Source organism: Symphalangus syndactylus, chromosome 19, assembly GCF_028878055.3.
Source record: "Symphalangus syndactylus isolate Jambi chromosome 19, NHGRI_mSymSyn1-v2.1_pri, whole genome shotgun sequence".
Taxonomy (NCBI): Eukaryota; Metazoa; Chordata; class Mammalia; order Primates; family Hylobatidae; genus Symphalangus; species Symphalangus syndactylus.
The window spans coordinates 33,117,315-33,189,403 of record NC_072434.2 but is presented as its reverse complement, the minus strand read 5'-3'; positions in this window follow the sequence as shown (position 1 = coordinate 33,189,403).

The following is a 72,089-nucleotide window of genomic DNA, read 5'->3' as shown; positions in this document are numbered from 1 at the left end:
TGATCTCTCCTTTTGGAACAACATCCTTGATAGAATTCCAGAACACCACACAAAACCTACTTTTCCTTCAGCATTTTTAAGTGTTGAAGAACAACTAGGGTCAATACTTTGACTACGTATCTTTCCTATCTTTGATTATTTACTAAGTTTTGCACCATTATTTTTCCTGTATTTAATACAACACCTGAATACTAAACACTACACCCAACACTGTCTGACTTCTCCCCTTGGATGTTGGCTAGGGCTCTCAAAATTAATATGCCCAAACTGAGCTACTGATAACTCCCCAAACTTGCTCTTCTCTGCTGTGTTTAATGGCAAACACCATTGTATAGTTCCTCAGCTCGATGTTATTGGTGTCTTCTTTAAATTATCTGTCTCTGTAGCTCTGTCACTGTTACTCCATTTCGCTGATTCTCATTCAGGCTCTCTTTCTCACACACATATACATTTTCAGATCTGACACATATGAAAATCCTGTTAACTTTACCTTTAAAGTACAGTAATTCCAAAAGATATTTTTGAATTCACCTTCTCACTCTTACCAATATTACTTGCCTCACAAAGCGGAGACTCTACTGCAGAGACTTCTTGGGGAAATATCAATAATTATTATAAATTTGTATTTCAGGGACCTTCAAAATTATAGGATAGCCATATTCTATCCTAATTTAAGCTTCTGTCCTGGCCGTTTATTCAATCCCATCTCAACACAGCAACCCCGGTATGTAATTAAAAGTCTAAGCCACATTATGACACTTCTGTTTTAAAGTCCCTACTTTGATTACTAGCTTTTCTCCCTCATTAGGACTGAAGCTTAGTGAAGTTGGGCAACTTTATATATGCTTTCACTGCTCTCTCTCTCCATAATATGAAGTTTGGTTGATGCAAGTTAAGTGATCAGTAAATATTTTAAAATAACTGGATCAATAAATAATAGTTTTCTTTGTTTAAGTTCATATTTAGACTTTTAAAAAGTCTTTTAATCAAGAAAATACATCAGTCTAGAAAAATCTATTTAATTTGATTTTGTTATTGCTTGATTAAATTATCTCTGTTCCTGTAAATTTTAATGGGGGAAGCTGTGAGCATTTCCTAAATTTTAAAATAAAATGCATGGAATTTAAAATATTTGCCCCCTTTATTCGAGGAGCAAAAAAGGACAAATATCTTTTTAAATATATTTTATGTAACTTAAATTTATTTTTCTCTATTTCTGAATACTTTCAAAGTCATTTTTCTGCCATTGTTATTATATTTAAAAATCAACTTCAATAATAACATTTTACAATGTATTTGCAACATCCTTTGGATATCTGTGACAAGCTACTAAGTAGCTTGTCAAATAATACAACATTTGCAGCCTAATTTCCTCATGAATATTCTTTAATTTGATTTGTTAAGTTCATAGATTTCCTTTTCTCAACCTAATTTCATTCAAGTATAATATATCCTACTTGTCCTTTATGAGTTTTCATACTATATATTTACTATTGCAATTGGTTTTTTGATATTTGAATCAGAAATTTTTAATTGTATTGCTGGTTGGCTTGGTCTGCTGAATCTTTGTTTGTATTATATTGTTTATTCATTACAGGTTAGCTCTGCTAGTGCAAATTTTGATGTGAAAAGCTTGAAACACTTTCTAAATTTTAAAACAAAGAGCGTGGTATTTAAATATGTATTCCTTAATATTGGGAAGACGTGTTAACACCAAATAAACCCAGAGTCTGTATTTTAGAGTAGTAACATGAGAATGTTGTCAATTTTTTCTAAAGTTTTTAAAAAATAAACATTCTGTATTCAGAACTTTTTTAATAACAGAACAAATATTTAATGTTTAATTAAAAGAAATGTGGTTTCATTGAAAAGGAAATGGTTAATATAAGTTAGATAAATTTCTATTTTAAAAACTAATTTAAGAAAAATAATGCTTGAAGATCAGTGGTCATGGCATTTAATCCAGAGAAGGGAGGTTTATCCTGTTCTGCTTGTAGTAACAAAGGAATACAGGTCAATATTATAGGGATAGACATAAAAATATAGCATAATATTTTATTTTAAAAACTAAAGTCACTTTTTCATATATGTATTAAATGTTTGATAACAAAGAACAAAAAAAAGTGAACTTTTCATGCTCACTTTTCGGGGGGTATTATGGGACACAAGCACAGAAAACTGTGAGAAATACAATTTTCATCCTGGCTTGGTGCTGGCAGAACCCAACAGCCTGAGGACAACCTCAGTATGTGTGGTTTTGTTAGGCTATAGTCCCTCTGTATAAAAGCTGTGCTTATGGCTGGGCGTGGTGGCTCACACCTGTGATCCCAGCACTTTGGGAGGCCGAGGTGGGCGGATCACGAGGTCAGGAGGTTAACACGTCCTGGCTAACACGTGAAACCCCGTCTCTACTAAAAATACAAAAAAAAAAAACAACAAAAATTAGCCGGGCGTGGTGATGGGCGTCTGCAGTCCCAGCTACTCTGGAGGCTGAGACAGGAGAATGGGGTGAACCGGGAAGGCGGAGCTTGTAGTGAGCCGAGATCGCACCACTGCACTCCAGCCTGGGCGACAGAGTGAGACTCTGTCTCAAAAAAAAAAAAAAAAAAAAAAAAAAAAAAAAAAAAAAGCTGTGCTTATTTAATGAGAATTGAAATCTCAGTGAGAAAAATAACTACTACTAACCCCAAAACAGCATGTATGGCTCATCATTTGAGGTACTCTTTGACTATATAACTTGTTCAACTGTGTTACCATGCTATAAGGCTTATAATTTGTATCATTTAAAACCAGAATACGTTCAAATTTGAAATAAATTACTTAGAGAAGTAAATTTTAAGATACAAACCCCTATATATTTGTATCATTTATATCTATACCTATACTTACATGTATGTTTGTGAATATGTGTGTGATTCTGTTATGTAAATGCATCCCTCAGACAAACAAGCATTCTTCTACTTGTAATTAAATTTGCTCTGTGTTAGTTTGAGCTTTTTACCTCTGACATTAGACTGCATAAGTATATAGAATTTTGAAACATAAAATAAATAAACCTTTCATTCTATAAAAATTTATTTTAAATTTTTCAGATTAAAAAATTGAATCAATTGCAAAAGTATTTGCTTTCCAACTAAATAATTAGAGGTTAGGATAATGTCCTCATTACTTTAAAAACTTTGCTTTTCATTATGTCAAATACATTTTATCTGCCACAATATTTTATTGAAAGCATAAATGTTCTGATATATGGGATTCATTGACATGTAAATAGTAAAAGATTATTGATGTTAATATCACATGAGCCAATTCAGCAGAGAAGCAAATGCAAAAGCATTCTTCTGTGTCTTGTAAATTTTATGGGAGCACACAAACCTTGACACAATGGTGACAGACACAGATATTATTTGGAAAATGGTTTGCATTTACAGTATTATTAACAAGCTATTAAGGTATTGGTGGTCTTAGACATTATTTCCCACAAGAGCCCACATCTTTGCATGAGAAAAATAAGTAACAGAGGAAGTGAAGAGAAAGCACTATCATTATTCCTAGAGGACTAAACTAGAAAAATGTGAAGCAGACTAGAGGATGATTGTCGACATATCACTTTACATTGAGGAAGCTGTCTCATAATTTCTGCTGAATATTTTTACTGTAATGATAAATGATTCGTTTGAGTTTATTAAATATTGGGTTTTTTTGTGTGTTTTACTAGGTTGTAGAAATTGTCTCCATCTAAAATTTTACTGTTTTGTTTTTCACCTTTATTGTTCTAATAGAAATTCGTTTTCTGCATATAAAAATGTTAGTGCAGAAATGTAGACATGTTCCAGGTTGACCTGATCTATCAAACAGGCATAAAAGCAGAGGAAAGGAAATGTGTGATCAATGTCATGCAACAAAGATACCAATAGGGTCACATTGACATATTTTACGTCCAGTTTGTGAGCAAAGATGCCAGTAAATTCTGACAGGAAGCAGCAGTACTTTTGCTAAATTGCTATAATAAATCATTAAGCTCTTTTAAAAGCTGGGAGGTGTCGTGGGTGGGGGGATGTGTAATACAGAACTTTATAACTCGTGAAAATTAGCTATAAATTAGGGCATGAAAGGAACAGCAAGAGCAAGATGTAGCTTTTTTTTCAAACTGTACTTAAAGATTATTTGATCTTCATTTATAGATCCTTTAAAATAATATTTAGTTAGCATATATCCTAATGAAGGGTAGGCATAGAGTCAAAATAATTTTTTGTAAGGTGATATATTTTAATAAATATGTTTTCTTTTTTCTTTTCTATTTCAGGCTATCTCTGAGTAATGAAATAGACAAGTGAATTATATCAATATTCTCATATTTAAACTTACGATGAATATCTCTTTAAAAGCTAGAATATAATATTTTGTCTTTGTCTATATAATTGAGACCCTTGAAAGGTAAAGGAAATGTATCCATATGTACTTGAATGTTGGTTAAAAAGTACAGACTAATATATCTCAACACATATTTTATTAATCATATGTATTATGCCAGACTGAAGGGATGCATCTGGTTAATTATGTGTGGGTCATTAATTTCCCACATGTAATAAATAACGGAATTAAAGGATATGGTATTTATACAGAAGGAAAATAGTACTAAAGACATTAATTGACTTTCCTAATAACAGACTATGTACACTCAGAGCAGGATATAGACTTTATAGCATGATGCCCATTTCCAACTAAGTGTCTCATTCTCAAATTTTGAATGACAATTTGAGTAATTTAAATAATATTTTTAAATTCTTTACTTTTAATATGACCTTTAATAATTTAAAAGGCAATGATATATTTTATATCTTCTAAAATAGTTCATTTCAAATTTTCCGTTTTTTACTTCACATTAATTGAAAACACAGTACATAAATACATTTTTTGGTAAAAATGAAAACATCACGGATATTTCCAAGTTCAGTTTTACTCTCTGTTCCCTGTGTTGTTCTCCTCACCAAAAGTAACCTTTTTCAGTTACTATGGCTGAATAACATACGAAGTCATAATTTAGAGGTGTATTATATTTATTTTGTTCACAAGTCTGTGATTTTTTCCTGGCTCAGAGGAGATACTTAAGGCTAGTGGCTAGAACAATTTTAAGGCTGGTTCAATTGCATTTGATTATGGTAATTGGCTGAGTTATTAGATGAAAGTGTCAGCTGCAACACCTGAACTTTGTTTCTGCATGTGAGCTGGACATCCTCACAAGATGGTGGCTAATTTACAAAGCTAAGTGTTCTAAAAAAAACAAAAAAAGGAAATCAGAAACTATCTCCTTTTATAATATGGCCTTGGAAATTACACAGAATTACTTGTGCCACATTCTTGTCTTCAATCACAAAATCACTCCTAGTTTTAAAGGGAAGTCATATAGATTCTACTTCCTAACAGAGGAGGCACAATTCTGAAAGTTCATGTGAAACCATACATGTTGCTGTAATCATGTCTGGAGAATACATTCTGACACAGTTCATCCCCTTTCCACAGCAATTTGCATTTTTTCACATGCAAAATACAACCATCCCTTTCTCAAAGCCTCTTAAATGTTCATCTTATTATGGCTGGAAGGTGGACCAGTCACCTAACAGCTCTGAAGACCAATCCAATTAGGTATGAGTTTATATGACACTCCTTGAGTGTACTTCCTTAATTATAGATCCTTGAGTATAATTCCTATCAATCTGAAAAACCTATGTACAATAGACTTGACACAAACCCAACACATGATAGTGAGACAGGCATAGGATAACCACTATAGTCCCTTCAGTTCAAAAGAGAAAACAAGGGGCCCACATGAGTCAATGGTCCATAGCAATTGCAAAATCCAGGTAGGTATATATTGGCTTAATTCTACTGCCTGAAAATAATTCTTGACTGTTTTTGTGGTTCTTCTTATTTCCTTCTGAAATGTCCTTCCTTTTACATGTGTCTCTCCAGCTTCATCTAAGTAGTTTTCTCTGTCTGACTCATCTGGGTCATCTGGGAAACGATGTAGAAATATGTAATAGAAGTGTTTTAAAACAGATGCCATGATTAGTCTCAATGACGTAGAGTAAAATATGCTTATAGCAAATGAAAATATATGAAATATCAGCAGAGAAATACAAATTATAAAAAGGAAACAAATAGAATTGAAAAATATATCGAATTTATTAATAGGCTAAACCACAGAACGGAGTTAGAAAACTGAATATGTGAACTTGAAAATAGATCAAAAGAAGTGATAAAATCTGAAGAAAAATAGTAGAAAGGTAAAAGTGGAAAACATAGGATGATATTAATGGATATAACTCCCAGAAGTTTTAAGAATAAAATAAAATACTAACACATGCCCAATATTTTTTGTCTATATATGTAATGTGCATACTATTTTGTGTGTAATGTGTGTGTATATAATAATTATTATTATTATTACATGAAGAACTATTGGGCAATGTTTATTTCCCAAATTTAATTTAAATGTAAATTGGTAACTAGATGAAGTTTCAGCCAATCAACACTCAAATCAGAATTTAAGAGTTGTGTACACGAACTAGTTGTAATAGAAAATAATACGTTTAAAATTTTTATTGGAGAATGTGTCATGGGTAATCCATAGTATTCAGTGAAATACAGTTACTTAAGTATATCACTTATGCTCATGAGGTATAATATATGTGCTAAGGAAGGCTTGGCAATTCCAGTGGCCACTACACTAGAACTATTTAAGATATTTCAAGAATATAGTAACTATTGGGAGCAGCAACTGTTTCCGGAAAGCTTAAAAAGACAGCACATAAGCTCAGGATTTTAAATTATCAACGTAGCTCATTCAGTGTATCAGAAATCTAGTATGACTTACCTCATAAAACTTATCTTTTGGCCAGGCACAGTGGCTCATGCCTGTAATCTCAGCACTTTAGAAGGCCAAGGTGGGTGGATCATTTGAGATCAGGAGTTCAAGATCAGCCTGGCCAACATGGTGAAACCGCATCTCTACTGAAAATATTTTAAAAAATTAGCCGGCTGTGGTGGTGGGCGCCTGTAGTCCCAGCTACTTGGGAGGCTGAGACAGGAGAATCTCTTGAACCCCGGAGGTGGAGGTTGCAGTGAGCCAAAATTGTGCCACTGCAGTCCAGCCTGGGCGACAGAGCAAGACTCTGTCTAAAAAAAAAAAAAAAAAAAAAAAAAAAAAAAAAAATTATCTTTTAATCACAGGCCAATGTCTGACCCTTCAAGTTGCTAAAGTAACATTTCATTTCTTTATAATAAGTATTTATTGAGTGTCTTTTTAATGCAAGGCATTACTCTAAGCAATGAAATTCAGTTGAATTCTCAGTGATAGGAGGTAAACTGGAGATGAACAAAATAAATGAGATGTTGTGTACTATGTCAAATGTGGAAAAAATCTACGAAGAAAAATAAAGGTTAGGAGTTCCTATGTAACTCCCAGGAAGCGATATCATTTTAAGTAGGAAGATCAGAGACTGTTTCATTTGGAAAGGGACATTTAAGGAAAACTGTCATAAGACATCAAGGTAAAACAATTCCCATGGATGAGAAAGCCACAAGAAGAAAGAATTGCATATGCAAAGGTTGTGAGGCAGAATTAGGCAAGGTGTTATCAGGAACTACCAGAAGCCTAGCAGGCTGGAATGAGTGAGAGGAAGTAAGAAGGTAAAAATGGTCTAGGATGCATAGGAATTTGAGAATATTAAAAGGTGGATTGGCATTTATTCTCTGAAACAAACAAAAGCCATTAGAAGATTTGAAAGATGATTTTTAAAAATCTGAGTTACATGTTTAAAATATTTCTCAGTAGAAAATAAACTATAGGAGGATAAGAAAAAAGTTTCCAAAAAATGTTAGGGAGTTTTGCAATATTCCAAAAATAAATTAAATAAATAAATAAATAAATAAATAAATAAATAAATAAATAAAAGGTTTTGATTTTCACTGTGGTGAAGACAGTGAGTGTAAAGAACTCTGATGAGACTCTATGTATACCTTGGAACTAGAACTAGAGCTGAGAGACCAAAGGCATGAGAAAAGGAGGGGAGTTAGAAATGACACCAGGAATTGTTAGTTTAAATAAATGAAAAGTTTACACTTTCATTTACTGAGATGGGAAAGACTGTGAATGAGTAGATTTCAGGTTATGGAGGAAACACCAGAAAATCAACTTGTAGATGTGAAGTTTGAGATATCCAATGAGGAGTTGCACATGGAAGCCTGAAGTCCAGGAAAAAAGATCTAGATTGGAGAAATTATCAGTTTATAGATGGCATTTAAAGGCATGATACCAAGAAAGTGAGCAAAGATGTATGTGAAGGGACCATGACTGAGCTATGAGACTCTACAGTATTTAAAAGTCTGGGAATAAGAACTAATTAAAACATGAGGGCTTGAATAAGTAGGAAGAGGGTTGTAAGGAAAATCAGTTGAGCATAGTATGCTAAAATCCAAGGAAAAATGTGTCTTTGGAAAAGTGTATAATTAATTGCATTAAGTCCTACTGTTGACTAAGATGAGACTGAGAATGTATTCTTGTATTTAGTCTATGGGTGTCATTAGTGATTTTGAATAATCTTTTGGTAGAGAGGTGTACAAAAATGTTGTATTTGACTAAAAGGGGCAGTGGGAAAAGAGGATGTTGGAACAGTGTACCTAAACTTTCAGATGACATTTTGTCTAAAGGTGACATTGGGCACAAACAAGAAAAGAAATTGGAGCCAAGATAGATTTGTTTTTCTCCAGAATGGGAGAGATTAAACTGCACATATTTAAAGTGTAATAAGTTTCCATATAAGTGTGTACTCCATTAAGGTACCACCACAGTCAAGAAAATGAACATATTTCTTGCCTTAAACCTATCCTCATGCTCTTCTGTAATCCCTTCCTCTTACTTTTTCCCACATCCCCAGGCAATCACTCCTCTGCTTTCTGACAATACAAATTTGTATTTCCTGTAATTTTATATAAAGTTATATCCTATATACTCTTTTGTCTGACGTATTTCACTCAGTATAATTATTTTATCATTCATCCATTTGTTCAAATCAATAATTTATTTCATTGTTTTGCTGAGTGTATGTTTTTCCTCATTTCAGCCCTTAGAAGAGATCCCAGCTCTGCACAACACCTTGATTTCAGCTTAGCGAGGGGCTCTGGAGCAGACAGTCCAGCTTAGGCATGCCTAGATTCCTGACCAACGGAGACCATGAGATACTAAAGACGTGTTGTTTAAGCTGCCAAGTGTGTTTTAACATTTCTGTGCAGCAACAGATAACTAATATACTATTTCTACATCCTCTTTGGTGAAATAGCTCTTCACGTCTTTTGTCCACTTTTTGATTGGGTTGTTTTCTTTCCTGTGTGCTTTGACAGTGCTTTATATATTCTGGATAAAAGCCCATAGTCAGAGATATCTTTTGCAAATATTTTCTTCGTGGCTTGTCTGGTCATTATATTGAGTGTCTTTCAAAAAAAATTAACTATGATGAAGTCTAGTTTGTCCACTTTTTATTTTATAAATTATGTTTTTGGCACTAGACTGACTGATTCTTGACCAACAGTACATGCCATAAATATTTAGGATGCAATTTCAAGACACTAATTTTCAGAACTCTTTGTATACTCACTGAATCCAAATCTGGCTAAACAGACTAAACAGATTTTAAGTGTATCTGTGCATTAAAAGTAAAATATTTGTTGTTGCCATTGCTTTTGTTTGAATAAAATAGAGGACTGTAGTAAATGATATAACTTTTTGTCATTATATATTTTATTTAAATTTAGGCAAAAATATTCATTGCAAATAAAGTTCTATAAGTACAAAAATATTTACTTTTTGGTTTTGACTAGGAAATGGGTTGACAATTTGTGAATAATGTCATAATTTTTTATAGAAAATATTTAGAAATATTCTAGGAAAATTTTTCTTTGGTAGGATCTAACACCAGGAATCTAATCTTTAGATAATCTGACATATATAATTAGAAGTGAATTTTAGTATAACTTAAATAAGATCGTTTATTTTATGTTTAAATATCAACATTTAACATTTTATTTCTTGATTAATTTTGTAACAGACAAATAATGCCATGTTTCTCACAATCAGATACAGTTCATGAATCTGATTTATTAAATAAGGTTTTAAAATAGTTGATACTGATATTTAAAAATTATAAAGTGGAACTAATAGTTATGTTTAGAAAATAATATATTTCCAGATGTACTAATTGTTTATAATTATTTATAGGCAATACTTTATCATTACATGTGCTTTCCTCAAAATAGCATATTAAAAATTAAAAAGTTGATTTTATATAATGACAGGTAGTATTTGATATGTCATATATAAAAGTTTATATGACTAAAATTGTGTTTAAGGCCCAGGCACGGTGGCTTATGCCAGTAATCCCAGCACTTTGGGAGGCCAAGGCGGGTGGATTACGAGGTCAAGGGATAGATCGAGACAATCCTGGCCAACATGGTGAAACCCCGTCTCTACTAAAAATACAGAAATTAGCTTGGTGTGGTGGTGTGTGCCTGTAGTCCCAGCTACTCTGGAGGCTGAGGCAGGAGAGTCACTTGAACCCAGGAGGCAGAGGTGGCAGTGAGCCGAGATGGTGCCACTGCATTCCAGCCTGGCGACAGAGCCAGACTCTGTCTCAAAAAAAAAAAAAAAAAAAAATTGTGTTTAAGTTTTTAGCTCTTTAATGGGCAGATGTTTAGACAAGACTCTAAGCAAACTATAAATAAATTGTAATGTTTTGTCCTATTAAAAATAGATATTTATATCTTAAAGGTCAAGAGTAATGCTTGCTAACTGTATTGTGATTATTTTTTATTCTTAAGTTGTTGTTCTCTGTAGCGTGAAACTCTTCCACTCTACCCATAGCTAAGCACACAAAGTGGCAATGGCATTACAAAGCAGCTAATCTACAGCTAGGTGGTAGCCTAATTGTTTTCTCATAAACGTGATTATAAGAGCACTCTATAATAGAGAGTGATAATCAAAAACAGAACCAGAGCATAAAGGAGTTTAAATCTCAGACAGAGAATGAAGTAGGCAATGCAATGATGTAGGTGGAAAGAAAAAAAATACCTAAAGCCATGACTTATCATCATCCAAGAAATAAATAGAGGTACAAAGAGAACTTAGACGAGACTGGGGGCTGAGTTAACTTATTTGTGGACTATTAAGGGAGACAACTACTGAACTTCAACTTCTGATCTGAAGATTTGCTAGACAATTTTTTTTTCAATAACCTTCAAGTACCTGAAAAACACCAGTGTGTTTTATGCCTGTCAATGTGGTGATTCAAACAGTTTCAAGTGAGAAAAATTTCCGTTCTTTTATTTCTTGTATATCCTTACAGAAACTTTAAAAATTAGAATCACCAGAGGATGTGTCTGTTCATTTCAATCTCTTAAATTTTCCAAGTGATTTAGCCAGCCACTTTGTTAATTGTCATTAGAAAGATCATGAAAGTTTTGCTATTTAGGACCCTTGTCATGTCAAATTTAGACAAAATGCAGGCTACAGAAATGGCTGTGATGCCAGGCCATTAAATTAATCATAATTTCCAAGATCAGCACACTAGGCTCTTACTCTTATTGTCTAAGGAGGTCTGTGACCATGTAGATTGCTTCACAATATACTGGATGACTGCCTAAATGTAACCAGAAGTCATCCAGTGCTGACACCCCACCGATTTGTTTTATGATTGTTTTGTAATTCAAGCAAAGCATATTCAAATTAACTTGTTTTTAATTCATGGTTGGGAGATGTATATTTTAACTTGGAAATAGGAGCTTTGAAAAAAGCCTGGAGAAACAACTTGTATTTATAATGCTTTTACAACAACAATAACAACATGAACACAGCTTCTCCTTTGAGCTATTGCTTTTTGCTAACCTCTTTGTACTCTGTGGCAAGGGCTTTATCAACATTGTCTTATTTAATCTGCACAAACATCTTTGAAGTTAAGCATTATTACTGATATTTTACAGATGATGAATCTGAAACTTAGACAGTTAAATAATGTGTTCAGTGTCATACAATTATTAAATGGCAGGGCTATCAGTGAACCTAGACTGCTTTGACCTCTAAGCTCATGCTCTTAACCACCTCATTATCCTGACTTCATGCTTTGTAAAGCATGATGTGGTGTGATGTATGCATTACTTCAGTTGGCTAATTCAATATTATATGAAGTAGACTTTCCTAATGTTATCATCATCTTATAGATAATAAAATCAACATACAGAGATTACACTAAAAACAAGATTGCTTATTGAACCATATCAAAGAGTTTAAGGAAAACGTTTACTGTGGTGTTGCCATTAGTTTTCTATAATGTTTTGCATATTGTCTACTTTGACTTATTTAAAGGTAAAAAATGAGTGATTAAAGTTTTGAGAGATGGAGTGGCAGACTCCATGCTTGGAAATTGACTAGCCCAAAAAATAAATAGAGATAAAAAGAGAAATAGAGGTCTAAAGGAGAATGGGGGTAATTGTGAAGCTTCTGTGAATTGTTTGATCAATCTAGTTACCAGTGATAATGGCCTGGATGCATGTTGTCCAGTACAGTAGCCACTAGCCACATAAGGCTACTTCACTTAAATTTAATTTAGTTACAATGATATAAAATTTAAAATTCAGTTAGTCACATTAGACACCTTTCAAGTTCTCAAAAGCCACATGTGGGTAGTGGTTAGCATATTTCATAGCGTAGATAGAAAACATTTCCAGCCTCAGAAAAAAACTGTATTGGAGAGTGCTAGTCTAGACACTTACACACAGAAATGCCAAATTTGGTTAAGCTTCTATCAAAAGTTAATTTTCCTACTTGCTGTTAGACAAATACACATTATCAATGCCCTGCTGATATGAAAATGGAGAATCAAATGTATGCTCTTGATGTACAGTAAATAAACAGTTGAATCACTAAATACAAACATATGAATCTAAATTCTTGTATTTGGTGATTTGGCCCTGAAATGTAGCCTAGTTTGGTTGAAAATGGAAAACACTCTTCTATTTCTAATCTGCTTATTAAAGATGCTTGAGTTATAGCATTACATGCATCATACAAAATCTATATTTCTAAAGTGTTCTAAAATAGCTTTTTATGTATCACAAGATATGTATAGTGTGAAGATCAACTGTGAAATGATTATTAGCATTTTTCACTGCTTAGTGTGTTTTGTATTACAAAATTAATAAGGGGGAAATTATAATTGAAGTGTTCCTCCAAAATTTTGCAATTATCTAGGAAGTTTAAAGAAACAACTCTGAAGATGGAAACAGAAAGTAAGCAGTATATGTTATGAAATGAAATTTTGTTTTCCCCAAAACTCGTATGTTGAAGTCCTAACTTTTAATGTGATGGTATTTGGAGGTAAGGCCTTTAGAGGTAATTAGATTTAGATGAGGTCATGATGGTGGGTTTCTTGCTATAGGATTAGTGCCCTGATAAGGAGACACCAGAGAGCTCTCTCTCTCTCTCTCTCTCTCCTCCATGTGAGGACACAGAAAGAAAACAGTGGTCTGCCAGACAAGAAAAGTGCCCTTACCAGGAACCAAACCAGCCAGCACCTTGATCATGGACTTCCCAGTCTCCAGTACTGCAAGAAATAAATGTCTGTTGTTAAAAGCACCCAGTTTATAGTATTTTCTTATAGCTGCCTGAGCAGACTAATACAGCATGTAAATATTATATAATGCCAATCAACGAAATAAACAATGTGGTTAACTAACAGATAACTAAAGAATTGGGGGCTGTTATGTCCTAAAGTTTGCCACAGAAATTTTTAAAAGATGCAAATTTTCATTAGTCCAAAGGCTAGTAGAAAAATATAAAAGCAATTATTTAAGTGGGTTTATTGTTTCTCAAGCACATAGTGTAAAATAATGTCTACCCAATATATCATTTAATCTTCATAACAAAATAGTTTCATTCTCATCTGTAATAAACAAATGAGTCATAATTCACAATTGGAGCTTAGGAAAAATTCCCAGTATTCCAGTTAGTAATTAGTTGGCCTAGAATCAGGAAAATAGACTCTTGACCTAAATATAAGATGAACTACCATAGTATATTTAATGAAAAAAATACATTAAAAAACTAAAAAAAGACAAATAATGTGGCTAAGTAAGCTTATAACTCAGCAATAACTAAACTAACTCATATAAAGTTATTTCCAATATTAATAAACATGGGGAAATTAGTGCATAACATTAAAAAGTAATAAAAGAATGCCTGATAAATGAATTAAAAATGTGGTCGTTTTAAAATATTGAATAAATATTTAGCTAAACTAATGAAGTAAAAATAAAATTAAGACAACTCAAAATATCAGAAATAAGAATAGAGATATAAAAAGAGATACAGAAGAAATTTTAAAAATCATATCGTGATTTATTTTGAACACTAAATTGAAACACATGAATAACTGATTGTGCAAAACCAAAAACCAAAAAACAACCGATACATTACCACAGAATTTATACCAAAAATGTAAAGGAGCCTTCCCACTTCCGCAGAAAACTTGTTTACCAGAGAGAGTCAAAGTGATATTTTATTTTTAACTCAAGGAAAAGCTCATTTAAAAGCAATTTTATCTGTTCTAGGAAAGTTTCCAAAATATTTAATCAAGTCAGCATAAAACTAATACCAAAATCTGTCAAAAAAACACAATAAAATAAACTGCTTCAAAATATAGTTCACTCTATATTAATAAAATACCAAATAAAATATTTACAAATATAATCCCATAACAGAAAAATAGTAAAAAAGAACACTGAGCATAAGACAATGACGTTTATTTCAAGAATACAAATGGTTTAAGATTGAGAAAGAAAGCAATGTAATATAATAATATTACTTAGTGTGAAAATAAATAAAAAGCATTATAATATTGGATTTTGAAAAGACATTAGAGAAAAATTTACTTCAATTCCTATATTAAAAAATCAAAACTCTTAATAATGAATGGATATATCTCTCACGTGATATATATGATATATATGTTTCACATGATATACATATACCTTTCACATGACATATATGTATAAATGCATATGTGTATTTGTATGTATAGCCTTATTTTTATTTTACTCTATGTATGTAATTAGATTATGCTTCGGTGGGGTGTCTGTGTGTCTGTGTGTGTTTGTGTGTAAAAGAGAGAGAGAGAGAGAGAGAGATTGAGACTGAAGGATTCTTAATGTTAAAATACGCACAATAATTTCATTAAATATAAAAGCAAGAATGTTATGTCCCTTGTTTTGTTGTTCAAAATATTTGCATCCCCTTTTTACCAGGTTCCTTCCTACCCACTTGGCCACATAACATGTTTGTTCAATGAAGTGTGAGTGGAAATGACTGTTTCATTTCCAAGTAGAATCTAGTTTGATAATTATCCTATGTCTCAGATACTATAATTTTCCATCTGCTAGGAGACCAGTTTTACTCAAACAAAGGCTACACCTGTGTCCTTGGTCCTGGGATACAACAGAAATAGAGAGGCTCTTCAGCTAAACTGAGATAAACAAGAATGTAAGAAGGTTTGTCATTTGTCACCACAGCAAAATAATCTAACTTGACATACCTAATATCACTCTAATTTAACATTCTTCTAGAAGTTGTGAAAACTGCAATTATATAAGAGATGAAAAGAAAAAATCAAGTACAAATTTAAAAATAGTGGAGACAATTTTCTGCATGTGTGAAAAATGTGTTTAAAAATAATCAAAAAACTCTAGTGAAATGTAAATATTTTAGAAATAAAAAATTCTGAAATTTAGGCATTTTTTATTGCCTACATAAAAATTTAGGCATTTTTTGAGAAATCTTGAGAAATGAGGTTTCTCTTCTGCCAGTCCCATATTTTTGCAGTGTGGAGGAAAGGTGGTAAAAGCCTTTTGATATCACAGGTTGTAAGATTTTCTTCCTCATGGGAATAAAATGGCAGCAATTTCTACACTTCTACAAAATTTCAACATGATCTGTAAATCTTCCATGTCACTCCCTATCAAAAGTGGGAAGTGCAGAACTTTTTGGAGGAGTTTATATTTGCTTCCCCTGTGCCTGAAAAACTTCAGCTAAAATAAAGTATCTAAAGGTCAAATATTTTGCTTATCGACATTTACTGTTGCCAATAAAGAATAGAGATGAACTTGTCTATTGAACCATTTCAAATAAAGTGAGATAAAATGGAGTCTCAACACTGCCAATCATCCTTCCTCCAGCTGAGATAAATAAGCCACTTTGTAACCAGTAAAATCATGCCGTTTTCTACCCAAAGTGGGAAGCACAGAACTGAAGACATGGAGAAAATTAAGATGGAAAGAAAAAAAATTTATTATCTTCAGTGGTTTGAAGTAACAAAAGCAGCCTTCTAAATCTAGTATGTGAAATCATTGTTGCTTAAATTGTTTTAGGAAACAATTACACAGAGAAAATACAAGGAATTAGTTTACTGTTAGACTTTTTGATTACCTGAAAAGTTCCTCTATTTTAAAAAGATAAATAATTAATATGCAGTAAAGAAAAAGAAGTTTTGATTCATATTGGCAAAATATTCAAACTATATCATGGTAGGATATCAAACTACCACAAAACTGCTATAATAAAAGTTTTTAAGACAAATCAGGTATAGTCAGAAGTTTAGGCCAGGCGCGGTGGCTCACGCTTGTAATCCCAGCACTTTGGGAGGCCGAGGCAGGCAGATCACGAGGCCGGGAGATCCAGACCATCCTGGCTAACACAGTGAAACGCTGTCTCTACTAAAAATACAAAAAATTAGCCGGGCGTGGTGGCGGGTGCCTGTAGTCCCAGCTACTCCGGAGGCTGAGGCGGGAGAATGGCGTGAACCCGGGAAGCGGAGCTTGCAGTGAGCCAAGATTGCGCCACTGCACTCCAGCCTGGGCGACAGAGCGAGACTCTGTCGCAAAAAAAAAAAAAAAAAAAAAGTTTAATAAATGAAAACAAATTCTACTCTTGACCAAAAATACATATGGAAATTTAGTAAATACAAACAAAGCATTTGACATTTTATATGGGGAAAGAGGTAATTCAGTAAATTGCCTACAGGAAATCTTTTTTTTTTTCTTAAAGGCTAGATTCCAATTTTAATTTTTCTAGACAAAAAGTTTTCTAAGTGGATCAAGAATTTTAATGCATAATAATAAAAATGAAGTTATAATATTACTTACATAAATGAAATTGAAAAATTTCAAAAATGGTGCTAGAGAGAAGGCCTATGAAATGTAATAAATAATATGAAAGACATAAAGAAAATATTTTACAAATTGGCTACAAAGAAATTAATTTATAGCAGGAAATGTCAACAAGAGGTCAAAATATAAAATTCAAGATTAGAGTTATTTGTTGCAGTTATATAATACAGTTAATTTCCTACACTCAAGGTACTCTGACAAACTCCAATAAATGAATAAACATTATAAACCAATTAACATATAAATATATAATAGAACAAGAGATCATATAAGTAGAAACCTCTACATAAAGAAATATAAAACGTCACTAAGAACATGCAAGAGTGTTTATAAAGTTTTAAAAGTCTCATGTGGATTACATGTTTTCGTGAAACAGACTGTCATAACTACTGGTATCAGTACTTGTATTTGAGAGGAATAAAATTCGGTAAGTCATAATTTTATGAATCTTAATTTTATACTAGCAAAATTATTTCTAGAATATTTTGCAAATAGCTGACTACAAATATCAATGATCAATAACATGGATTGCATTTTATTATCAGGCCTCAAACTGGCAACAACTATTCATAAATAGAGTCCAATTAAATAAAAATAGCTTAATTGACATATAAAATATATTGTCTTTTAAGTGAAGTAGCTAAAAAGTATTCTAAAGTTTAACATATAAAAATGAAAACTAAATTGTAGAAAAGTGTTTTTGATGTAATTCTTGTTAACCATGAACATACACAGAAAATTCCTGAGAAGGTGGAGAAGAACCCATGACATACAGGCATTTACAGAGAATAGATTTTTGTGTGAGAAGTATAACACATGTGTTTATTATTTCGAATATTTCACTTAAAAATAAGAATAGCACATAAAATTAATAACAGGCTAATTAAATAGAAATTATTATTTAAAAATACCTTGACAAATTATAGAAATTTTTATTGCTATTGCTTGCATCTCTTTAGATTTTTGACCATTCTTTCCTAAGAAGATTAGATTATAAACATTTTCTATTCTAAATATATTCATGATCTCATTGACCTCTTTGATAGTTGAGTAGTAATGCTATTCTAAAAAAGATAAATTTTAAAGCTATATTTATTTTATATATATATATTCTAAAATATAATTTATCATAAGGTTTTCAACTATCTTTGAAATCTTAAAATTCTGGCAAACATCAATAATGTCTTGTAAAAGCAGATATATAATATTCAATGAATTAGCTTCTTTAATTCTTAGTCTCTTTATATTTATGGCTCATCTGTTAATTTATATATTTTCATTCGGTTTTAGCATAAAAGTGTGTATAGTATATTTTTCAGCATTTATTTTTATTTCTGTAATATTTTAGGAAAAAATACAGTTTTCTTTTTTGGGAGGCTATAACAACAGCAAAAATATTTCCATGATATAAATCACTTCATGAGAGGCTCCTATTCTACTATTAAAATTATTTACAAGAGTAATTAATGACAGGTAAAAAATATACATTTGACTGCAAATTAAAATTAACATCTGTAATACAATTGTAATTTTTAAAATATACAAATATATGTAGTTCCATGCCAAATGCCATTTAATATTAAATATGCACAAATTAGGAAACTTTAGATTTCCTCATAATTTCTACAAACTTCTAGGAAAGGCTAATTCGCTCCTTGTCAATCAAACTAAAGAGGGCTTCCAGTTAATTTTTACATTTGGTATAAAACAAGGATATAATTTCATTTTTTTTTTTTTTTTTGCATACAGATATCCAATTTTTTCAGCACCACTTATTGAGGAGGCTTTCCTTTCCCCATTGGTTACTGTAGGTGCCCTTGTTAAAGATTAGTTGACTATATACGTGTGTGTTAATTTCTGGGCTCTCTGTTGTGCTTCATTGGTCTACGTGTCAGTTTTTATGCTAGAACCATACTGTTATGATTACTATAGTTTTGTAATAGTTTGAAATCAGGGGATAAGATGTCTCCACCTTTCTTCTTCTGTCTCAAAATCGCTTTGACTATTTGGGGTCTTTTGTGGTTACATACTAATTTTATGATTGTTTGTACTATATCTATGAAAAATATTGGAATTTTGATTGAGAAAGGCTTGAATATGTAGATCACTTTGAATATTATGAATATTTTAACAATATTAATTATTCCAATCTATGTACGTGGGATATATTACACTTATTTTTGTCTCCTTTAATTTCTTTAAGCCCTAGAGCAACCTCTAAAACAAAACAGTTCTGTAATCAATAAGTCAAACTAGATAAAAATGTAATTATTTAACTTTTTTTTTTTTTACTTAAAAAAAGAAAATAGAATCTAAAATGGGGAGGAAAGGACAAAAAACAGATGATATCAATAGAAAACAAATAGAATGATAAATTAAAGTTAACCATATGAATAACTACATTAATTTAAATTATTTTCACAGTTCACTAAAGACAGAAATTTATCATACTGGATAAAAATAATGGGTGAAGACCTAACTAAATTTTGTCTAAATGAAACCTACTTTAGCTATGAAGAGTTTTGTTTTCAAAATATATGTATTTATGGTAATATAATCGTATTTTATAGTTGTTTGTTTTTTTAAGTAAAGATTTTATTATGAAAACCTAGATATTTTCACTGAAATATCTGCCATTCCCTTTATTTGTGCTTCTCTTTTTTCTCTCTGGCTAATTTTAAGATTTAAATTTTATTACAAGTTTTGAAAAGACTGATTGTGATATACTTTGCTGTAGTTTTTTTCACGTTTCTTGTGCTTTAATTTTTTATATATTTAGATCTCTGTGTCAGAGGCATTCGAACCACAGCGACTCCATTTTGAGTGAGGGCTAGGAAAATGAGGCTGGGACTTGCTGGGCTACATTCCCAGAATGTTAGGCATTCCTAGCCTCTAGATGTTTACAGTAAATGGAACAAATTAATAATGTTTACTTAACCGAACCAGACTTGAGAGTGTCTAGATATCCCAATATCTGGAGAAAAAAGTCATTCCTAATTTTGCTTTAAAGGTAATAATATCAATTCTTGCAAAATATAGTAATTGAGAAAACTAATCCTCTATCACAAACCCTTGTAGCGGAGCACATCTCTCCATATATATACGCATTGTACCTAGGGTGGATGCATCCCTCCTCTTACTTTTGGGAATGTCCTACTCTGTCTATGGAATACTTTACTTTCTTAATAAACTTGCTTTGCTTTGCACTGCGGACTCGCTCTGAATTCTTTCTTGTGTGAGATCCAAGAACCTTCTCTTGAGATCTGGATTCAGACCCCTTTCATGTAACATCTGGACTTACATTTTTACCAAATTTGGAAACTTTAAGCCATTAAGAACAATTATTTTCTGTACCTACATCTTTCTCCTCTTTATCAGAGACTCAAATTGCACAAACATGATGTGGTTTGGAATCATCCCACAGCTGACTAAAGCACTCTTCCTGTCTTTATTTTATTTTTCTCTGTGTTTTATTTTGAATATTTTCTATTGCTAAATCTTCAAGTTCACCATGTTTTTCTTCTGTAACATCTAATATGCCATTAATCCTGTCTAGTGTATCTTTTTATTTCAGATGTGGCATCTTTAAAGTCTAAAAGTTCAGCTTTAGTATTTTTTATACCTTCTATGTCTCTACTTCATTTTTAAATACATGAACTACAGTAATACCAATTGTTTATTTGTTGTTTGGACCAATTCTAAGATGTGTGATAGGTCTTTGTAAGTTTAGATTGACTAAATTTTCTCCTAGTTTTGGAATACATTTAAGTTATTTTGAAATATTTTCATCCACGTAGACCTTGCTTTTAAGATATTTTAAGAAGCACCAGAGCAATGGTATATCTAAAGACGATTATTCCCCTGTATCAGAACAGAACACTTCTGTCAAATTTAGGCAATGCTCAATGAATTTTGAGATTTTTTTCATTCTGACTTTTAGAAAAGGCACCTCTATGCCAAGCGCGGTGGCTCACACCTGTAATCCCAGCACTTTAGGAGGCCCAGGTGGGTGGGTCACGAGGTCAGGAGTTCGAGACCAGCCTGACCAACATGGAGAAACCCCCTCTCTACTAAAAATACAAAAATTAGTCGGGTGTGGTGGCAGGCGTGTGTAATCCCAGCTACTCAGGAGGCTGAGGCAAGAGAACCACTTGAACCTGGGAGGCAGAGGTTGCAGAGAGCTGAGATCACGCCATTGCACTCCAACTTGGGCAACAGAGCGAGACTCTGTCTCAAAAAAAAAAAAAAAAAAGAGAGAAAAAAACTTACCTCTATTCCTTTCAGGTCTTTCAGGTGATCCTTTCCTCAAATTCAGGTAGTTTCCCCCCATTAAACTCCTACTGACTAGCAATACAAATACACAGTGGGGATGCTCTGCAGATCTTTAAAAATTTCTATATTTAACTTTCCTCACTCTGGAACTTAGTCCTGTGAACTCTAGTTGCCTTATTCTAGCCAGATTCTCAGCTCTATCTCCTCCTCTCAAGGAATCTGATGTGATCCACCTTATTCTTTCTGTTACAGTATAGAAAATCTCAAGACAGTAACAATGAAAATCAGAGCGCGCATATCCTTTGTTCTCTGTCTGTCATGGATTATTGCACTTTGTTGCCTAATATTCAGGATTTTAGAAAACATTATAGATTTTCTTTGCTCTAATTGTATCAGGTGAGTGAAAAGGAGCATCTAGTCTATTACTCCATCTTTTCTGAAGCAGAATTCTCCCTATTGTTTTAAAATGTTTAAATTTTAAAAAATATTTTATACTTTTTAACATTTTTACTATTTAAAGCACTCTTAATTTAGTTGTGATAATCCAAATATTTATCTAGTATAATAGCTTTCTTCTTGTATATGATATTTAATCATTTCTTATTGTACAAATCTCCTGGCAATAAATTTTATTAATATGCTTGAGAATAATATTTTACCTTCATTTTTGGAAAAATATTTTCATCGAATATAGAATTCTTTACCAGGTTTGTTGTCATTTTCTTTTCTTTTCTTCTCAGTTCTTTAAAGATGCTACTCCATTTTCTCTTGGCTTCATAGCTTTAATGATTTGCTTGCTGTTATTCTTATCTTTGCAAAATTTTAAAGTGGAATATCATTCTTCTGAGTATGTTAAATTTCCTAATCCAAGTGATTTGCCAGATGTAAATAAGGTTGCAATCAGTTGACTTTTAGTTAATTAAGACAGAGATTATTCCAAAACGGACCTAGGAAGTTGGGTTTATAAAAGATGTCAGAGCTATTTAATGCAAGAGATTTTCCCCTACTGGTCTTGAAAGATCTAACTATGGAGAGGGCCACATGGTAGTGGTCTCTAGGACTCGAGAATAGGTTCCCCTTGGCAAACAGAAGAAAAGCAGGGACATCTGTCCTATAATCATGCAGAACTGAGTTGTGCCAAAAAGTAGTGAGCTTAGGACAGTAAAACTATTCACCAGATTTTATCTTAGTAATACCCTGAGCAGAGCACTGAGCAAAACTGAGTTAAACTCCTAGCCCACAGAAACCCAGAGATGAAATAGGTAGGATATTTTAAGCCACAATCTGTGCTAATCTGTTAGGTGGTAGCAAAAAGCCAATGCATATTTGTGGGGTGCTGATTCAATAAATATCTTTTAAAAAATGAGTCAGCAATTTTGCATCTCGAAAATGGTGACAGAAAGAATTTTGAAAGAATGTTATTCAAAATATAAATTGTCTTGAAGAGACCCTTAGTGGATATCACGACTTTAGAAATGCTGCCATAGGGCTTGAAAAGATGTCACGATCATGTTCTAGGAAGTTGGAGGAGGATTCTTGTTGTTTACTGGGAGAGAGCTTAACAGTTTTGTCTTCTGATGTTTTGTGGAAAGCAGAAATTATAAATGACAAAACTTGATATATTACTGAGGAGATTTCTAAGCAATATGCTGAAGGTGCTACCTTGTTTCTCCTTGCTTTTTATAGTAAAATGCAAGAGGAGAGAGACATTGCTGAAAGAATTGTTACACAAAATGGAATTAGTAGTGTATGTTTTTGAAAATTGTCAACGATTTTGCATGGCTAAAGGTGATAAACATCTTAAATAGCACCCAAAACTGTAGAATATAGTTAATGCTAAGTGTGTGATTGTATAAGTTTGTGCTAAAGCCTTATAAAGAGCCAAAGCCCAGAGCATAAATTCACACAAAGAGTACTTACAGGTGAGCTTCAGAAATATTTTTGAGATGGAATCTCTCTCTGTCACCCAGGCTGGAGTGCAGGGGCGCTATCTCTGCCTACTGCAAGCTCCGCCTCCCAGGTTCACGCCATTCTCCTGCCTCAGCCTCCCAGGTAGCTGGGACTACAGGCACCCGCCGCCACCCCTGGCTAATTTTTTTTTTTTTTTTTTTTTGTATATTTAGTAGAGACTGGGTTTCACCGTGTTAGACAGGATGGTCTCAATCTCCTGACCTCGTGATCCACCCACCTCCTCGGCCTTCCAAAGTGTTGGGATTACAGGCGTGAGCCACTGCGCCCGGCCTTCGGAAATATTCTTAAGCAAAATGAAGAAACTCTAGAAAGCTTTAAAGCGGGAGCCAAATATAGAGAAGAGGTTATCATAAAAGATTTATGAATGTGCCTTTTGTCTAATTGGAGACAAAACCAAGAAAACTCAAGTGAAGTCTGCAAGATTTTTAGAAGATTTTATAAGCAAAGGACTACTAGCTTTTGCAGAAAGGGATCAATAAAGTACAAAATGAGAAGGGGCTTTTGAACATCCAATAATATACTGTCAGGAGTCAGGCCAGTATAAAATGACTGATAAAATGGCTCACCTGCAAATATTTGCAACTTTTCACTGAAAAGAAAATGTAACTTAGAGAGCAGATACAAGGCCCTAGAGAGTAGAGCAAAGAATCATGGGAGATCATTTTCAGGCTTTAATAAAGAAGAAACTTAATCAAGAAACTTAAGAAGAATCCAACATTTTTCTAATTGTATTTCAAAACTGTTTGGGGTCAGTGGCCCAGGATATGTACAAGTCCTGGCATGACATAATAGTTCTCTGTGCAGCGCTGAAATCAAGTACCAACTAAGGATGTCATCTTTATCTGCCATTCTCATTCATTCATTTTTAAACAGATGCACAAAACTGTTATCCTGTGCTTGTCCACTAATGTCTATTGGTGTTAGGGAAAATAACTTGTCTCTCTACATGCACATGTCCAGAAAAGTGATTGAGAGAAAAATATGACCCCAAGACCTGTACTAAGTGATTTATATCTATGTGCACCTGGTTTAGAAGATTTAAACTATAAAATTTGAAACTGTAAGCTTATGAGATTTAGGGACCATTTTGGACTTTGAGCTAATGAGATGATATAATTTAGATTTAGATGATAGTACTTTAGATTTGACCTGGTAATGAAACACAATGTTCTGAAGGCAGTAAGTGTATTTTGCCATTAGGAAGAATATGAACCTTAGAAATTCAAGAGGGCAGACTACACTAGAACATTCTCTCTCACAGTGTACAAGTTATAGAGAAAGCTGGTGCCATAGAAGGTGGGTGACCTCTAGGAATTGAGAGCAACTCCATTGAAAGGCAAAAAAGAAAACAGAATCCTTCAGTTCTGCACCCACAGGAACTGAATTCTGCCAAAACTTAGTGAGCATGGAAAAGAACTCCAAGCCTCGACTAAAATAATAGCACTGAATGACACTGCGCTCAGCCTTATAAGACCCTGAGAACCAAAAAAAATGTGCTAGTTGCCTAACAGTGTTATAATAAATATGTGGTTTTAAACAACTAAATTTGTAGTAATATGTTACACAGCAATAGAAAATAAATAAAAGAAATAAAATATTTCTTTTTCTCTGGATACCTTTTCTCTCTCCTTGAATTTGTACTATAGACTGTTTGTGTCTCTCCAAAATTAGTAGGTTAAAAACATAATTTCCAATGTGATAGTATTTGAAGTTGGCACCTTTGAAAAGTTGCTTAAATCATGATGGTGGAACCCTCATCAATGAAATCAGTGTTTTTATAAAAGAGTCCACAGAGAATTTCCCTATCACCTTCTGCCATATGAAGTTACAGTGAGAAGACAACCCTCTACAGACCAGGAAGCAGGTTCTAACTTGACACTGACTCTTTCAGTGCCTTGATCTTCCAAGCCTCTGGAACCATGAGAAATAAATTTCTGTTGTTTGTAAACCACCCAGTCTATGATTTGGGGTTATAGCAGCCCAAATACGCCTTAGTATTGTTTTTCCATATTTTCACTATGGTGTGCCTAGTTGTGTTTTATTTTTACTTAACCTCCTGATTTTCTGAGAATGTTCTTTATATTCTTAGCAATAATGTCTTCAAATATAACTTGAACCCTATATCCTGTTTCTTTTCCTGTTGGAACTCATATCACATGTATATTGGCACCATTTAGTATTGCTCTATAAACCTTTCCCTACCATCTAGTGGATGCTCTATTTTTTTCATTTTTTACTGTATTTACTCTTTATGTTCCATTTGGATAATTACTAGTGCTTTATCTTCAAGTTGGCTGATTTTCCCCTCATCTATCAAATCTAATGATTCTATTAAATACCTTCTTAATTTATATTTTCCATTTTTTTCCAAATTATTCTTTTCATAAGGTCCAGCTTTACTGAAATTCCTCATTGATTCATGCTTGTTATCTACTTTTTCTACTAAATCATTTGACATTTTAATCAAAACTACTTTGTGGTTACTAGTTACTACATGAATTAATTAATTGATTTTTTTTTTTTAATTTTGAGATAGAGTCTCACTCTGTTGCCCAGGCTGTAGTGCAGTGGCGTGGTCTTGGCTCACTGCAACTTCCACCTCCTGGGATCAAGCGATTTTCCTGCCTCAGTCTCCCAAGTAGCTGGAGTTACAAGCACACACCACCACACCCAGCTACTTTTTTTTTTTTTTTTTTTTTAGTAGAGATGGGGTTTCACCATTTTGGCCGTGGATGGTCTCAAACTCCTGACCTGAAGTCATCCGTCCTCCTCTGCCTCCCAAAGTGCTGGGATTACAGGCGTGAGCCACCTCGCCTTGCCACTACATTAATTTTTATTAATGTATTGCTGAATAGAAAAGTACCACGCACTAAGCAGTTTTAAAACACACCAATTTATTCAACATTTCTGTATGTCTTAAGTCCTGGCACAACATGGTGGTTCTCTGCTCAGGGTCACACCAGGCTGAAATCAAGGTATCAGCCAAGATTGTCATCTTATCTGAGGCTTGAAGTCTTTGTACTAACTTACTGATAATTATCAGAATTTGGTTCCTATAAGTTGTATGTAGGATTGAAGTTTTTGCTTTCTTGCCGCTTTTTAACTGGAACCCAATCTCAGCTCCCAGATTCCCTTTGGGCCTACAACAATTACATGTTATTTAACCACCTTCTTCTGCCATTTGATAGTTTTCTACCTAAAGAACTAAATGAGAATCTTTTTCCTGATTCAAATCTTTCTGAGATATTATAATGCCTCCTCTTGTTAGGCCAGGACCACCCAAGATAGTTTTCCTTTTGACTAATTCCAAGTCAATGAATTAATAACCTAATCACACAAGTGATATCCCATTATATTCATAGGTTCTACTCACACTCAAGGGGTAGGAGGGGACTATGTAATGTGTGCCCACAAAGGAGCAGGAAGTTTAGGGGCCACCACAGAATCATGCCTGCCAGAGACCATCCTTAGAACTTCAAAGGATTATATCCTTACAACATGCAAGATGCCTTTGCAAATTGCAAGGTCCACAACTGCAGAGGCATTGCTCTTTTTTGTATCAAAACTTCCACTTTTTATTGATTTTTTTAATTCATGACGTATCATATGATCAGTCTAACATGATTCACTAATAATGAATTGTCTCCTGTGAGGCAATCAGAGGCTTTCCTTGTCCCTGATAAGGTATGAACACATCATCTGCCTGCCCACCAATCATTGGTACCATACTACATTCTTCTTACAAATGCACTTTTTCGTCTCATAAATTTGCTCTCTACCCAAATCTATAGCACCACCTCATCAACCTTTCGTACTATCAGACCTACAGGCATGTATAGGAGCCAAATTCTATATTTTTCCTAAAGTGGGAAATTGTGGTAGTCCAGTCTTTAATATCCTCCATATGACAGCCCAACTACGCCATCTCCTGCATTTCTCTTTCCCTCTGCCCTGGTTTTAAAGTTGTACGGGTCTGCAAGTCTGCTTTTTAAAAAGAAGACCAACAAAATACCCAACAAAATGTTGTCCATAATCACTGAACTCCCCCAAATTAGTTTATTCTCTCCCAGTCTTCAGTTTATATATGCTAGGTGTCCTGGAAATGAATACGTTGTTGATAGATAATTCTCTGAATTGACTACTCAGAATAATCTCTGGAGAAAGATGCTAGCCATAACTTTCCACAGATTTCTGAATTTAGGATATGAAGCATTCAGCCTTCTTCTTCTGTTCAGATTAGGAGCTTAGATTTAATTTCTGGACTATTGACAAAACCTCACTCGATATCTTCTTTTACTTATATCTACTCTAACAGGTGATTTTTTAAACCATTTTAGGAGAATGATTTATGATTTAGAACTGAAAACAGCACAGGAAGTACAATTCCCTTTTTATAATGGTTCCTAAATATATTGGAAACCAGATTGTATTATTAAAAGTTTCTGAGTATTTTCTTTGTTTTGTATGCCTGAATTTTTCTTACATAACCCCACACTCTTCAGAATGTATTTACATGTAATTGTGTTTGTTTTAATAGTTATTTTATATCAAGAACTTATAACTATAGCCATTTATAACTGATTATAAACACATAGCTATTTAGGAACTTTTACTTAAATGTAAATCACAGTCAAAATCATTATACTACATAATTATCTGGTCACATATATTTGAGAACACAGAATCCTCACTGACAAATGCATACTCTCAATATCCATCTAGTATAATTTCTTTATGTGCTTAGAAATGCTATTTGTTGTACATGTTTTGGTTAAAAAAGCTAAACTACTGCTAATTTTCATTATTATTTTCCAAATTGCCACAGGTAATTCATTTGTGGACTATTCTAAACAGCAGAAGCTTTAAAACGGCTTTCTAAGGAAGCTGTAAATAAAAAGCTCTTTGATAATTCTGGTTAATAAAGCAATATCAAGATAACAATAGAAAGAGAAAATAAGGGTTATAGTGTATTAATTGGGATAAATACAGAATTTTGTTGCTTAAAAATTCAGGCATCCTTGTATTTCTTTAGCATCTGGTAAACTTTTTATATTTTACGTATAAAGGTTGTTTGTCAAAAGGGGACTTTTCAAAATAAAAATGCAATAATACAAAGTAGAAAACCATCATTAACAATAACACAAACAAGCACAAATCTTCATTTGGGCGGACTAAAATGTATTCCAAATAAATGCCTTGTTGAGATTGGGTAGTCTCTTCAGCCATTGTGCTAAAACATTTGATATTCACTTGCCAAAAACAACCACAAAACCCCACCTTCACCTATAGTTTCACCACCTGCAAAAATTAACTCAGTAATGAATCACAGACCTTAAGATAAAACCTAAATCCATGAAAATTCTAGCAGACATTATAGCAAAAAAATTCTTATAAGCTTGAATTAGACAAAAGTTTAGATATGACATAAAAATGATGACCCACCAAGAAAAATGTTAAAAATTGGACTTCATCAATATTAAAACTTCTGCAATTCAAGAGACAATTTAAGATAATGGAAAGTCAATGAACGTACAAGATAAAAATATTTGTAAAATAAGTATATGATAAGAGTTCTATCTAAAAAAGTTTCAAACATTTCCTTTTTCAAATGTATAAACATGAATAGCAAAGAAACACACAAAGTCCTCAATATAATAAGTAATTATGGAAATAACAAATGAAATCACAGTGAAATACTACTATGCACTCATTAGGAGCAATTAAAACACAAACAACATTTTGAAACCTGATGGTACCATGTGCTGGCAAGGATGCCTAGCATCTGGAAATTGTAAACCATGCTGATTGAAATTCAAAAAGATAAAGAGTCTTTGGAAAATAGTTTTGTAGTTTCCTAGAAAATTAGAAAAACACAGTTTATACAACCCAGCCATTAGAACCCTAGGTATATGCCCAAAATAGAGAAAAATCTAAATACATACAAAGAAAACTCTGCAAATGTTTATAGAAAATTTATTCATAAGTGCAAACAAATAGTCATAATCCTCAATTTTCTTACTGGTAAATGGATAAATAAACTCTGGCACATTTATTTATGGAGACTACTGTTTAGCAATCAAAATATATGTATTTTTAAAACCTTCTTGTTAAACTCAGCAACATAGGTGAATCATAAATGCATTATGCTATGTAAAAGCTGCCAGACTCAATGGCTAAATACTATATGCTTACCTTTAATTGATATCCCTAAAAAAAAAAAAGGTTATAGCAACAGAAATACAGTAGTATTTGCCAGGACTTTGAGATGGGGAGATGGGGAGAATGGGGAGAAAGCAAGAGAAATAATGTTGGAAAGCATGAGAGAGTATTTTGAGTAATATAATTGTTTTATTTTTGACTGCATTGGTCGTTAGATAACTATAATAATTCATCAAAAATAAAAGAACTGTACACATTTTAGGATAAATTTGCTGAATGCAAATTATACTTCAATAAAAATGAGTAAAAGAAAAAAATCAATGCAATCCAGCATAATAACAGAATAATGATGTAAAAATATATGTTTGCTAATTTCAATAGAAGCAGAAAATTTAAGTGACAAAATGGAACATAGCCAACCAGGATCATTTTCAGCCTAATAATAAGAACAATAATACAATGAATGTGTTGACTGCACACACACATTCACATACGCACTTGCATTTGACAGGCCATTTCATGCTTAAAAATGGAACGTTTTTCTATACAGAAAAGGAACAAAGAAAAAATATACATTTTCAGCACTGCACAACTTCCATTCAACATGCTATTGGGGTCTTGGCCACTGGAATAAGGTTAAAAAAAAACATAAGAAAGAAAATGAATAACGGTATAAAAGAAGAAAGTAAAATTGTCTTAATTCACAGATATCGTTAAACTAAAACTGAAAATTCTAGTAATTCCACACAAAAAAATTTACCATCAATATGTTGATTTAGCAAAGCCTAGAATACAAAAACAGTATGGTACATGACTTTTTCTCTCAAAAGAGTAGTGACAAATATGTGGGAAATCAAATTTTAAAATAAGTCATTTAAATATTATGAAATAAACATAAATTTAACAAACCATAAGAGATATCACTGAGTAAAATTAAGAAGGAATAAGTATGTGGAAAGATACATCCTATTCAAGGATTGATTGACTCAATATATTTAAATAACATTTTTAGACAAATTCTCCTATATTTTAAACACAATCCCAATCAAAATGCTTGCAGGATGTTTTCATGGAAATACGTGTATTTAACTAAATCTGTTTGAAAATGCCACTCACCTGTACTGGATAAAATCTATTTTGGAAAAAATAAGAACAATTTGGAGGACTTACACCACCTGGTTTTAAGAACTAAGATGCAATTATAGTAATCAAGAAAGCATGATATTGGCATGAAAATAGATATAGAGATAATATAACAAAATGCTGATAGAAATATATGCTCAGTTGATTTTCTGAAATATATGCTCAGTTCTGCTTTTACATTTATGAAGAACCTCCATACTGTTTCCCATAATTTTTCCATAATGGCTATACTAATTTACATTCCTACCAACAGTGCAAGGATTCCTTTTTCTCCACATCTTTGCCAACCATTGGTACCTTTGGCCGTTTTTGATAACACACCTGGTAGCCATTCTAACAGGTGTGAGGTGATAGCTCTTTGTGGTTTTGATCTGCATTTACCTGATGACTAGTGATGTTGAGTAATTTTTCATATATTCGTTGGCCACTTGTATGTTGTCTTTTAAGAAACTTCCACTCAATTGTTAAATGGGGAAATGTCCACATTTTATTCAGATTATTTGTTTTCTTCCTGAGTTATTTGAGTTTCTTATATAATTTGAATATTAACCTCTCATTCAATATATAGTTTGCAAATATTTTCTCCAGTTCTGTGGGTTGTCTCTTTACTTTGTTGATTGCTTCTTTTGCTGTGCAGAAACATTTTATTTGATATAATCCCATTTGGATATTTTTGCTTTCATTGCTGGTGTTTTTTGGGGTATATCCAAAAAAAATGACTGCCCAGGTAACATCCTGAAGGTTTTCCGCGGTTTTCTTCTATTAGTTTCATAGTTTCAGGTCTTACATTTAAGTCTTTAATTTTTTTAGTTAATTTTAGTATACAGTGTGAGATGTGGGTACAATTTCATTCATCTGCCTTTGGGTATCTAGTTTTCCCTGTACAATTTATTGGAGACTTTTCTTTTCTTACTTGTGTTCTTGGCATCTTTGTCAAAAATAAGTTGGCTCCAAATGTGTGAATTTATATATAAGATTTCTATCCTATTCCATTATCCTGTGTCTGTTTTTAGGCCAGCCCCATTCTGTTTTGGCTACTATAGCTTTGCAGTATGTTTTGAGGTCAGATGATGTGATCACTCCAGCTTTGTTCTTTTTGTTCAAAATTATGTTGGCTATCTGGGGTATTCTGTGATTTCATATAAATTTTATGAATATATTTTCTATTTCTGTGAAGATTGCTATGAGTCGTTGAATATGGAGTGCATTGAGTCTGTAGACACTTTAAGAATTTTAACATTTTAAGAATATTATTCTGTTTCATGAATATGAGATTATTTCCATCTATTTCTGTCTTCTGCATTTATTCATCAATTTTTTTATAGTTGTCAGTATAGAAGTCTTTCACCTCCTTCATTAAATCTATTCTTAGGTATTTCATTTTATTTTTTGTAGCTTTTATAAATAGTATTGCTTTCTTAATTTCTTCTTCAAAGAGTTTGGTGTCAGTGTATAGAAACACTACTAATTTCTGAATTTCTATTTGCTCCCTGCCACTTTATTGAAATTGTTTATTAGTTCTAAGATTTTTGGCAGAAGTTTTGGGTTTTAAATATATATATGAGTGTGTGTGTGTGTGTATGCACACATACATGACCGTGTAATCTGCAACAAACATGAGCAATTTATACTCCTCATTTCCAGTATTTGTCTTGACTAATTCCTCTGGCTGGGACTTGCACTATCATGTCGAATAGAATTAACAAGAGTGGGCTTCCTTGTCTTGCTGAGAAAAAATAAATAAAATTTTCCGTTTTTTCCATATTAAGTATAATGTTAACTGATTTTGTCATGTAGAACTGTTATTATGGTAAGGTACTTTTTTATACCTAATGTTGAAAGTTTTAATTATGGAAGCGTAGTGGCGGGATCTCGGTTTACAGCAACCTCCATCTCCCGCGTTCAAGCAATTCTCCCACCTCAGCCTCCAGAGTAGTTGGGATTACAGGCACGTGCCACCACGCCCGGCTAATTGTTGTATTTTTAGTAGGGATGGGGTTTCGCCATGTTAGCCAGGCTGGTCTTGAGCTCCTGCCCTCAAGTGATCTGCCGTCCTTGGCCTCCAAAGTGCTGGGATTACAGACATGAGCCACTGTGCCCTGCCAGGTGTTGAATTTTGTCAAATGCTTTCTGTGCATCTAAAGAAAGGATTAGACCGAGCGCAGTGGCTTACGCCTGTAATCCTAACACTTTGTGAGACTGAGTTGGGGGGATTTCCTGAGCTCAGGAGTTCGAGACCAGCCCGGGCAACATGGCAAACCCATTCTCTACTAAAAAAAAAAAAAAAAAAATACAAAAAATGAACCAGGTGTGGTGCCTGCCTGTGATCCAAGCTACTGGGGAGGCTGAGGCAGGAGAATCACTTGAACCCAGGAGGCCAAGGTTGTAGGGAGCCAGGATACTGCCACTGCATTCCAGCTTGGGTGAAAGAGGGAGATTCTGTCAAGAAAAGAGAAAGAAAAAGAAAAAGAGAAAAGAAAAAGAAAAGGAAAAAGGAAAGGGAGGGGTGGGAGGGGAGGGGAGAAGGAAGGAAGGAAAAGAAAGGATTATATAGTCTCTGTTTCTTTATGTTGTTAATGTGATGTATCATGTTTATTGTTTTGCATGTGTTTCACCATCCCACTTGATCATGGTGAATGAATGATATTCTTTTTTTTTTTTTGAGACAGAGCTTCGCTCTTGTCGTCCAGGCTGTAGCGCAATGGCGCAATCTCGGCTCACTGCAACTTCCGCCTCCCGGTTCAAGTATGAATAATCTTTTTAATCTGCTGTTGAATGTAGTGTGGTAGCATTTTGTTGAAGATTATTACCTCTATGTTAAGTAGAGATTTGGACTGTAGTTTTCTTTATTTGTGTGTCTTTCTTTGGTTTTGGATAATGTCCTCATGAAATGAGTTTGGAAGCATTCTCTCCTTTTAATATTTTGTGGGAGTGTTTGAGAATACTTAGCTTTCAATATGTGGTAGAATTTAGCAGTGAAGTCATCAGGTCCTGGGCTTTTCTAAGTTTAACACATTTTAAAGCCAAAGCACTGACTGAAGGGAAATATCAAAATACATACCTGGCATAAAATTTGTATTCAGAACAAATAAAGAAGTTTTATAGCTCAGTATCTGAGAAGAGAAAGAACCCAATAAGTAATGCACAAAATACAGAAAAAGACACTTTACTAAAGAAGATGTAGGAATGACCAGTGAACACGTAAAAATATGTTCAATATCTTTTCTCACCAGAGACATGCCACAGTGAAAAACCACAGTGAAAATAAAATGCTTTACACATATTGGAACGGCTAAAATAACAAAAATAAAGACACAGGCCAAATGTTGGTAAGTCCTGGAGCAATTGGAACTCTCATATGTCTGGAAGGAACTATTTTGGAAAACAGTTTGGCAGTGTATATACACATACCATATGGCCTAGCTATTCCACTCCTAGGTATTTACACCAGATATATGTAAACATATGTCCACATGAAAACTTCTGACTAAATATTTTAGTGACTTTATTGAGAAGAGTTAAAAACTGGGAAGAATCCAAATTCTTATCAAGAGATAAATAGATAAACTTATGATCACATATCCAGTAAAGGGAATCCAACTCAGGGGTTGGGGGTAAAATGCCAACATGCAGCAAAATTAATAAATTTTGAAAATTTTTCTTCATTTTTATTTGTGTGTATGTGTGTGCGAAAGGGGAGAAACTGTAAAACTACATATATATTTCTCCTTTAATAGGATATTTAAAATCTGTCAAAAATTGATCCACACTAATGGAAATAAGATCAGTAGTGATCTTAGCTCCTATACCTCTTTAAAAGACCAGAAGAGAACTTTCTAGATTAATAGAAATTTTATATAACTAACTTGAGCACTTGTGCACAGGATATGAATTTTTCGAAATTATTGCCTGTACACTTTGGTTGTTGCATTTAATTTCCTCTTGTTGGATAATGAGAAGCCAAGTTTTGAATAGTAGGTAAGATTTTTGCAATCAGGATATAGTTGCTTCCAGTCCCTTTGAGCTGACAGAGCAAAGGATTACATATTTATATACTACCCTGTGTATATACACATGTCTATAAATACATCTATATATATATATACATAGATCTGTATTTGTACAAAGCAATTAGATAAATAGAACTATGATTGCTGAATAGTAAACACATATTTAGCTTTGTAAGGAACTGCCACACAGTCTTCAAAGTAATTATAACATTTTGCCTTACCACCAGCAATGAATGCGGTTTTCTGTAGCTCTATAAAAAACCCCAAGATAATTTTGTAGGTTTATGGATGTATTATATAACTAACTCAACCACTTGTACATGAAGTATTTATTTCTCAAATTTATTATCTGTACACTCTGATTGTTGCATGTAAAAAAAAAAACTATTTATTTAGAATAGTTTTAGATTAACAGGAAAATTGTTAAGGTAGCCCAGAGAATTTTTATATACCCAGTTTCTGTCATTAACATCTTCTATGAATAAGGTAAATTTGTTCTAATTGATAAACTTGTAAGTATATGTTAGTATTAACTGAAATTCATACTTGGTCCAAGTTTCCTTAGTTTTTACCTACTACCCTTTTTCTGTTGCGGGAACCTACATGGGGTGCCGTATTACATTTAGTAATGAGATTTCTTTAAGACAGTCTTGGCTATGACAGTTTCTCATACTTTCTTTGTTTTTGGTAACCTTGGTAGTTTTGAGGAGGACTGATCAGCCATTTTGTAAACATATCTACATTTACACTATATGCCTGATGTTTCTCATATGATTAAACTGGAATTATATGTATTTGGTAAGAAGACTAAAGAAGTAAAATTCCATTTTAATCACATCACATCAAGCGTACACACTAGCAATGTGGCTTTGCTGTTTCTGCTATGATTGAGAAACTAGCTGAGGTAATATTTGTTAGATTTCTCCACTGTAAATTTACTCCTTTAACCCCCTTGGCAGCAAACCCCTAAGTAAATTCACATTCAAGCGAGGGGAATTATGCTCTACCTTCTTAGAGTATCTACAAAAACTACTTGACAATTTTCTGACATGAGATTTGTCTTTTTTTCTATTTATGTATTTGTTCAATAATTTATTTGTAACAACATAGACTCACGGATATTTATTTTAGATTTGGGATCATGACCCAATATCATTTTATTTATTTTGCTGCTAAAATCGTTCCAGCTTTGGCTCAGCTCCTTGGGAGTCATTTTAGATCACGTTTGTCCCTTTAACATGCCCCCATCATATTTTTTGTCCCATTTCTTTTTCTCTAGAACTATAAGAGATTCCAGGCTCATCTTGTCTATTTTCTGCCTCGGCACTATAATTAACTATTTTCTCCTAAATGTCCTAGTTCCTTTCGTTGGAGAATGAGAAATCAAGATTTGAACACTAGGGAAGATTTCTGCTCTCAGGATATAGTTGTTTCTAGTCCCTCTAAGCTGACAGAACAAAGGAATACATGCTTGTATACTGAATTGTGTATACAAAAATATCTATGAATACATGTATATGTAACTATCTATATTTATATGAAGCCATTAGATAAGTAACTAGAACTGTGATTGCCGAATGGAAAATTTATGTTTAGCTTTGTAAGAAGCTGCCAAGGAGATTGCGTCCATCCTGGCCAACATGGTAAAACCCTGTCTCTACTAAAAAATACAAAAATTAGCCGGGCATGGTGGCACGTGCCTGTAATCCCAGCTACTAGGGAGGCTGGGGCAGGAGAATAGCTCGAACCAGGGAGTTGGAGGTTTCAGTGAGCCAAGATCTTGCCGCTGCACTCCAGCCTGGTGACAGAGTAAGACTCCATTTCAAAAAAAAAAAAAGTAGTTATACCATTTTGCAGTATGACCAGTAATGAATGAGAGTTTCTGTAGCTCTGTATTCTCACCAGCAATTGGTATTGCCAGTATTTTTTTTTTTTTTTTGGTCCTTTTAATAGGTGTGTAGTGCTATATCATCGTGGTATTCATTTATATTCCCATGACGACATGATGTTGAACATCTTTCATATGTTTATTTGCCAGGTATACATCTCCTTTGGTGAGATATCTGTTCAGAAATTTGACATTTTTAGTTGTGTTGTTTCTTTTCTTAATGTTAGATTTTAAAGTTCTTTGTTCATTTTGGATCCAACTGTGTTTTCAGATATGTGTTTTGCAAGTATTACCTCTCATGCTAAGGCTTGTCTTTTAATTCTTTTAGCACTGCGTTTTGCAGAGCAAAAGTTTGTAATTTTAATGAAATCCAACTTATCTATTACTTATTTCACAAATCTTATACTGCTGTTGTATATAAAAACTGAGCCACATGAGGGGATCTTTTTAGATCTTAAATATGAGAATATGGTGAAGTACCTAGAGGTAAACCTCTTGAAAGTATGATCATTCCTCTAACACTGTAGCTAAGCAATGTGTAACTCCAAGGTAGTTTACACTCAGCTTCTAGGAATTCATCAAAATTACCATTTAAGTGTTTACAACAGTTTGTGGCTCCAGCAGCTTCTACTCCAGAAAATCAGAACTTGGCTGTGATTCTCTAGATTCACCTGTCTTGGCAGAGTTCATGGTGGCAATTTGCCGTGCAACCTGTTATTTGATGAATATAAGAAAAGCCATTGATTTCACTGAGCGTTTTGTTGTCCCAAATGAAATGTTTTTTTAAGAACCCATGTGTCAGCTTCCAAGCTCTTTACATGTTGGAGCTGAAATTGAACATCAGCAGTATTTTTTCAATATAAGTTGTACCTCAGTAAATTTGACTTAAAATGAAAAAAAAGTAAACATCAAATTTAATTCAGTTGTAGAATATACACCATGGCAGAAATATATACAAAAAAGCAATGCATATAAAATCATTTATGAATATGAATTCCATTGCCAACACGCCACAATATTTCTCTAATGTACTTGATCAATTTAGGAAATGCACTATAATATGCATGTGTGTCATATTTAATTTATCACTTTTGTCAGGGCATTTCTTTTTGATTGATCATCTTAAAAATACCAACTGTTACATAAATATTTAATAAATGAACAAACACACGCTAAGTATAAATTTATTATGAACTCAGTTAATCAAATTTTTAGAATTCATCTGCCGGCAGTGTCAACATTGGTAAATAGAAGAAAACTAAGGAAAAAAAGGGAAGTTTTCTGTGTTTATAGTCATAAAAGTTGATAGCAAATCTAGCTGTGCTATTAATTCATCAAGGTAAATAATTTTCCCTTTTCAGTGAATATTTTAAGTAGTTTTGAACTTTTCACTTTTGCTTTCATTCACAAATATTCAAGAGTTTATATATGCATTAGGAGGAAAATATTTCAACGGCAAACATTATATAGATTCTATATTCATTGTGCAAAGGTGTCATAAACACATATAGCAAGCATTGGACAATGAAAGTAAATGTAAGATTTTGAAAGAAAAAACTTAAAGGGGGAGATATAGCATAACTACTGTTTCCTGCGCTTTCATATTTAAATAGTATAAGCTGTACAGAGCTGTCTGTATTCTCACCAGCCAAGATTCTATCAGGAATGAGCCTTTCTGGACATACTGGCTTGGCTCTGCGTGGCACTAAAAACATGTGGAGAGAGTGAATCCAAACTTCCTTTTGTCTTACGTTTTATTCATGGGTTAGCTTAATAAGGGCTAGGGAATATTTAGTTTTCCTAAGTAGTAAGAAATTTATCAATTGATCTTCAAACCCAAGGATTATATTCAAGAGGGTTAAGGTCTGCACACTAAGTACCTTTGAAAAGATCTAGCTGCTACAGCAATGGTTATATTAGATTTCCCACATAGACTGGCTCGGTCCAGTTGGGCAAGCTCTCTGAGCCATGAACACACACACACACAGAAAAAAAAAGGGTAATTAGTCTCCAAGACCATACTGATTTGTGTCTCATCAATACGATAACTTTAAACGTTACAATAATATTTTACAAATGCAAGCCAAGACTGTTGAAGTATTTTAAGGCATGCTGTATTTCATGCATCTAAGTGAAATGTACTAGGGGATATGCTATTGGGGTAATCATTTTAATATAAAGAGATTATAGGAAAAAAGCCAAAATGTTCATAAAGAAAAGTTGTTTTTAAGTTTATATTTTCTGAGAATACGAAGTCACAAAGTGTCAATATGTTTTTGTTGATTTATGTATGAGGAGATGTGACAGTTACAGGTAAATAATCCAATTGTTCCACCAATATGAACTTATTTAGACATAAAATAAACTCTTCTGATGTTTTAGAAAATGAATTAACTGAAACTGCCCTACTGGAACCAGCTTTCTTTGTACTTATTTCCATCTCTTCATTACACTACTTATTTATCCTTTTACTAATATCTTTAGTGTGAATCAATCTAAGGTTTTATCTGAAGTAATTAAGTTGAAACTTTTTTTATTAATCTGTACATCCACTGGCTTCTTTTACAATAAAGAGCAAGAGTGGAAAAGGGTTTTAAAATAAATATGAATAGGAGACAGAAATCAAAATCCTAGATACAGAGACATATGCCACGTTAAAAGACTTGAAACAATTTCTATGGAAAATTAAGATTTTCATGTCTCCTCCATGTGTGAGTGTCTCTCTTCAGACAATGAGACTTAACAATATAGGCTCCTTTGTAACAGCTAATTATTTTGCATTGGTCCATATAGCACTTGGACAGATTTAAACATTTAGACATGTTAAGAGAATAGCAGTAGACCTAGCATTATATGTAGAATCACAGAGTGGAAGCATGGCATTCTGCCTAGAAGTCTTCCTCTGTGACTTGTGGATGTTCCTGGTGTGTAGATTGAGTCAGTAGCTTGTTACTCAGCAGATCCTCAGAAAAGTCCTGGCCCTAGTGGATATCATTCAGCAAACCAACTCTACCTTTGCTTCTACGGAAAAGAAGTGAAAAAAAAATCATGCCTGGAAGTAATTAGTACAGGATCATGGCCACCTGGCGCTGCCCACTGTCCCTCAGGACTCAGCAGATACCTCAAGGACCTGCTGCAGCTGAACAAACTGCTTCACAGTGGTCTCAGGGACTATGCCTAGGGATGTACAAAGGCTACAGTTTCCAGAAAGCAATCCCCAGGATATGGAGAAGAGTCTGAGCAAGAAGTTATTGAGGAACATACCATGTAGTTTTGTTATATGGGCTTATAAAGTTGAAAGAGACTCTTCTAAACCATGTTGTACACATTGATTAATTTTTTTACAAAACCAATCAATCATGCTAGAAAAAATACAATTACATTTCCATTCTCACTACAGAAAGCAATTTACACAGAGTTTGTGTCACATGAAGAAACAAGAATATCAGCTAAAAAGTTTAGAAAACAAAATGTCGAGCAGTCAGTTCAAAATGGTAATCCTAAAACTTTTTAAGAGTCTCATGCTCTATGAACTGAACTAGCCAGGCCCTACAACTTTAAAAAAACATTTTTACATGACTGAAATCCTTTTCTTTTTATCCCAGACCCTGGCAACCACTATTATACTCTGCTTCTTTAAGTTTGACTACTTTAGATACCTCAAATAAGTGGCATCATGTGATGGTTGTCCTTCTATGACTGGCTTATTTCACTCAGCACAATGTCCTCAATTTTGATCTATGTTGTGTATTTAGTTAACTATATGGTACTAGATCCTTAAAAATTTGATAACTGAGTAGGTATGATGTGGTTCTTACCATAGTAAACAAATATATAATCCTAATTATAATCATAATAATGATAATAGCATTTTTCTGAATGTTGTGAGGTTTAGCTCTCAGCATTTATTTAATTTTAAAATTTGTTGTGAATGATTTTATTGATATAGATCAGTATTTATTTATTGAGTGAATTTGACATTATTTTTCTTATTAAAGATCTCTACAGATTTTATAATCTTCAGGTCTCTCCAAATCTGGAATTAACTTTTTAAGTGAAGAATAATTTGTAATTAGATTTCTCAATTTGTTTAGCATGTTTTTATCTGTACAGTTTACTAATTACACATTGGAGATTATTTTATAAAAACATGAATGTGAGGTATGTTACCAAATAACTTCATGTACAATTTATAACTAAGCTATTAACACACTTCAAAATAATGATTGAATATTTAGGGCCAGTTATTATTTTAAAGTATTTTGGCGATACCAGAGGAAGTATACAATATTCTAAGAAAATAATTTGTATCAAGAGTGAAATGGATTTGTCAGATGAGATTAGCAGTCAGGAGAAAAAAAAATGACTGGGGAAAGCTGTTTACACTAATAGTTTTACCAACTAATACTAAGAATTTTCATTTTAAGACTTCAGGAGGAGAATATTGGTCAATGCTATTATTACCACACTTGGTAATTGATATGGTTTGGGTGTGTCTCTACCCAAATCTCAACTGGAATTGTATCTCCCCGAATTCCCCCATGTTGTGGGAGGGACCCAGGAGGAGGTAATTCAACCATGGGAGTCTGTCTTTCCTTTCTCCTGTTATTCTCATGAGAGTGAATAAGTCTCATGCGATCTGATAGGTTTATCAGGGGTTTCTGCTGTTGCTTCTTCCTCATTTTTATCCTGTCACCGCCATGTAAGAAGTGCCTTTGCCTCCTGCCATGATTCTGAGGTCTCACCAGCCATGTGGAACTGTATGTCCGATTAAACTTGTTTTTCTTCCCAGTCTTGTGTATGTCTTATCAGTAGTGTAAAAACGGGCTAATACAGTAAATATAAAGCCAATTGAAATCCACCCTTAAACGCGTATGAGAATAGTAAATGGAAGCTATACTTCTTTCTGCATAAATTTAGAAATTAAAAAAAAAAAACTAAATATAGAAAGCTTTCCAAGTAAATAATCATTTAAACAAGTAAAAACTTCAGCTGCTGTAGCTAAGGAATGGCCTGTTTTTTAAATCCCAGCACTTTGGGAGGCCGAGATGAGTGGATTACTTGAGGCCAGGAGTTCAAGACCAGCCTGGCCAATATGGTGAAACCCCGTCTGTACTGAAAATACAAAAATTAGCCAGGCATGGTGGCACATGCTTGTAATCCCAGCTACTCAGGAGGCTGAGGCAGGCGAATCGCTTGAACCCGGGAGCAGAGGTTGCAGGGGGCTGAGATTGCACCACAACAATTCTAAGCAAAAAGAACAAGTCTGGAGGCATCACACTACCCAATTTCCAGACAGGGCTGCAGTAACCAAAACAGCGTGATGCTGGTACAAAAACAGACACATAGGCCAACAGAGCAGAATAGAAAGCCCAGAAATAAAGCCACACACCTACAACCATCTGATATTTGACTTTCTCTCTTCCTATGTGTCACCTGATTTCTTTGAGCATTGAATTTTAAAATAGTTTTTTTTTTCTAGTTAGATAAATAATTTTATTGGTAGTTTAATAAGAACTGCCCAAAGCAACGTAAAGAATGACTCTTACATTGCTTTGGACAGTATAGCCATTTTAACAATACTGATTCTTCCCATCCATGAGCATAAAATATTTTTCCATTTGTGCCATGTCTGATTTCTTTGAGCACTGTTTTGTAATTCTCATTGTAGAAAACTTTCACCTTCCTGTTTAGCTGTAATCAACTCAAGATGGATTAAAGACTTGAATGTAAATCCCAAAATTGTAAAAACCCTGGAAAATAACCTAGGCAATATTATTCCGGACAAGGAACAGGCAAAGATTTCATGACAAAGACACCAAAAACAATCACAGCAAAAGCAAAAATTGACAAATCAGGTCTAATTAAACTAAAAGCTTCTGCACAGTGGAAGAAACTATCAAAGAGGAATCAGACAACCTACAGAATGAGAGAACTATGACACTAGAGTTTTCTAGATATAGAATCATGTCATCTGCAAATAGGGATGGTTTGACTTTCTGTCCTTTTTATTTGGTTGCTGTTTATTTCTTTCTATTGCATTATTTGTTTTGTTCCTTCAATACAAAAACAATCAATTGGGAAAAGAAACCCTATTCAATAAATGGTGCTAGGATAACTGGCTAGTCATAAGCAGAAGATTGAAACTGCACCCTTTCCTTATACCATATACAAAAGTCAACTCAAGATGTATTAAAAATTTGAATGTAAACCCAAAAGTATAAAAACCGTGGAAGATAACCTAGGCAATACCATTCTGGTCATAGGAACTGGCAAAGATTTCATGACAGACACCAAAAGCAATCACGACAAAAGCAAAAACTGACAAGTGGGGTCTAATCTTTACAGCTTCTGCACAGCAAAAGAAACTAACATAGAGTAAATAGGCAACCTACAAAATGAGAAAAAATATTTGTAAACTATGCCTCTGACAAAGGTCTAACATCCAACATCTATAAGGAATGTAACCAAATGTACAAGAGAAAAACAGACAACCACATTAAAAAGTGGGCAAAGGACATGAACAGACTTTTTCAAAAGAAGGCACACATGTGGCCAAAAAGCATGTGAATAAAAACTAATATCACTAATCATTAGAGAAGTGCAAGCCAGAACCACAGTGAGATGCCATCTCACAACAGTCATAATGGCTATTATTAAAAAGTAAAAAAGTAACAGATGCTGGCAAAGTTGCAGAGAAAAGTGAACTCTTAAATACTGTTGGTGTGAGTATAAATTAGTTCAACCATTTTGAAAAGCAATATGGCAATTCCTCAAAGAGCAAAAATAGAACTACCATTCGACCCAGCTATCCCATTTCTGAGTATATACTCAGAGGAATATAAATCATCCTACTATAAAAACATGCACGTGTGTGTTCATTGTACATGGAATGTGTTCATCCCATGAACATACATTTCATTTCAGAGCAAAGACATGGAATTGTGTCCAGAATTTATTCCTTCTAGTGGGTTGTTTGTCTCATTAACTTCAGGACTGAAGCCGCAGACCTTTGCAGTGAGTGTTACAGCTCTTAAAGGCGGCGCATCCACAGTTGTTTGTTCCTCCTGGTGGGTTCATAGTCTTGCTGACTTCAGGAATAAAGTTGCAGACTCTCATGGTGAGTATTACAGCTCATAAAGGTAGTGCGGACCCAAAGAGCAGCAAGATTTACTGTGAAGAGTGAGAGAACAAAGCTTCCACAGCGTGGAAGGGGACTCAAGCAGGTTGCTGCTGCTGGTGCAGGTGGCCAGCTTTTATTCCCTTATTTGGCCCCACCCACATTCTGCTAATTGGTCCATTTTACAGAGAGCTGACTGGTCCATTTTACAGAGTGTTGTTTGGTGTGTTTACAATCCTCTAGCTAGACACAGAGTGCTGATTGGTGCTTTTTTACAGAGTGCTGATTAGTGCATTTACAATCCTTTAGCTAGACACAGAGCACTAAATGGTGCGTTTTTACGGAGTGCTGACTGGTGCATTTACAATCCTTTAGCTAGACACAGAGCGTTGATTGGTGTGTTTTTACAGAATGCTGACTGGTGCGTTTACCATCCTTTAGCTAGACAGAAAAGTTCTCCAAGTCTCCACTGGACCCAGGAAGTCCAGCTGGCTTCACTTCTCAGAATCAACATAAATGCCCATCAATATTAGATTGAGTAAAGAAAATGTGGTACATTGTGCACTATGAAATATTTTGCAGCCATAACAAAGAATTAGGACACATCTTTTGTGGGAATATGAATGCAGCTGTAGGCCATTATCTTTAGCAAAATAATGCAGGAACAGAATATCAAATACAGCATGTTCTCACTTATAAATGGGAGTTAAATTATGAGAACTCATGCACGCAAAGAAGGAAACAACAGACACTGGGGCCTAAAACTTGAGGGTGGAATGTGAGAGGAAGGAGAGGAGCAGAAAAAAGTTATTCTTGGGTACTAGACTGAGTAACTGGGTGATTAAATAATCTGTAGAATGAACTCCTGTGACAAGGGTTTACCTGTATAACAAACCTGCACATGTACCCCTGAACCTAAAATAAAAGTGAAAACAAAAATAGATCTTTATCAATAGTTTCTAAAAAAGGCTTTGCCTTGTTCCAATAATTTCACAAAATGTTGGCTCCCTGGTTCACATGGTAATGGGAATTTCTTCATGATGCTGCAACTCTGTACTGCTCTAACCTGAAAGCACCAACCTAACTTTGTGTGTCCCTTATTCTAACAGTTTATCTCTGCCTCTACCTTTGACAGAAGAACTCCTTAATCCTGGTCCAAGATAAAATTCATAACTTTTTCTTAGTGCCAAGATACATTTAGAATAACACTATTAAGTATCATGCAAGCAGAAGCTCAAAGGAACATTATCTAACTTCTTAATATTCATTAGCTCACCAACATTGTGATGTACCTAAAGTAAAAAAAATGGAAAGAAAATATATTTTTATTTAGAAATTATAAGACCTTATAAAGTATGCCATCCAAATTATTATCTATAACCTTGGCATAGCTTATTATTAGGACTACTTGGCCACCAAAGAAGAAACTGAAGACCAAAATGCATAATCTAACTTTCTTAATGTCATTTTGTTTGTATGTGATATATTTCACATGTAAACCTAGTGCAGCTTCACAATCTAATCCATATCCCTAATGCAAGTCTTCTGAACCTTTAAAATGTAATATGAGGTGGGGTGGGGTGGGTCATGCCTGTAATCCTAGCACTTTGGGAGGCCGAAGCAGGCAGATCACCTGAGGTCAGGAGTTCAAGGGCAGCCTGGTCAGCAACGTGAAACCCCGTCTCTACTAATAATACAAAAATTAGCCAGGCTTGGTGGCACACTCCTGTATTCCCAGCTACTTGGGAGGCTAAGGCTGGAGGATAGCTTGAACCCAGGAGGAGGAAGTTGCAGTGAGTGGAGATCTCACCATTGCACTAGAGTCTGGGGGACAACAGGGAAACTCCGTCTCAAAAAAAAAAAAAAAGTCATATGATAGAGTTTTATATGAGTTACATATCTTTATAGTACATAACTGTGCATCTACTCTGTGCTCAGTAATAGACTGTAGCAAGTTTCTAGCACATAAAGGCATCTGCTACTGTCAAAATTCATAGGATAAGAGGAAGCTAAAAAATAAGCGGGGAGGGGGAGGGATAGCATTAGGAGATATACCTAATGTTAAATGATGAGTTAATGGGTGCAGCACACCAACATGGCACATGTATACTTATGTAACTAACCTGCACGTTGTGCACATGTACCCTAAAACTTAAAGTATGATAAAAAAAAATAAGTCTTATTTCCTAAGCTTAGTTTGAAAGACCTTGAAAGGTAAATCAAATATTTACTCCATGAACGTGCATGGGAATAATTTTTCATTAATTCAAATATTGTAATTTCAAATATTAATGACCATTCTTTAGTTGAATTGTCTCAAATAATTAAAGCCGTACATAACTAATTAAAACAAAAGATTATTAGACACAATTTAAATTTAATAGTGATTAAGTTATGAAATTACCCCTTGCCACCAAATTTCAAGTCAGTTATTCAAGATAAATAGGCAAATTCCTTGGTTGTAAGAAAATTATATTAGGATCTCACAAATGTAAATGCTTAAAAGTAGTTATTAAAAATGAAATTCAAATGCAGACATAACATTATTTTATTAATCAAATGGTTGTTATTTATAAAATCATGGTTTAATACCTCTTAAAATGTAACTTTAAGCTGCTCCCCATTTTATAATGATGTTCAAACAAGAGTTACATATGTGCAATATTCTGCCTGTGTTAGAATCTACAAAGAACTTAAACAAATTTACAAGAAAAAAACAAACAACTCCATCAAAAAGTGGGCAAAGGATACGAACAGACACTTCTCAAAAGAAGACATTTATTTAGCCAACAGACACCTGGAAAAATGCTTATCATCACCAGTCATCAGAGAAATGCAAATCAAAACCACAATGAGATACCATCTCACACCAGTTAGAATGGTGATCATTAAAAAGTCAGGAAACAACAGGTGCTGGAGAGGATGTGGAGAAATAGGAAAGCTTTTACACTGTTGTTGGGAGTGTAAACAAGTTCAACCATTGTAGAAGACAGTGTGGCGATTTCTCAAGGATCTAGAACTAGAAATACCATTTGGCTCAGCGATCACATCACTGGGTATATACCCAAAGGATTATAAATCATGTTGCTATAAAGACACATGCACATATATGTTTATTGTGGCACTATTCACAATAGCAAAGACTTGAAATCAACCCAAATGTCCAACAATGATAGATTGGATTAAGAAAATATGGCAAATATACACCATGGAATACTATGCAGCCATAAAAAAGGATGAGTTCATGTCCTTTGTATGGACATGGATGAAGCTGGAAACCATCATTCTGAGCAAAGTATTGCAAAGACAGAAAACCAAACACCACATGTTCTCACTCATAGGTGGGAATTGAACAATAAGAACACTTGGACACAAGGCGGGGAGCATCACACACTGGGGCCTGTCATGGAGTTGGGGTATGGGGGAGGGATAGCATTAGGAGAAATATCTAATGTTAATGAGTGTAGCAAACCAACATGGCACATGTATACATATGTAACAAACCTGCACTTTGTGCACATGTACCCTAGAACTTAAAGTATAATAATAATAATAATAATAATAATAATAATAATAACAATAATAATAAAAGCTCCAACTAAGTAAGGGATACCGATGAGTTGAAAGACAGAGAGTGGTTGGTATGCAACAAGATCAAAAAAAAAAAGAGAAAAAAAAAACAAACAGAGAGTGGGATTTGCCCCACTGTCTGTCAGTGGCAAGAAAAAGCACTGTGAATCAAAACGAAACAGGAAAGATATAGAGGTATGGTTGTCTCGAATTGGTGCACTTTGATTCATTGTTATTTCCCACACCCTATCTTTGATTACAGATTCTATTTTTAGAAGGCCAGACTTGGACAAGGCAAAGATAAAATGCTTCTGGACAATTGGCCCAACACTGACTATAAGAATATCTTTTGGCTGCTTAGGTTATTTTCTTCTTGATTGAGTGAATCTCACTATCCTGGGGGTTAGAAAAGCACCTGGATATTTTGTCCTTTGAGCCATCAATGAGAATTTCTCCTGCAGTAGCCTTCTAGAACTAAGTTGCTGATTTCTTAACTCCCTTCACTGGTTTCACGTGGTGGGGGGGGAAAACGGCCTTTTCAATTGGGTTAAAGAACGTTAATTTCATGGTAGGAAAGGGCTACAGAGTAGTGGTGGTCAAGAACTTCCAAAAAATTAAACATACAGTCTGCTATATCTGCATAAGTAAGTATATATTTTATAGTAGAATGATACTATTTTTTAATATGTACTGATGATTTTCAATGTTTTCCATATGATATGCAGAGATTATCACCAGTTAATAAAAAACTCTATGGTTATTTTTAAAGGGTTTTGCTTCTCGAAATTTATTTTCAATAGCACTCAAATTAATGGTTTTAAATTATTTTCTTTGTGTGGGGGCACCAGGTTTTCATTGTATTGGTAAAGAGCTTCTATATTTTGTCTATTTATTAATTTTAATAATTTGATTACCTTATGACTGATTTTTGAGACTTCCTCAATAGTATTACGTGATATATGATTAAAATTAATTTCTGATATATATATATATATATGCCATTATAAAAATTATTTGTAGAAATTGCTCTCCACTAGGTTATGTGTCATTAAGTATCAGTGGACCTAAAATTAATGTAGAAGTTTTTACCTTTATAGTTTTCTGTATAAATATTTTTATGGAGTTTCTCTTTGGTCATCTAGAATTACATCTCACCAAAATATGTTCCTATGATATACAAAGAATAAAATTAGAATTCATTTACTTTTCTCAGTGACAACTCTTTCAAATCAAGTGCAAATGTAAATTTCTGCCTATAATTCAATGATCCTATAATTCTCTTCCCAAAATATGAATTATTTATAATGTGGCAAATGGAGTATGTGTTCTACATGAAGATTAAAGCAAGTGAATTGTTTATAATATACTTCTGATAATGTTATTTTAAAACATCAAAAATATATTAAATAATTTTATATGATCAATTCTTGGTATTCTTATGATTAGTGTTCTTTATTACATTTTTTATCTAGTTTGAGAATTTGTAACATTGTGTCTTCTCATTTAATTCACAATTTGGAATTTTTAAAAAATACTAATAGTATTTTTTATGAAATACTATTAGTTTAACCGGACAGAAATTAATTGTTGCCACATATTGGAAAAATTATACTTTGTTCTATTTTTTTTTCAGTTTTGTCTAGACTTATTTTATTTTTATTTGTAGATTTAACTTCAAATCAAGTATTTAAGACCAATATTCAACTAGCTTTAGTGTTTGCAATCTGTTCAAGTAAATCTTTCTTATGAATTTTTGCTGTGGATTGCTTTGTTTTTATTTTTGCTAGAAATAAGTAATACTTTATAGTACATGCAATTAAAGATCTGACTTAGGGTTAAAAATTACTGTAGAATGCCTACATTTATTTTCATTCAATAGTGTGGGTTTTGTCAGATTTTTTTTGTGCCTCTTAAGGTCTACTGTTATTGCCATTTTACTAATAGGTAAGATCATTTTGATAAATGTCAGTAATTTGACATCTAAATTAAAACAAAGTGATTAAACTGACTTTATCTGGATTACTAGTAAAATGAATAAATCCCATGAAATATAGAGATAAATATTTCCTAAATAATATTCTTTAAAAAATTAATTAATTTGCACTGATATATTACTATTATCACACTTAAATATTTAATCTTTTATAAATATATTATTTTTACATAGGTTATACAATTTTAAGTTAGTCAGCATGATTTCATAATTCTCAAACTTCTTAAGGAGATTCTTTTTTAAAAATCTTTATTCTCTCAATTCAAAATAACAAATCAAGTGCTCTCTCTGTGTTAGATATTATATGAAGTCTTAGGAATCCAGAGTGGTACCATCCACATCCTCAAAAATTCGCAACTCTTATAGAAAAAATGTCTCACTCTCATGAAACAACACAAAGGGATTCTGTGTTATTTTCTATGCTGCTAATTACATGTGAACTTCAAATATTTGTCAGGCAATAAAGTTTTTAAAATGAGGAACTTCAAATTGGAGGACATACATAGCTGTGACTGAATCAACTGTTAGCATGGGCCAGCAAGAATTGTGGGTGTTTTAGGGCAATATGTATATTATATATTTTATATACACACAACATATAATATATATATTATATAATATAATTAAATATAAATATATATTGTATATAATTTTATATATTTATTATATAATATATTATATATAATTATATATATTTATATAATATATTATATAATTTTATATAATATATTAATATATAAATACATATTATATATAATTTTATATATAAATATCTATAAATGTATATTATATATAATTATATATTATATAATATATTATATATAATTTTATATATAATATATAAATATATATTATATATAATTTATGTATTATATATAAATATATTAATATATAATTTTATATATTATATAAAAATATATTTACACATAATTTTATATATTATATATAAATATATTATATATAATTTTATATATGATATATAAATATATTATATATAATTTTATATATGATATATAATATATTATATATAATTTTATATATGATATATAATATATTATATATAATTTTATATATTATATATAAATATATATAATTTTATATATTATATATAATATATTATATATAATTTTATATATTATATATAAATATATATAATTTTATATATTATATATAATATATTATATATAATTTTATATATTATATATAATATATTATATATAATTTTATATATTATATATAATATATTATATATAATTTTATATATTATATATAAATATATTATATATAATTTTATATATATTATATATAAATATATTTGGTGAAATAACAATTAGTTCTTTCAGGCCAATGGCCAGCCCCAAAATTTACATTTGCCCTTGAAAGAATGGGTACGCCTTAACTTCTGAGGGTGTTTACCGGTTTAACAAAATGCTACTGAGAAGAGTGAGAGTGTTGGAGACGACTCAATAAACAAAGTCTAAAATAGCTACTCACTTATTCAACAAAGGTGTTTGCGGGTGTGTGGGTTACACTTTGAGCAGCTACATTTGTTAGGTACGGTTCTTGATGGTGAAAAACAACATTATGATAATAAAAACAAAACAAAAATCTCTGCCCTTGTAAATCTATGCTCCAATGGGAAGATAGAAAGTAAACAAATACATAAAAATATGACGCATAATAAATAAAATGCACAGTAGTTTGTAGGGTACTAAATGAGGAAAATAAAGCAGGAAAGATAAATAAAGATTGTTAGTATTGGTTGAAATGAGATATGTTGTTGCAATTTAAAATAGAATTAGACACAAATGACCTCAAAGTGTAAATAGCCTATGAGTAACAAGAAGGTGCTGAGGAATTCCTGTAGCCTGACAAATATTTGAAGTTCACATATAATTAGCAGCACAGAAAATAACACAGAATCCCTTGTGTTGTTTCATGATAGTGACTTTTTTTCTATGAGTTGGGAATTTTTTAGGATGTGGATGGTACCACTCTGAATTCCTAGGACTTAATATAATATCTAACACAGAGTGTGCACTTGATTTGTTATTTTGAATTGAGAGAATAAAGATTTTTAAAAAAGCATCTCTCTTAAGAAGTTTGGGAATATCAGAGGTAACATAGGCAGAAAAACTTCAAATACAAGGAACCTGAAGTGGAATCATGTCCACTGTGATTATGGAACAAGGCTGACAGTGTGACTAGAGAAGTGTAAATCAGAGAGCAAAACAGAAAATTCAACCCAAAACGCACAAACAAAAACAAAAAGGAAACATAATGGAGCTGAAGGGTAAGAGTTATAAGGAACTCAGTTTTTATTGTGAAAGATTACCTTGTTGAAATATTTGGGGCAGAGTAGTGTCACAATATGACTTAAATTTTATATGTATTACTGTGGCTGCCATCTGTAGAATAAACAGATGAAGGCAAGAATAGAAGTAGGAATATCTGTTAGAAGATTATAGTAATTCAGAGAAAAGGTAATGAGTCTGGGTCAAGGTTGTAACATTGAACGTTAGCAGTGGGGAGATGGAATCAAATATTCATTGTATATAATTTAGGCAAAAGAATGTACTGAAGGAGTCCATGTGAGTATTAGAAAATTACAACTGTTAAGAATGGCTCAGAGGCCTTAGGCTTGAGATACTGGAAGGATGGATGTGTCACTTAACTGAGTTAGAAAAGTCTAAGAGAAACAGACTTTGGGGGAGTGGTGGTGAGTATGTTAAATTCTGATACAAAGGGTTTGAGATCCCTGTCAGACTTCCAGGTGGAGATAGGAAATAAAATTTTCCATTGTAGTACTCTTGTGATACTGTAATACATTTGAATCATGACATCTGAAACAATACATGGGAAATCTACAGCATAATTAGTTTAAAAGTCACAGTTTCAAAGCTTTTGGTGAGTACTAATTTTGTGCAATTTTCTACTCACCCTAACCAAACTATAATTTTGATATTTCATTGCTTATTGTTAACAGTTAGAGTATATTGAAATGATCACATCACTATTGCTTTTATCTGATAACCTAAATTTTACACATAGAATTTTAAACAGAAAATGTAAAAAAAAAGGCAGTACAATTATTTACTATTTTTCAAGAAAAGACAATTTTCATCTACTGAATGCAATCATGCACAAATTGTAAAATAACAATTAATTTTAATTATTAAAAAGTAACAAAATTACCACAGAATGTCTTTACTTAATATACGTGAACAGTCTTAGTGTAGCCTTTCTCTAAGAAAAAAAAAATGTGCAGCTTTTTCAAAAATATATGGATAACTAGAATTCTTTAAGCAGTGATTTTGAATTCAACACTTGTCAGGATCCTGGAAAAGTAACGGAAATAAAGATGCCCTGGGCATTTTTAATAAAGATGCTCAGCTGAGACAACATCTTATATTGTGCCATCACCACTGAACGTTGTGAAAAACTTCCTATGTTAGTCTGGTCTTGCATTTCTGTAAGGAAATACCTGAGGCTGAGTAATTTATAAAGAAAAGAGGTTTGATTAGCTCCTGGTTCTGCAAGCTGTACAGGAAGCATGGCACCAGCATCTGTTTCTGGTAGGCACCTTGAGAAGCTACAGTACTGGAAGAAGGCAAAGCAAGATCAGACACATCACATACCCAGACAGGGAGCAGGAAAGAGAAGGAGGAGGTCCTAGACTCTTTTAAACAACCAGGTCACATGTGAACTAACTGAGGGAGAACTCACTCATCACCAAGAGCATGGTGTTAAGCCATTCATGAGGGATCTGCCCCCATAAACCAATACCTCCTACTAGGCCCCATCTCCAACACTGGAGGTCACATTTTAACATAAGATTTGGAGAGGACAACCATCTAAATGATGTCACTCCCTGCCTCGTCCCTACAGCCACTCAATAACAGACAATTAGGGTAAAATAACTCAAGTTAACCAATGTCCCGTATGAAAAGTATAGAGGACGTTCATTCAGAAAGTTTCCTGCAATATCCAAGAAGTTCTAAAGTAGGATATATTTATGGAGAAATCACATTATTTATGAAGAAATTCATCAAATTCTGTTGGTGTTAGTGTGTCCAGAATTGGTGGGTTCTTGGTCTCACTGACTTCAAGAATGAAACCCCGGACCCTCGCGTTGAGTGTTACAGCTCTTAAGGTGGCGTGTCTGGAGTTGTTTGTTCCTCCTGGTGGGCTCATGGTCTCGCTGGCTTCAGGAGTGAAGCTGCAGACTTTCCCTGTGAGTGTTACAGCTCATAAAAGCAGTGTGGACCCAAAGAGTGAGCAGCAGCAAGATTTATTGTAAACAGTGAAAGAACAAAGCTTCCACAGTGTGGAAAGGGATCCCAGCAGGTTGCCACTGCTGGCTCGGGCAGCCTGCTTTTATTCTCTTATCTGGCCCCACCCACACGTCCTGCTGATTGGTAGAGCCCAGTGGTCTGTTTTGACAGGGCACTGATTGGTGCGTTTACAATCCCTGAGCTAGACACAAAGGTTCTCCACGTCTCCCCCAGATGAGTTAGATACAGAGTATGGACACAAAGATTCTCCAAGGCCGCACCAGAGTAGCTAGATACAGAGTGTCGATTGGTGCATTCAGAAACCCTGAGCTAGACACAGGGTGCTGATTGGTGTGTTTACAAATCTTGAGCTAGATACAGAGTCCCGATTGGTGTATTTACAATCCCTGAGCTAGACATAAAGGTTCTCCAAGGCTCCACCAGAGTAGCTAGATACAGAGTGTGGATTGGTGCATTCACAGACCCTGAGCTAGACACAGGGTGCTGATTGTTGTATTTACGATCCCTGAGCTAGACATAAAGGTTCTCCATGTCCCCACCAAACTCAGGAGCCCAGCTGGCTTCACCCAGTGGATCCTGCACCAGGGCTGCAGGTGGAGGTGCCTGCCAGTCCCGCTCTGTGCGCCCGCACTCCTCAGCCCTTGGATGGTCGATGGGACTGGGCACCGTGGAGCAGGGGATGGCACTCGCCAGGGAGGCTCGGGCCACACAGGAGCCCATGGAGGGGGTGGGAGGCTTAGGCATGGCGGGCTGCAGGTCCCGAGCCCTGCCCCGCGGGAAGGCAGCTAAGGCCCGGTGAGAAATCGAGCTCAGCGTCAGTGGGCTGGCACTGCTGGGGGACCCAGCAGCCGCTGGCCCGGGTGCTAAGTCCCTCATTGCTCCGGGCCGGCAGGGCCGGCAGGCTGCTCCGAGTGCGGGGCCCGCCAAGCCCACCAAGCCCACGCCCACCCAGAACTCCAGCCGGCCGGCAAGTGCGGTGCGCTGCCCCGGTTCCCACTCGCGCCTCTCCCTCCACACCTCCCTGCAAGCTGAGGGAGCTGGCTCTGGCCTTGGCCAGCCCAGAAAGGGGCCCCCACAGTGCAGTGGCAGGCTGAAGGGCTCCTCAAGTGCCGCCAAAGTGGGAGCCCAGGCAGAGGAGGCACCCAGAGCGAGCGAGGGCTGTGAGGACTGCCAGCATGCTGTCACCTCTCATTAGTACCTGTATCTCAACTAGTTATTACTTACATCAGCATATTGACCTGAATAAAAATCTTCCCTATAGTACTTTGTATATACTACAGATGTTATGTACATTAAACTACATTATTTGTGTTACATGATGTTGTATTCTACTGTGTTATGTTATATGCTGTATTATGTTGTATTCTTTACTATTATCATATTCTGTTTAGGGCTTAATCCTACCATTATCTAAATTATGAGCTTCTCATAGAATTTAGAAATAACTTTCTAACTTCTATGAGAATGTGGGCACTGTGGCTCACGCCTGTAATCCCAGCATTTTGGGAGGCTGACGCAGGCAGATCACCTGAACTCAGGCGTTCAAGACCAGCATGGCCAACATGGTGAAAACCCAACTCTACAAAAAAAAACCAAAAAATAAAAAAAAAAAAATTAGCCAGGTGTGGTGGTGCACACCTGTAATCCCAGCTACTAGGGAAGCTGAGGTGGGAAAATCATTTGAACTTGGGAGACGGAGGTTGCAGTGAGCCAAGATCATGCCACTGCACTCCAGCCTGGGTAACAGGGTGAGATTCCATCTTAAATAAACAGATAAATAAATAAAAATTTTCCAACATATTTATTTACTTACAATGTCTCATTGTACCAATTATATAAGAAAATACTCAAATTGTTATTAAATAAAAGTATGAATTAAACATATGTCTTATTATATAAAGTCGATTTGGCATCTGTGTGGCTATTAAGCATGTTAGACTCTGATAAGTTCACATAGCCATCTAAACAAAGAGACCACATCTTCCATTTGAAAGGCATCTGATTTGAAGTTAATTCTGGAAATGGCATTGTCAATTTTTTTTTTTATAATGTCAAATTCATCCAAATCTAGCTTTGGCCAAGCCTTAATCTTGGTTGCATATTATGTATTTTATATACATCATTTTCAGTAATGCTTCATGTTGTCAGTCTTTTGGGTCATTAAGTATAACTGCATGTTCCTGTACCAATGTATAATATGTTGCTAATGGAGCTTCTCTTAGAAGGCCAAATTGTCTCTTACTTTTCTCTACTTTGATACCTCAGTGTTCCACCTGTCTCTGAGCAGTAATAAAAATACTTTTCTTATCTGGAACCCCAATCACTGAAACACAAGGCTATGCAGAAAATCTTTGACATGTAAAAATTTGTGAATTACAGATTTTTTTTATAATTATAACTGAGGTTATAGTACAAAAATAACTTCAGTCCAATATGTTCAATTAATGGTATATCTGATCAGTTTCATGTCTAGAAAGGTAGACTTGTTATACTTTACAAAGTAAAGCAAAAGGAATGTGATCACATCATAGTAAATTGTCCAAATATTCAGAAAGAGGATTTTGAAAGCCTAATGCTGATAAGCTTATAATTATATTGCTTTTATCATGTTATTTTTCTGTGATAAAACATTCGAAATGAACTACCTAGAGATACCTTACTTATCTTTTCCCAGTTTTTGTGAAAAACTATGGTGTGTCAAGTTTAGAAAGTGAGATTTTTGGTAAAATAGAAATTTAAAAGCATTTATATTCCTCTTCAAAACCATTAAAAGCAATGTCTACACTTCTTGTAAAAAAAACAAATTTACCTTGTGTGGAGCAATGGTTGAAAATAACGTTAAATGTAAATACACTTGCAGAAATCTTAAGGAAATAAACATGTTCGGAAAACTTTTAAAATGATGTCTTCACTTTTTGTTACAATTCTGTGAAAAGAAAATTATACATAGTTTTCAAATTTACTTCCTTACAAAATTATATTACCTTTATATAAAAAAGATATGCTTAAGAAAGCCACTTTAAATTGAACTGTTTATATTTTGTAATAGTAATGTTAAACGAATGCTTTACATGGGTTGTTATCCTAATTAACCCTAACTGGTAATAGTCAAACAGATGATTTCTTAAGTGGCATATTATGATTATTCACTGAAATAAATATGCCTAATACTATTCAGATACTTCTCTTTTGCCTTCAGGATCATTTCTTTTAGCAATAATATTCCATATGCATGACATGTTAATGATCTCTTTTCATGGAAATTGATGAAGTGTATGTTCAAAAAGGATTAATGTATTAAAATCAAGCAGTTTTGAATTATTGTGTTTAGAAAGATTAACGAGCAATGAGCCTTACTCCTTTTACCAGGCTCGATATAAAAAGCCCTAAAATTTGAGTTTAGTTTATAAAAATATAGTTACTAGCATATACAAGGGGAATTATTATTGTAACAGTGCATTTTGAAGTATGACTTTTCAAAAATAACGACAGAGGAAAGAAAGAGTGGCAGGTGCATAGCACAACTGTCTGCCAAAATAATACTGTTTTTATCAGCAGTGTAAATAAAATATTCAGTCAACATTTGCTTATTTTTTGACATCTTGCCAAGAGCAGGTTAGAATGAGTTTCTTGTACTGAATAACTGAGATAGAATAGTTTGACACTGTGCTTAGGGAGTGCACAGGCTACCTCTGTTATGATTCTGGCAGACTGCAAAAAGGGAGAGAAAATAACAGTTTGAAAGTAGTTTACTGTTTTATTTGTTTGTTTTATTGTCTTATTTTATTTCAAATGTAATTTATTGTTTTATTTTTGTCTTTCAGATCACCTGTAGACCCAAAACAACTTCAAATAGCCATTTCCTTCACTGCTGTGAGCAGATGTAGACAGGTATGTTTTCCCAAATGTTAGAATTCTCAAGAGGAAAACTAGCAGAGGAAGGGCATACTTGGTAGACAGTATAGACTGTGCTCTTGAATCAATGTCTTACTCCCTTTATAAAAACATGTCTTTAAAAAAAAAGCGGGGCTGGGGGGAATTTTTCGCACACAATCAAAATGTACAGTCAAATGTTACCAAACCTAATGACGTTGGGACAACTGTATATCCGTATACAGAGGAATGAAATCAGACACTTATTTCACACTATATACAAAAATCAACTCAAAATGGATTAAAGCATTAAATGTAAGACAAGAAACTGTAAAATTACTAGAAGAAAACATAGGGGAAATTTTCATAACATTGGTTTGGGCAATGCTTTTTTGGATAAGACCTCTAAACCACAGGCAGCAAAAGCAAAAATGGACATATGCAATTACATCAAAAAGCTTCTGTGCAGCCAAAGAAAAAATCAAGAATGAAGAGATAGTCTACAAAATGGGAGAAAATACTGCAATCCACATATCTGATAAGTGGCTAATATCCAAAATATATAAAAACTCAAACAATTCAATCAATAAAACAAACAAACAAACAACAACAACAGCAAAAAGACTAAAAACTGGGCCATAGACTTGAATAGACACTTCTCAAAAGAAGATATACAAATGACCAGGGGGTATATGAAAAACTTCCGAACATCACTAGTCATCAGAAATGTAAATGAAAGCCACAGTGAAATATCACCTTCCACCTGTTAGAATGGCTGTTGTCAAAAAGACAATAGATAACAAGTGTAGGTGAAGATGTGGAGAAAAGGGAACCTGACCAACTATTGGTAGGAATGTAAACCATTATGAAAAATAGTATGAGAATTCCTCTAAAAACTAAAAATAGAACTACATTGTGATCTAGCAATCTCACTCGTGGTTATATATCAAAAGGAAATAAAAACAGGTTGTCAAAGAGATACCTGCCTTTCCATGTTAATTGCAATGTAATTTACAATAGCCAAGACATTGAATGAACCTGTGCCCATTAATAGAAGAATGAAAAGACAAAATATGGTGTATATATGCAATGAAATACTATTCAGCCTTTAAAAAAAGAGAAATCTTATTTGTGAACCTAGAGGACATTAGGTAAAGTAGAATAAGCCAGACACAGAAAGGCAAACTCTACATCATCTAACTCAAATGTGGAATCTAAACATGCTGAAGTCATAGAAGTAGAGAGTAAGACTGGTTGTTACCAGGGGGTTGGGGAAGGGTGGTTAGAGTGATATTGGTTAAAGGATACAAATTTTCAGTTAGATAGGAGTAATAAGTTGAAGGGATTCATTCATAACAAGGTGAACTAATTAATAACAATACATAATGTTCTTGAAAATTGCTAAGAATGTGGATTGTAAGTGTTCTCACCACAAAAAGATGAGTATGTGAAGTAATGCATATGTTAATTCGCTCCATTTGGCCATTCCACAATGTATGCACCTTTCAGAATAACATGTTGGTACACAATAAACATATACATGTTTTATTTGTCAATTAAAAACAAATGAATAAAAAAGAAAAACAAACAAAAACAAAATAAATAATGTTACCAAAGCAGTCAGAGAAGACACAGATATCTGTGATCCATTTCTTAAATATTTCAGAATTTTAGCAGAAGAACATCATTTGAAAATTTTGCACTTACAGAAAAGCTAAGCTTGATCTAATCTGGATGAGTTTTATTTGATTTTAGCAAACGTGTTTCTGGAATAAAATGTCAGTCATAATTATTTTTCTTTTAAAGCCTGAAAAATAGCATAATCTCTCATACCATAATTATTTGCAGAGGTCCATGGTAATATATGTCCAGCATATCAATCAATGATTTTCTGTCTGTTAGCCTCGTAACAGAGGAAAACTTCATTTACTCTTTCCCTGTCCCTTTGTGTGTTTCTGGGGAACTGTGTGTTTGCATACATAGGGATTTAGTGGACTATTTTCCCATGTCTCTATCGCATTTATGTAAAATTATCTAAGGCTGAAAGTCTGACAATAACTAGCAACAAGATGACCATTCTATGGATGATTACAAAAATAACTTTACTTGATATCTGACTTACTGGATATGATCTTTGAAAATAAGTTAGTTACATGAAGAAATGCTGTAAGCATTATACTTCACTCAAGAAATTTTAAAACCACCTTAGAAGATACAAAACCATTTCATTTAATTATATACTTCCCTCTTTTGATATTCTTCAATTTCAACAATAAATTTAGATAGATGATCATATGAACACATTTCAATATTGCTGGAAAGCATTTCAGTAACTTTACTGGAAAAAAAATAATAGCATAGAATGTAACTTAATGATAACAAGAGACTTGTTTGCCCTGTTCAATACTGAATAATCAGTTCCAATCAGTGTGCCTGTGTCTGGTACATGAAAGGAGTTTTTTTTTTTTTTTTTTGAGCTTGTATGTATTTTTTAAGTAAGTTGTCAACAAGTTAGGGTAAAAGAAGAGAAATTTCATGTATATATAATAAAAAATAAATATTTTGAAACAGATTTTACTTCTAAAATGCTGATATTATTTATAATCTGTAGAAAAAACATGAAAATAGATATTTATTAAATAGAAGAAGCTGTTATGACAACACGGATAAGTCTTTGAGTATTTTCTAGGGCAAAGTTATTTACACTTAAGAAATAAATTAGATATAGAATATATAATTTATATTTCTATATATAATATATATATATTGAACTGTGAGTCAATTAAACCTCTTTTCTTTATAACTTACCCAGTTTCAGGTAGTTCTTTATAGTAGTGAGAGAATGGACTAATATAGACACCAAGTTTGTAGTTATTTGTTATATCAGCCTTAGGAAATTAACACAGCAGGCTAAGGGAAAAGATGAAAATTACACATAAAATGTAATTTTTCCTTTAAAATTTTTCTTTCTAAAAATTATTGCTAATAAAGGATTATTCTTCCAAGATTATTATACAAAACATATATGTAGGCCAGGACATTTTTGGAAACCTATGGCATAAACAACATAATGTGATTATTAAAATTCTAATATTGACCTGTCAAAAGAGGTATTCTTTTGTAGTCAGTTAAAACTGTTAAACATAAATCATGCGTCCTATAAAAATTAATATATTTATTTATTGTTACTTGATATTTATGACATCAAAGTATTTATGTTTTAATTCTTTATTATAGAGAGTATGGTTTGTCTTACACTTTTTAAATTTTACTGCAAATTTTATATTTCTATATTATAATATAATATAGAAATATATTATATTAATATAGAAATATAAAATTTGCAGTAAAATTTAATTTTACTGTCCCTCATTATCATGAGAACAGCAAGGGGAAAATCTGCCCCCATGATCCAATCCCCTTCTACCAGGTGTCTCCCCCAACATTGGGAATTATCAACATCGGGAATTACCACATAAAATTTAAGTGAAGACACAGAACCAAATCGTGTCAGTGGCTTAAGACAATAGAAATGTATTATTTCATAGTTCAGGAGGCCAGGTATTCAATAGGAAAGTGACGGCATGATTGATTTCTTCAGGACGCTTTCAGGGGAAATATTTCTTAGCTTCTGGTGGTTTCAAGCAATCCTTGGCATTCCTTGACTTTAAGCAGTGTAACTCCAATCTCTGCCTCCTTGTAACATGGTATTCTTTGCTTTATGTGACTGTGTATTCATGTAGCCTTCTTACAAAGATACCAGTCTTTGGGTTTAAGGTCCACATTAATCCAGTATAGTGTGACATCATCTCATCATCTTAACTAAGTGCATTTGCAGAGACCCTGTTTCCAAATAAGTTAACTTAGGATCTAGGTGGACAAGACTTTCTGGAGGACACAATTCAGTGCAGTATATTGTTTACTGATTTTATATATGTATATATATATATATATATACACACACACATATCTATAATATATATTATATATACACACACAGACACTATATGTTTATACATACAATTATACATACAATATATAGCATAATTATATATACATATAGTACGTTATATATGTATAATTGCATGTGTGTGTGTATGTATATATATATAATTTTTAAGGAAATAATGAGTTTTGCGTCTGCCATAAAATCTTTTATTCTTCTTGTTAGTGTAAACAAATGGGAGAAAAAATAAGATTTGACAAATAGGCCAGGGCAAGATTACAGAAGAACATATACATTGTGGTAAAAATAATAATAATAATAATAAAAGTGATTGCTATTTTATGGCAAGAAGGAGCAATAAAAATTTGAAAGTACTTATTTAGCATCTACTCTGTGGCAATACTATGCAAGAATATTCTGAAGAAAGGATAAGGAGTTAAAAAGAAATATGGCTTGATATGTATCACAATGCAAGAGGAAACCATTTTCTATGACAAAAATTATTGGTAAACATAGCACATTTGGGATTGTTAAGCTTGAAATTGAAAAAAAAAATCAGGTAAAAAAACAGGTCTAGCCAAGCTGAAATATACCTAGTATAAATAAAATAATAGGATGAAATCCCATGATATCTCAGTAAGAAGGCATAAATACATGATCAGGAATGGGATTCAGAGCTCTGCAACATTGGCAAGTTTTTTACCACAATTATGGTATTTCTTGGCAGAAATAAAAAAACATTGGAATATAAAATGAGAAAGGCAGTTAGAGTTATAACTGGGTGTTGAATAAAATTAGGGAGAGAGGCGGAGGAAGGAAAGAATAGATCACCTGCAAGAGTAGCAGTTGAAAAACAGAAAGTATGAGAACATTTTGTTTAATGGAAAAATATTTGATCAAATAATAGAGATAGTAATATTTAAGCATCATATTGGAGTAAACTAGGCAAGTACTATTGTTAAAAAAATCCCCAGTTCTAAGAATTTTCTGTGTTTGTAGGGTGGCTAATTTCTAGTACTTAAGTCCAGAGCAGTCTCTGATGTTACTCACAGTGCTGTCAAATGCAATGTTGTTTACAAGCTATTGACAAAATGTCACATTTACTTCAAGTGTATTTTACTATGTAGTTCAAAGACTTTTCCAAGATACTCATTTCTGGGAAAAATATTAAGGGGGGTACGTTTGGCATTGAACACAGAGTATTTGATTTTAGATTGCATTTTTCCCAAAATCTTTAAGGATTTGGCTCAAACATTACTGTGAATTTAGAATTTCTTTTGTAGGGGAGTACAGTTATTTTAACAAAGATATGAAAAACTGATATGCCTATTAAAATTTCATTGAATCAACTTAAGTTCAATTTAATTCATTTATTAACATAAATTTAGGTTTCCTTAAATAAACAAACACCCTTAAGTTGCCTTTAGCATTTAGTCTTTTAGCATAACTTCATGCTAGTTAAGATAATTTGCAGACAGTGCAGTCCTGTAATTTTAGTGTTACATTATACTTGATATAAAATACATATTAAATCTAAATGTTGCTTCCTTGTTTGGTATTGTAGAACTTTATAGAAATTTACCAGTATTATCAACTTACAGGTGAACTTGCCTTAAATTGTAATAGTTGCCATCTATTTATGCTTTAAATGCTTTAAAAATATTGAGCAGTTACATTTAAGGATATACAGACATTTCATACTACCATATTATAATTTAGATTTTAAAAATCTTTCTTGTGTGTTCTGGTTTAAAGTCCCGTAATACTTATTGATTTCTTACTTATATCATGATAACAAGGCTGCAGCTAATTATACTGTGCTTCCAAGCAAATGCCTGTACCAGAAGATAAATGTTGAAATTAACCAAGAACTGTATTTTACTCAAACAGAAAATTCTATTTACACTTAGAAAACAAAATAAAGATTTGATGTACTCATATAGAAAATAATTACCTTCATGCCAGAAAGGGGTTCGCTTACAGCACACATTCATTCATTCTGTCAGATAGTTGGTTAAAGAGGTCTGAGCACCTCCGGTGAGTTGGGCACACAGTGTGCTTACTGCATGTTGTCCAAGCTTTTCACATCTGTTATAATGGGTACAGATAATTTCATATACTTTATCTTTTGAATTTGTTGTTGGATACTAACATGACCTCCTCACATATAATTGTCAATGCTTCTCTTAGATAGCATCAACTGGATATTTACTATACTTAACCACCATGACTGTCTGTAGATATATCTATATCTAATGCACAGTATACTAACTTTTCACCCATATTCAACAAGCTTTAAGTATTTTCTTTTAATACTAAGTATCCCATGGTTGTTTTTGGTTTTAAATCAAAGGCTCTTGGAGCAGATGGTTTTTGCTTTGTTTTTGGTCTTTTTTTTTTTTCTATGAAGTCAAGTGGATAAAAATTCTAGAAGTACAAATGTATACCACTATCCCAGTGAAAAGGTAAACTATTAACTCCCCATTTAGAACTTTTGGCTATTTAACACATTATCAGGCATAAGTAACTTTTGGAACATTAAAACAGGAAGGTGGAATTCAAGTCTTTTTTTTTTTTTTTTTTTTTTTTTGAGACGGAGTCCCTCTCTGTCGCCAGGCTGGAGTGCAGTGGCGCAATCTCAGCTCACTGCAAGCTTCACCTCCCGGGTCCAAGCCATTCTCCTGCTTTAGCCTTCCGAGTAGCTGGGACTACAGGCACACGACCACATATGGCTAATTTCAAGTCATTCTTAATCACTGGTAATCTCTATGTGCAATTTAACACTCTGCCCCTCACACAGGCAGAGTGACAGTGTTTGGATTGACTTTTTAAAACAAATTATATCCTTTTGCCCTTTGTAGCCAAAAAAAATAGAGTATCCATGATAATAGTTTCAAGACAGTGTTTTCTTATAAAATAAAAATGAAAGAAGTATTTTCTCTATATATATATATATACATATGTATGTATGTATATATATATATATATATATATATATATATATATATATATGTATACCCACACGAACAACAATAGCCTTTTAAAAAATGTGGTATGTTATTGTGGAAACAATGTCACAGAAAAAAATGGCTAGAGATAATCTGAATCAGCATGAAATGAGACATTTTGAGGGTTATTGAACACTATTCATTTTCATGGAAATAGGACAAGGTTATTTAGCACAGGTGTTTCTGTAATTGTGATACATTAGCAAAATTAGCTGTGTTCAATGGTCCTCAAACTTGCTCTGACACCTGTATGTGAAATGGCCTACCATTAATACAAAGAAATTTGTTGTGAAACATGTACTGTAGAATTAAGTTCAAAACCTATTTGTGGTTAAATTGCCTTATTTTGTTAAATAAAACTTTGCTCCCATGATTGTTTTTTTTTTTTTCATCCCGAAGGGAAACAGAAAAGGAAAATATACACACAGTGTGCTAAACTCTTTACCAATGGAAGAAAGAAAATATTCAAGAAAAACAAAGCAATTGTGTAGATCAGAGTATAGTTTAAAAGTACTCTAATATTAAAACCATGTCCAACATTTAAAGCTGTTTTTATGCAGAGTGTGATTGCTTTTACATTAATCTCTGAGGACTCTATATAGAAATTTAAAAACCCTGGGCCCAGCCAATTAAATGTGACTCTTAGAGTATCCTAGTGATATTTATTTACTTTCAAGTTTTCCAATCATAGACCAGATGGTTACAGATGCATGGAAGTTATGTGATTTTTAAAAACAAGATAATGTTATTTAAAATATCAATATTCAGTGCTTGCATTTGCAAAGAAAAAAATAGATTATACTAAGAACATTCTTTAATAATCAGGAAGCAGAGATAAAATAAATGTATTACTGTTCTAATTCTGAAAAAAGTAAGAGAGTGTCATGAAATTATTAATGTTTTACTTAAATTTGTTTCCAAATCACTGAATTCAGAATCAGAATTACCAAAGTCACTGGGGTTTGATACTTCAGGATTAACATCTTTCATTGGACTTTTTAAAAATCAAGTAAAACTGTGACTACATAGTATTAACCACTATATTCATTTATTTCAATAGAAATTAAATATATATCTATACAGTATTCTTAGGTGAAATAGTTGATTGGATAGCTAAAAACATCAGTTCTTAATAAATTACTTTGTCATTGTTAAGGTAAATCTTCAGAGTTTAGATTTTTTAAATTAAAATTTGACTTGTAATTTGCATACAAATTTGATAGTTTGATTTGTCATAGACAAATACTGAATGATCAGAGAAAACTGTTTTAATGCATCAAATTAGTTCAGTGGTACCAGCAGTTATGTAAGTATTAGTACCTGTGTCTTGGAGGGGCAGTCTTTTGTTTAAACTGTCAAGCCCATAAACAATCATTGGCAATAATCAATTAATTCTGATTCCTTGACTTGGGACCCCATGAACTTTTATCTCTGCCTCCATTCCTAGACAAATCTAGAAAAATTGCTTATCATAAGATAGACTTTTGTCAGAAAATATAATAAATTCTCAGGGTTGCAACTTCTTGGATAGATATTTCTCTTCTGGAGTTATAAAAATGTCCTATCATCTCAACCATTCCATATACCAGCAATGTTATGTGACTACGACTTAACATTTGGTTTTTCATTTTATTCATTTGGAAAAAATTATATAATAACTATTCTGTTGACTTAATAAGATAAATGTTTGACATAAACACTGCAGATACTTCATGAAAAAGATAATGATGTTCTTCTAGACTAAAAATATATGTGTCCATGACCAAATAACAGCTCTGTTTCCTGAACAGATTTTCCTGGAAAATCACAAGCTGCCTGCTCAGAACATGGAGCACCATACGCATGACTTTTTAAAAGTTAAATTTGCTGAGATTTTCTGATTCTCCTACCTCACTGCGAACTCTCAGTACTAACAGTTAATAAGATAATTTTGATCTATTTCAGCCCTTTTTACTATCTGCGAAATCTTTCCTTGCACTGCCTCTTCATCTTTTATGTCTGGATTAAAACTGACCATGATATTGTCCATAGCTCAGGCACTATATTCTAAATTTTAATAAGACCTTAATTTTTTTTTTACTTTTTTACATGCTTAAATTGACAAACATTAGTGGCATATTTTATGGGGTTAAATGTGATTTTTTAAATATAGGTATACATTATGGAATTATTAAAACAAGATAACTAACATCTTTCTCTCACATACTTATTTTTTGTGGTGGGAACATTTAAAATCTACTGTTTCAGCAACTGTGAACTATACAATGAAATGTTATTCACTATGGTCACACTGCTGCAGAATAGATCACTAAAACTTCTTTCCCTTTTCTAACTAAAACTTGTACCATTTAACAAACATCTTTCCTTTCCCCATCAACCCTTACCTCCTAACCCCTGCCTTTAGTAATCATTATTCTACTCTCTACTTCCATGTGTTTGACATGTTTTAATTCAACATAAATAGAATTATACTTCAGCACCTGGCTTATTTCACTTAGCATAATACCCTCTTGATTTATTGACATTGTGTCAAATGACAGAATTTCCTTAATTTTTAAGGCTACAGAGCTTAATATCAGAGGAAGCACCTTCTTATTGCAGATTCCATTATAATCATTATGATTTTGTCTTAAGTAAACATTGTTTGTATTGTCAGTACCACGCCTTACACATGGCAGGGACTCAACATGTGTATAATAAATCACTGAACAAATGAACACCTACATCAATTTTTGTGCCCAGATCACTTTTTAAAGTACTCTTCTGATGGAGTCAGAGTCCCTTGACAGATCTGGTCTAATCATTCTCTTCCTGGGCTTGCACTGATAAGAAAATAGCATCACAGCCGTCATAATCTACATTGACTAATTCTGAGAGACATCAGTGACTATTACTGACTGTAAGACCTTATGTCTTTTTTGTTAAACATAATTATTTGCTTTGAGAGAACAAAAGACAGGTTTATAAATATTAGCATTTTTATTTGCAGTATAGAATATATTTAAATTAGATGCTTGGTTAGACATATTGATGAATATTACAATTTCTCTTTTATCATATATGTATTTATTAAGCACTGCTTTGTGACACCAGTTTAAAATACATGTTAATTCCTTTCATTTAACCAATTATGATGTAAAAGTTTCAAGAATGGCACAAAGAAACAAGACATTCTTAATTTGTTCAAGTGAAACAATATTGTTGGGTATAATCAAGTACATTTTTAAAAGATGATTTTGTGAGGTCAACAGCAGAACAGATCACAAATGATAAAGAATTTCACATATCATTGTTTTGTAGTTAATAATTGTCAAACTTATGTTTCTGATAATGACAAACAAGATACCTTAGAATAATTTAAACTATTTTTGTATGTAAGACAGCATTTTAAGACTATAAAATAAATAGAAGGTAATCATTTATTTTTTTTTTTTCACTAACAGCGACAGAGTTAATGCACAGTCAAGAATTGCCAGGCTCAGATCTAGGAGAGAAAAGGCATTTACAGAGACAGAAGCTGCTTTTGCCTTGGAGTCGTTTGTTATTTTAGATAGGACATCTAATCAGTTTAGTGAAACTTTGGCTAAAGACTTGAAAACCTAAGGAAGCAAGAGTCGGAAATTAGGCCCAACAAGTTGTGAGGACCCGGTTTGGGCAAAGATACTAAAAGTTATTAGTATACTAAATTAGTAAAAGGGAATCAGAATTTAAGCAATTTACCACATGCAGGCTGGCTGTTATTCACCTGAGTGGCCCAGAAAATTTCAAACTCTGAATTTTTATTAACATAATTCAGAATTTTGACTGCCCTTATCCTTTTGTCAAAAGCAATTGACAATCATTTGAGAGAAAACATTATTCAGGCATCTAAAGACAGACTAAATCAGTTTTTCATATACCACATTTTGTACATCCACTCAAAGAAATGAGGTTCGATGAAGAGAAGACACTGTGAGAAGAAACCAACAGACACAAAAGAATAAAAGAAAAAATCTATGTTAAAGCAATTATTACTATGTTCAAGGAGGTGAAGTCAAGAGCGGAATTCAACAAGATAGAACATACTGTAAAAGTGGCATATTAGGATAAATAAAACCACACAAATTCTAAGACTAAAAATGTGAAGAAAAAACAAAAAATGATTCAATAAATAAACTGAATAGCAAATTAGACACAGCTATGTAAAAAAGAAGTGATTCAGAATTGATATCATAGGAAACTAACCAGAAAAAAAGTATGCATATATTTATATATATATATATACACACACACATACATAAAAGCATCAATACACACATATATATATATATATATGAGAGCTTAAGAGTCACTGAGGATATGTAATAAAATCTAATATAAATTGAAGACAAGTGATGAAAATAATGACACAGAAAATGTTAAAAGCTAATTGCTAAGAATTTTCTAAAATTAATGAAATATATTAACCTACAATTTCAGGACAGCAAATCCCCAGTAATGAAACTGCAGGAAACCAAGAACAGACAGAAGTGAATAGAGCCTCAATGTGGTCTAAGAAACTAACCACTAGCCATGAATTTTCTGCACAACAAAAATATATTTTAAAAATAAAGATAACATTAAAATATTTTCAGACAAATAAAAACTAATAGAATTTTTTAATGAGCAGATACACCCTAAAAAAAATTCCAAAGACTATTGATTAAGAAAGAAGAAAAAGGAAAATGGTCATGAGCAAATCTTTTCAAAGATGTAGGGATGAATGGAGAGCAGCAAAAATGACAAATATTAAGACAATAAAACAAAGAAACTGACTAACAATGCATTGGAGGTATTAAATATACAATCGAGGCTCAACTTAAGTACAATTACATGTGGAAAGGGGTAATATAATTAAGGTGCTTGCATTTTCCAGAAGAATGGTAAAAGTACCAAGAAGTATTAAATTATGATAACTCAAAAAGTATATTGTAATTTCTAGTAAATCACTAAAAGGAGAGTAAAAGACTGTATAAATTCCAAATCAAGGGGAACAAGTTGACCATTTAAGAAAAACCTACATTCATCAAAAAAAGGCAAGACATGCAGATAAAAGGGAACAAAAAGCAGTTAACACAAATAAATGAATTGCTAGGAGAGTCACAGTGACTACTATTGAGGGTAAATTGTGATTGAGGAAATGCTAGGTAGGGGATTCTAGATTGTTGAGGATACTTCACTTATTGATTTGGATATTCAATTCCTAAATATTTATTTCATAATTACTTTTAAGCATTATATTCATATTTCATTACATTGTTACAGTAAAAAATGTTAAAGAAATTAAGAAAGGTGATTGATCTTGCTGACCTGGAGGATTCTAGGCTTTTTGTTCTTATTTCCAAGGCATTATATGATTTTACAAGTTAGAGAAAGCTTAGGGGAGGGACACTGTGGAAATATGAAGTTGTTAGGGAATACATTTCCTTTGAAAATGAAGGACAGAAATTCATGAAAGTCAAATAAAATAGTACATGATGAAATAATATACTTTCTAGCAGAAAAAGTAAATTGTTATTTACTTCAAAACAAGTAGACATTTCCTTCAGGAATTTAAACTCATGCTTCCCAAAGGACAAACATTATGTTTCTGTCATTTATTTATTTAAATTTTCAGATAGATGTGACCCTGTAGCCCAGATGATGATGATGAACCAAATTTGAAGGTGTTGATAAAGGTACATCTGCACAAGATATTTCCAGGTTCAGAGTTAAGGGGAAAAAATTCAAATGATGATATAAATTTTCTGGTCAATTATTATAAAAATTAAAAAAGAGAGAGCAATACACTTTTTATGTAATTTAGTAATGTGTTTCTATATTGAATTTGTGGCTAATAATCAATCTTATTTTTTAACTTGAATCTTCCTAGATAACAAGTACATAGTTGTGAAAATGGAATGGAGTGTTAAAGAACAAAGACAAAAGTTTTCAAATTTTTTGGTATCAGAAACCCTTTATAATCTCAAGAATTATTAGGGACCACAAAGTGATTTTAATTATCTGCATTACATCTGTAGGTATTTACCATATTAAAATTGAATCTAAGAGTATGAAAAATAAATTAATTTAAAGTAACTGCTAAACTCATTACTTGTTAACACAAAAAACAAATTTGCATGAAAATTTTTTAAAATTATTGTGAAGAGTGATATTCTCTTAGTTTTTATTAGGCTCTTTAATATTTGGTTTAATAGTATAGCTGGATTATCACTTCCAATTCTGCATTTAATCCATTAAAATATGCTGTTGAGTTTAAAGTATATAAAGAAAACATGGTCTTATAGAAATTAATAGTTGGAAAATGAGGAGTATTTTAGTAACCTTTCCAGATAATTTTGGACAATCTTCTCTGCTACTACACTGAAAATAAAAAAGTGGTAGTTTGTTGAAAGTTAGCTGTAATATGAAATCCGAAACTCTATGAAATTTCAAAAGCTTCCTTGATTTAAAAAAATAGATTTTACTTTAAAATCTATTGACTCATCTTATACTTTGAATGACATTTTACCCTTGCACAATTTTATAATACCACCCATTAGACATTTGGAAAACATTGTTTCACTGAGGTATGCAGATCTTTTAAATACTGGAACATTTCATTACAAGTGTCACATTAACAAAGTTTTGTTAATTTTGTCAATCTAATTACAAAAAAAAACTTTGTTTTGGGAGACTAGTTTGGGGAAAGTAGTTGACAATTTTTTCCAAAATTTGAATTTTCAAGTTAAATTTTTAATTGTATAATTAACATAGGATATTGTCAGCTTTCCTTGAAGTGACAAGCTTACTGTTTTTTACTTTTATTCCCTGCCCCCCCTCACCTCCCCACCTTTAGCATCTACTAAATGTCACTACTATTCTTACATAAGAAATTTTGTATATTCTGGGACTACTATCTTTCCCTCATAATCCAAACCAGTCCATCAGTAAATCCTATTAGTGATGCTTTTAAAACATATTGTGAATCCAAGCTTTTTTTTTTTTTTTTTTTTTTTTTGTGATAGAGTCTCATTCTGTCACCCAAGCTGGAGTGCAGTGGTGTGATCTTGGCTCACTGCAGCCTCTGTCTCACAGGTTCAAGCAATTCTCCTGCCTCAGCCTCCTGAGTAGCTGGGACTACAGGTATATGCCACCACACCTGGCTGATTTTTGTATTTTTAGTAGAGCCAGGGTTTTACCATGTTGGCCAGGCTGGTCTCAAACTCCTGACCTCAATTAATCCATTTCTTATCACTCTAATGTGACCACCCCTATCCAAGCCATCATCATTTCCGGTCTTGATTGTCAGCCTATCCTTCCAGATTCCTTCTGGATATTTTTTTTTCTCCTTCTACTATTCCTTTTATCTTTCCATGTAGTGGCCTTGCTTATTTTTCAAAAATATATTTTAAAATGCCACACTTCAGATGATTTAAAAGAGGGCAATACACAGTTTTCTTGCAATGTTGAACAATTACCATCAGTTTTCCACCTACCCCTGTTTACTCTACTTGTGACACTGGAACATTTTTGCTTTGCTTTGTCTGTGGCTCATTGTTACACTTCATCTAGT